General features: G+C 39.1%; 1 protein-coding gene across 6 annotated transcripts; it reads right to left on the bottom strand.

Annotated features, from left to right (window-relative positions):
- Window positions 1-9,949: 9,949 nt before the first annotated feature.
- On the bottom strand, window positions 9,950-57,394 carry spz (Spaetzle domain-containing protein). 6 transcript variants are annotated; one of them, XM_065231060.1, is made up of 5 exons: window positions 56,772-57,394; window positions 34,111-34,314; window positions 33,760-34,000; window positions 11,123-11,453; window positions 9,950-11,062 (listed from the first exon to the last, which is right to left on the bottom strand). In XM_065231060.1, exons 1-5 carry the CDS (start codon window positions 56,859-56,861, stop codon window positions 10,897-10,899), a joined length of 1,032 nt encoding a protein of 343 aa, XP_065087132.1. In that variant the 5' UTR covers window positions 56,862-57,394; the 3' UTR covers window positions 9,950-10,896. The 6 variants fall into 6 exon arrangements, with proteins under 6 accessions (XP_065087132.1, XP_065087133.1, XP_065087134.1 ...); XM_065231061.1 differs by having other exon boundaries at window positions 33,787-34,000; XM_065231058.1 differs by lacking the exons at window positions 9,950-11,062; window positions 11,123-11,453 and adding exons at window positions 17,657-19,120; window positions 19,187-19,544.
- Between the last annotated feature and the right edge of the window lie 9,275 nt (window positions 57,395-66,669).

Below are 66,669 nucleotides of genomic sequence, written 5' to 3'. Positions count from 1 at the left end.
CTCTTCAGGGTGATTCGGAGTAACTGTCACCGATTTCAGATGTATGGAGTTCTCTATAAGTAAAATAAATACATATTTATATAATCAAGTATTTTTTTGATAGAAGGATTAGAAATTACGTTCGTTTTCGATTTCAAGCAACCATATGGACGTGAAAATAGAGGATGTTATAAATCTGTATAAATTCGTGTGTTGTCTTTTAGATGCTGAAATCTCACCAAGTGAATGAAACATTTATGTTCAGCAACATTATAGAGGTACAAATGAATTATGCTAGAACAATCCGTTCAATATCAGGGCTTAAACTCATCGCCATGACTCCAGAAATGCTGTAACTAAAACGTGCGTGAGCAGTGAGACAAATGTGGGTGGCAATGAAGGTAAAGGGAAAGAGGTTTGAATTAAAGTATGCACAGTAAAAAATTAGTAGATTTACATTTGGCACATCCCTGTCACCCCAGCAGGCCTGGGTTCAATCCAAGTCGGCACCGCTTACACAAATCTCATGCGAAAGCTTATTCGCCTATGGGATTTGCCTTGAAAAATTCAACGGCACAAAAATCTCCGATGAGTTTTCAGGTTCAAAAATTAATATTGCTACTTATTTTGGCATTAATCATTGTTATTAATATGTATTGTTTTTTCATCATTGGATGGAAAATTAATATTACATGCATTTTCATTAACGTGAAAATTACAGAATTAATTCAATTGTTTTAAGTAACAGTTACTCAGCGGTGGTGTACACTGAAGTAAATTAACATAAGAATTTCATGAGGCTCGACTTATTAACGACATATATGAATTTCATAAGGGTAACTTATGAATGATTTTCGTCTAACATGATGTAGCCCTTATACGCCTTTAACCATTTTATTTTGCCAAGCGTTGAAAGACGGGTGGTCAACATACGGGTCCCATAATCTCAACGTCCATGGTTCGGTTCTAGTCTGCTCCGATTTATTATTTTTTGTCGACGTTCTTTTTCCTGCGTGTAGTGGTAAGCGTGATAACCTCTCACCTCAGCAGGCCTGGGTTCAATTCCAGTCGGCGCCGCCGGGATGTCCTTCGGAAGAGAAGTAAAGCCGTTGGTCCCCGGTCCATGAGTTGATGGGTCGATAGGTAGGGTCCAGGTGTGGGAGCTGCATCCCTGGCGTCAGTAGCATTGGTGCCCAGTACGGAAAACAAATCAAGGAAAAAAATGAAACAGTTACTCCGAATCACCCTGTAGACTTTTGTATCGCATGTTATGGACGAAAATTGATGACGTTTTTGCATTATGATGCCATAGTATTTACTGTTAAGCACTGGCGGCTCCAGGGGGGACATTCTTAAGCTTGCAATCAATTGAAGTTCGAGCGGTTTTTATGAGTTTTAAGCTGGAATGATTTTTTGGAATTAGTTAGAGTGAGTGCGTGAACATGCATGAGAATATCAAGTGTGAGAATTGTTTGCCAGATTCGCATGCGATTTTATTCTCTCAGGGTGGCTCAATGAATGAGATTTGAGAATGATTTTCCGAATACTGATAGCGAGAAGAGTTCAACCTGTACAAAAAGTGCTTCATTAGGCAGACGGGCTCGAAAAATTACTTCGCCATGATAACCACCGACAAACCGAAATGAATAATCATCATTCCGCGCATATTTTCCTCCAGCTGATTCTAACAGCCGCACAAAAATTTAGGTATGATTAACTTTTCTTCTACATCATATTCATTTTGTTTAGCTTTCAGTTTCATCACCAGAGAGTTAAAGATAGAACTGTTTGTTTACTTTGACAGCTTAATTGATTTATTATGCTAAAGTCATATAATTTCGTTACAAACATAGCTAATAAAAAAAAATGAACATCCCTAATAAAACAAGAGTCAAGCTCAAACACTGCATGATCGAACATGGTTGCGGTATCTATTAATCAATGAACATCACGTGCGATTGAAGTCATACCAGGAAATCCAAAATAGAACCAAGCCAGTACTACAAAATCTTGAACATACACGACGATATTGATGAAACAGCTTACGTCACTCGCTCAAACCAAAATATATCTCCAAACATTCAAATGTAAATTCAGTGCTCCAAAAAATTGACACCCCTGTATGATGGTTATTAAATAAAGCATATTCGACAGTGAGAATGCATAAGGGCGTATACGCGATGATCGATTCTCTTCGAAACAATTTTCTAGAATTTGTTCAATACAGAGTTGTAACAGGTGGTATTTGCTATCAAGAGCAACAGAAAACGCACCGAGAAACGTTAAATGTAGCGAGTTATTAACAAAAGAGAATATCGACGAAGAGAATCGATCATCGCGTTTACGCCCTTATGCATGCTCACTGTCGATATGTGGTTTTCGCTCTCTTCATATCTTTCTTTCTGGCAGACAGCACATCTTGATCGTGTTAACTCATTTAATTTCTCTTGTGCTCCACACAACTCATTTACGGAGAGTTAAGCAACATTCTTGATTATTCAAGCGTCAATTAATCATTTTGTTCGACCATTTTCCACAGAGATGGCGCTGTTTCGCTGGTAGGAAGTGATAAAAATCCCCATATAGAAATTGAGAGAAGTGGGAATAATTCGCTTACGGTGCATATTCAGGTGGAAAAAAGTGAACGACAACCTAAAGAAATTAATCAGGGACTTTGTCGTTCAGTTTTTTCCCGGAAATTATTGTTAAACAAGCTACAATTAAATAAAAATGATTTTTCCCCATACAATTTTACCTACTTTACTACCAGTCCCCAGAGAGCCAAAAAATTCAAATGTGAGAGAGAAATTCTCTCTCACGAGCTCAATCTCTCAAAATGCCATGTATTTTGATGATACTCGATTAGTGATTTCCCTTTCACAGATTACAAAATAGAGTACCTGACACTACGAAACATGTCTGATACCTCTATATATGCATTTGCTTTAACATTTGATGTCCCTCCTTCTTTACATATTCTGCGCAAAAGATACTTTATGCCCCGCCACATACATAAAATTCGGCGGGAAATTCTGTGAGGGGTGAGCTATTTTGTGTGCAGAATGTGTAAAAAAGGAGGGACTTCGAATAATAATGTAAATGCATATATAGAGGTACCAGACATGTTTTGCACTGCAGTGTCCTCTGTGAACAATTATAGGAAAACAGATTGTGTCTAGTTTCCGATAGATGTCACCGCAAACAACAGCTGTGACATCTGATGGAACATGAATGCAGAAGCTTGACAAAACGATCAATTGGTTTCGAGACTAAAGGCTCTGCTAGAAAGTCAGTCATTTTACGCGTTCGTGAGGGATTTTTGTGCTCCGGGAGCTTCGCTTTTTTTTTAATATACCCGAAAAAATTACTGAAGGAAGTTTCTCGATGGCTAAAGATGCCAAAAGACGCAGCAGTGGCACGGTCTATGAACGAGATTGCTGCAGAGTTTGTGGATCCAGATGAAGAAAAGGCGTTTTGCCGGATTGGTATCACTTGAAGCACTCCTTTCTTTATTCTTTAATAAATCGCCTTTCCATAATATACAACTGCGATATTATACAAACTACCGATTATTTGGATTTCGCTCCACGACAACGTCAATAGTCCAACATACACAAAATATATACATTCTGCATCAGGCAAACGGGCCACGAAACATTATCTACGTGCATGGCTCCCACTACTGCACGGTAACCACCGAAAAACCGAAATGAATGTCCATCATTCCGCGCATATTATCCTCCACACGGGAAAAATCCGATCTCCGAAATGAGAAAAATGACTCATGATTTCATGAACAGTGGTGGTACGAGTCCTGGAGTTTAACATTTTTTCATAAACATTTGATATTTTTTGCGATAACCATTGTGACGACACACAAAAACAAACTGGCAAGCGGCAAAAATGTCATGACATTTCTAAACTGTTTTCTGCCAGCGACAGAACATTTTCGCACAAAGAAGCAGACAAGACCGGCGGTGCGCGCGACATAAATTTATGTCGTGTAGAATTTTGCTGATTTCTGGCTAATTACTGCATTTATTTGATGTTTATTGCATGGAATTAAAAGATAAGAATGAAGACTGACCACTCATAAGCATTGATGTTAAAATTATGCGTAAATAAGGGAGTTGGTAATTTACTGTCACACGCAAGCCTGCAGCTAAAATTTCATTACAATAAACTGTTTGGAAGAATCAGGCTGCGAGATTTTATTTATTCTCTATCTCCGCTGTTCGCTTGGAATGTAGTTATAAACGGCCGCCCGTGTGCTGGCTGTTTTGTTTCGCTCTGGACGATGGTTTTTCAAAAAATGTACTGTTGCCACCTCTGTTCATGAACACAGCGTGTTTTCATGTTATGAAAATACACCATGAATAATAGGCATGATATCATGAGCAACTTTACCGTAACGCAGCAAACATTCTCAAAATCATGAATCATCCGAGTTGAAACAAACCATGAGCTAAATTTCATGGGTTTACCTTTAAACCAAAACATGTAAAATTTATAAAATAAAGCATCAGACTGGATTCGAACCAACAACCTTGTGATCATTAAACCCATACTTTGACCACTAGAATATCAGTACGTGTATAAGAAGGAAGACAAAAGGCATATAAGAGATAACAATGTAGTGTGGTTTATGAACACGGTTAGCCAAGTATACGTGTATCGCATGTAGCGGGCATGATTCCACTGCATTATGAAATCATGAATTTCCATTACGAAATCATGAATCATTGTTACGATTTCATGGGATGGCAAGTTTCTTCATTTCATGATTTTTTATTCATGAAAATGGAATCGGATTTGTTTCTGCGCAGCTGACTCTAACAGCCGCACGCAAATTTAGGTATGATTAACTATTAATCTTTGCTTTGAATGCAGTTTCCTCACCAGAAAGTTAAGGATGTAAATGCTTGTTCACTTTGACGGCTTCACGGACTTATAGTGCTTAATTGATATAATTTCGTTTCAAATATAGCTAATAACAAAAAAGTGCGCATGTTTTGCACTGATCACTTTGTCACTAAAAATCTACAATTGAATCTTTAAAGATAATTTTCAGTTTGAGTGAGTGACGAAATCTGTTTCATCAATATCGCCGTGATTGTTCTAGATTTTGCAGCACTGACTGGCTTGGTGTGATTTTGTATTTCTCTTTGTTACCTGATATGACTTCTATCGCACATGATGTATAGTTTGGTTGGTATGATGAGCCAGGCTTTTGTTCACGCAAATGTGGAGTGGTCGTTAATTAATAGATACCGCAATCACGTTCGATTAGCGGTGCTGGTGGTGTAGTGGTAAGTGTGATTACCTCTCGACCCAGCAGGCCTGGGTTCAATCCCAATCGGCGCCGCCGGAATGTTCTGAGGCATAACATCTCTGATCACGCCTTTCTTCGGAAGGGAAAGTAAGGTCTCCCCGGTTCATGAGTGGTTCATGGGTCGATAAGGTGGGGTAGGGTCCATGTGTGGGAGCTGCCTCCCTGGCGTCGGTAGCATTGGTACTCAGCACGGAAAACAAGATCGACGGATAACAACAAACCAAGGAAAAAAAAATCACGTTCAATCATGCGTTTTAAACATGGCTGCTGCAGAAGCTGTTTGCGGTGGCTTTTGCAATGCAACATTCCACTTTAACTGCACAAAAATAACGGAGGCTATGTTCAAGGAAATTAACGGAAATCGTGCTGTTTTCTGGATGTGTAAAGGATGTCGCGACATCATGGGGAAGGCATGCTTCAAAAATACGGTATCGTCTATGAATGCAGCAACTATAGAACTGAACAAAGTCTACGAAAAAATTGTAAATGAACTGAAGGTGGAGAAGCTTGATCGCCGAGTCACGACTGAAGATCGAAGGGGGTTTCAACAAGCTTTCTCCAGCGATCTTACCACTTTACCCTTTAATTTTTGCCCTCGGTTGACACCGAAGAGACATGTGACAACCCGATGTAAATGATAACATGGCGCGCGGGTCGTTACAATATTTGGTGACACCTGTTTGCCAGCTAATCGAGCAGTTCAGGTAGCGGTTGATGTATCGGAGAGCAGATTTTGGTTGTACCTTTCGCAGAGTGTACCTTTCGTACGACATAGTGACTAAATCCCTGATCCCCAAGGACTGATAGTTATCCACCTTGACCCTCGTATATTTCAAGGTAGGTGTGAGTCAGAACTTGAAGCTCAAGTCGATGGACTCTTCCACCTGGCCTCAGGGAATTGACTTCTGTGAATTCGAGGATAACGGCTCAAACGCGCGGCATTTGCATGCTGAACGCCGATCCGGGTCCATCAACGTTGAGATGGAGATCCCAACATGGCATTAGATTGGGCCGTGATAATGGACTGTAAGTTAAGTTTTAACGAACACATCGCAACGACCACTTCGAAAGCTTTCGCCGTACTTGGTTTCATCCGCCGAAATGTATCGGAGTTTCGTAATGTGTATGCATTGAAGAGTCTGTATTGATCACTTTTTTGAAGAGTTCTTGAGTATGCTGTCCAAATACGGACCCCCCTCACCACGAAACCCATATTCGAAGAATTCAAAGAGCGCAACGTTGCTTCGTTCGATTCGCCCTACGGAGATTACCTTGGAATGATCGGCTCAGGTTGCCTTCCTACAAACATCGATATCGATTGATAAGGCTGGAACCTCTGCGCCAACGGTGTTCATATCTTAAACGAATGTTTGCAACCGGATTGACTGCCCTGATCTTCTGTAACAGGCAAACTGTAACATGGTCAACTAATAAGCAGACGCCTTGCAAAAAGTTAATGAAGATCATGTGTCAAATTAAATGTATAAGCGGCCACACATACCTTTTATGCATTCTCATAAGACCTATATAGTTTGTCTTTTGGAATGTATAAGGCTGATGTGTTGGCAAAAATGTACAAGTGATACACATGAAGAAAATAATTGATTTTCGTTTCGTGTAGTAAGGTCTGTATCCACATTAATCAGGACACCTTCAGATCATTGTAACCAGGGCGTCACAATATCAGTTTCAATCGACCAAATCGATGCGACGAAGAGACTGCTGGCTTTCTTTTTCTGTTAAAGTCGAACTGCTTCGCAGCATTCTAGAACCTCAGTTAGCGTGCACAAACAAATCAGTGCCAACATTTCAAAGGGGCGTAATTGCTTTTGTAAACAATGGCTTTAGCCGTCGATTTCTCGCAAATAAAAGCTCACTCCTCCAAATTAACAATGCTACATTCTGCTATCTGCTGGTGTAATTAATTTTCATGAGTGAGCTTTTATTTGCGAGAAATCGACGGCTAAAGTCATTGTTTACAAATACAATTACGCCCCTTTGAAATGTTGGCACTGAAATGTTCTCTCTTTCTCCTGTCGCTCCATTGGTCTTTCTTTCAAGGTTCTGTGAAACGGATGAGCTCGACTTTGATAGTTTTCTCTTTCATGAAACACATCAATAGAGGTTTCATGAAATGTATGACGGAAAATGAAAATATATATTTAAAGCATTTCTCACGTGGATACACTTGAAGATTACACGTAATATTTTTAATTTATCTTCCATCCATATATTTATCTAAAAAAAATGATCGAAAGCGGGACATCACGCATTTAAAACAAATTGAAAGAGCGGTGATAGAGTGTTCGTGAAAAGGGATTGAAAGCCATAATGAGGTTTCGTTTAACTAGAAAATCGACGTTAGTTACATTGAAAGCGATGAGCAAAGCAACGACGTGAAGTTCCACAGCCAGCCTTTCATTCTAAGCGTCCTGCTTTCTTATTTTCGTTTCTTGCTGATAGTCTAGCTAGGCGTTATACAAATGAAGCGTCGAACACGTAGTATGAGAGAAACAAAACACGAGTTCATTTTAGAGCTTCGAAAATGTAGAGGCCTGATTGTAACTTTTGAAATATTGCACGTAGGAGTGAAAAATTTCACTGGAGTATAGCTGGGAGTCATTGATGGAAAAGACTATGATTCTTGTTTAAATTCCATGTTTGGTGTTCAAGATGGCGACCAACGAGAAACCTGGGGAGGAGGTGACTGTCAAATGCGAACAATCGTCGCCTACCTCGCATAACTGGTTCCAAGCGACAATATTTGGAAGCAAATTCACATATGGAAAATCAATGAGCGTAAACAGGTAAGGCCCAGTAAATTATCGTCTCTTTCGTTCTCTGGCTTATTAAATGGATGACGGAGCTCAACGTCACACTCCTTCGACCGTTTAAACAACGGGAGAATGAAATAGATGACAAACTCGATGAGCCTTACACATTTACGTCTCATTGATGGCCGATTTGACTGCTCGTCCCGCCCCTGTAAAAAAAAAACACGTGCGCGAGGGGATTTTGTATGGACGTACCGAAATCCTGACTTGTCAATACCTGGGGGGGGACGTGCTGTCAAATCAGCCTACACGGTAATATCCCATCATATCCCATGAATCTGAAATAAAAAACTGCAATTGAAATATATTGCAAAATTTGTGTTTTACTTAAGTCCGGACACATCAATCCAAATATTTGTGGATACAGACCTTAAAATAAATAAATAAATAAACAAAATTCAAGACAACTTTGCATATAACATAGAACGAAACTACTGAACATCAGGAGCATGCCATGTCTTCCCGAAAAGACTCAAAGTTATCATAAAAGCTAAAGGTGACCGAATTTAACTGTAAATGTATCGTGCCGATTCAAATTTCGGACACTTAAACTCGAATTTCGGACACTTTTAAAAGTTGATTATCTCGGTCGAATATGATCCACATGTCTTGTAAATTTTAAATTTTTTTGACTAGTGCCCTCCACGATCATCTAACATTATTACTTTGTTTCTAACTGGATGTAATATTTAATTAAAAATGAAAGTGTCCGAAATTTGAATCGTCCGAAATTTGAATCGGAACGGTATCCTGTCATTATTCGATATGTTAGTAATAGAGCCCAACAAGTACCATAATGAAACATCAATCCGATTAAAAAATATGCCTATTAATTGTTGCTGCACTTATTTGAGCCGATCCTGAGATTCGTCATAATATCTTTACAAACTTAAAAATGTTCAAAATTTTGGGGTTATAAATGAAGCGCTACAGGCTGGAGATGGAGGTGTTCGAGGCTATAGAAATTGAAAGTGTGAAGACCCCTGAAACCCGAAGAAATCAGTGAAGAGAATACAATCGAGGGCTTAGCCTAGGAACAGCCGATACTTGAGTACAAGTATCGGAATGGTGAATGTAATATAGGGTCATTATTTTGTCATATTTTCTAATGTTATACAAAACCTATGCGCTTTCTCTGTGGTTTAATTGCATCACAGTCTATCTTAAACAGATTTGGAGTTACGGTTATGTGAAATTATTGAAAGATAGGGCCATAATGTCGAATCGAGTGTTACTTCTACACGCTTATCTATTTTGGTATTACTTCTGTAATATAAAAATAGGCAAAAGACCAGAAGTGACGCTCAACTTGACTTACATTATAGGGCCATAGGAGTTTGGGATGATGAAATCGGGTCATCACTGTAATAACTATTTTCAATAAAAGATGCAGTTGCAATAATGAAACATTGAGGAATCCAAGCGGCATATATTTTCATATAAAACTCTTATATCTAGGCACTCTTTGACATCAATGTTTTGTTTATTTTTCAATTTTGTTTTCTTAAGGCTATATTTAAGGGGCCATTCATAAACTACGTAGAAGGGAAGGTTGGCGACGTATATTTTTTTAATCGTTTGTACGGTTGCCTGTCTAAATTAAAAAAAATCAGATGCACTCAGATAAGCTACAATATAATGAAATAAACTGTTCATAATTTAATTAAAATTACTACAAAACATATTATTGTATGCCTTCAAATTAAAAGTAAATGAAGATTAAACTTGTAAGTTAAATGTGTTTCGAAAAAAAATCAATTTTAATTTTAAATCGATTTTGTGACTAATACTTTTTAATTTATTGTTTAAATATGACAGAATCTTTAAATCTGTAGGATGTAATGTTAATAAATTGTAATAGTACTCGGTATGAGTCGCTTACAACATTAATTTTAACATAAGATTAATTATGAACCTCGTTTCGAACAATAGAACTTAACATATTATTGGTTAACGCATGCTTTTTTTTACTATTCGGATTGCTGTAGAGAGGAGTCGAAAATCCTTTAAAATCAATTTACGTAGTTTATGGAATGCTCCTATAATTAAAACATTTGACTTATCACATCCATAGCTTAATTTATGTATCATTTTGACTTTATGTATCCTTTGTGCACACATAATAATGTAGATAATTCGCACTGGTGGTACTGGCCCTGTGTTTTTATTGCATCTCATTTGTAATTCCGAGATTATATCTACAGAAATGCTAATATCAGTACTAAACTAGCAATGCTGTCCATCAAATTGACGAATTAAGATAGGAAAAGCAATAAAAAGTAATTAACGTTAAAATACATTTTTTTTATCTCAATTTATATTTTAATCAGATAGATTCTATACATTAGTCAGCGCTTTACCAACCATTTTGCCTATTCATTGTATTTCCACAGCATCCGATTTCAATCGTTTTAGTAAATTAGTTATCAATCAATCAATGAAAAACTAAACCAAACTATAATAAACAGATGCTAAGACCCCTCAAAAGTGTCACGGGAATGGTGGAAATTGTTGGTAGGCCAGCTAGCTATGCGATACGTTTGACAATTAGCAAAGTTACAAAAAATATCCAAATGGTCGGGCATGTGATTGAACCCTTGACCTTCTCTCAGACACTGGGTGCACTGATCCACCGCGCCCGCCATAAGTACATATGATTTGATAAGAAACATACCTACGAGCTTCTAATCAACAGTTTCTTTTATTTTCAAAATTCAGCTCTAGCCGTCACTTTTAATGCAGTAAAAGCCCTTATTTTAATATCACACATTTGCAACACGATGGCAATATAATCTTCTCCTTGTATGGTTCGCTGGTCTCTGGATGTATTGCCAACAGAGTACGGTAATGAAAAAACTGCTTGCATTCCGTTTTGTTGAACATTGGCTTCAATTTTTCACATGGCTTGTGTGTGTTCCTGCAAAATATGAAGGTGTCAACATATTGATTTAATTTCTATCACAATTGCTGCAATTACCGGCATGTTTCTACTCGTACACCTTGCATGTATTCCTTTGTGTTTACAATTCTGACTGATTTTTTATCCATATTGAATCCATTGCGTGGATAGTGCACCGTTTCTTCACTGTCACAAATGTATTTATAAGGGTTCCCTTCTTCGTCCACGTTGTAAAACCTTTGAGCAAGCTTGTCGCCATTTTTGACCACGACGTCGTTTCCAAAGACTTCGGCATAACGACCCTTCTGTCGATCCATGATTTGGTTTATAAGTTCGTTTGGATAGTCGGTGACGTCGTTGCAGATTGGATACTCTGGAGTACACTCGGTTTTGTTGGTTATTGGAACACCTATGAAGAAGAATGTAGCATAGTATTAATTTAGAAATAAGCAAAACTTGAGCGGACACTAAGCCCCAGGAAAAGGTTCAAAAGGAGGTTTGAAGCATTATAATGCAGTCATTTCATGACGTAATTTAGAACTAATGATACAATCAGAATGTCTGAAGCAGTGCTGAGAATTATCATTTCATTGAAATATTTCATGCGATATTGACGAAATGCAGAGACGTTGAATAGAGGCACGTATACTGAAGCTACACTCAAAAAATTCCACACGTCATCACCATGTGTCTCACACTTAATTTTGCGCTTATTGTGAAACACATCCATTTCATGTGTGAATCTTATGCTATGAATCATGCCTGAACACTATGGATTTGAATTGTGACACACTTGAATTCTGTGTGTCTCATTGGTGATATCAATAGCTTTGCACATCATAGTACAATATTCTGCAATATTCTACTTTATCGAATTCTACTTTGCCGACTCTAAAAATGAATCGACAAATCAGTGCCAACATTTCAAAGGGGCGTAATTGCATTTGTAAACAATGGCTTTAGCCGTCGATTTCTCGCGAATGAAAGCTCACTCATGAAAAATAATGACATCAACAGGTAGATAAATGTTTTCTCTACCAGCTAGCATTGTTATTTTGGAGGGGTGAGATTTCATTCGCGAGAAATTGACGGCTAAAGCCATTGTTTACAAAAGCAATTACGCCCCTTTGAAATGTTGGCACTGAAATATATACACAAAACTGCCAGAGGCCAGAGCTGTCACATATCTTTTTAATGGGTCTAATTTGGGATTCGATCATGGACTGTTGGGGTGTGCTGCTGCCGGAGTCTTCGTTCGATCCCACTATGCCACGGTTGTTCTCATATATGAGGCGTGTTGATATGATAAAGTCACAACTCTTGTTTTCGATGTTTACCTTTCTGAGCAAGCAATTCACATTGCATTGAAATGCAAAACACTTTAAATCGATCTTTTTTGAACAATAGTGTTATTCAATGTGCAATACACTTGAATAGATAGTGAAAGATTTTCAACATTTCAAAGTTTAAAACATTAGAAATTAACGTGTATGACACATTGGACCAAGGTGAAATACACTTAAAGTAAATGTGATTGTGTATTTAAAAAATCAAGTGTTTAAACACTTCGATCAAACGTGTGGAATTTTTTGAGTGAATGATGAAAAAAGTGTTTAATTATTTCCACGAAATATTTTATATCTGTTATTTCAGGCGTAACATTTGATAACGGCCAAAAAGAATTTGTAAACAAACTTTCTAAGGCCCTTCACACGCTAACCAGAGTACGCCCACGCAAACCAATACCACTTTCGGAAAGGTGAGAGTTTCTCCTATCCAATGATTTTGTTCGTTTGCGTGAACGTACTTCAGTTCACGTGTAAAGGGCCTTAAAAAGTTTGTTTACAAAAGCTTTTGTGTCGTTATCAAATGCTACGCCTGATTTATTTATTTATTGTTGATTCAATGAATTCCAACATTTATTAGTGATAAAAACTATTTCGAATCGAAACGTTTCATTTAGTTTTATGGTAATAAAAATGATTGCGCTGCAAGTAAAACAGTAAAATATTACAAAAGTTCAACTGTCATGTAGCGACTGTCATCGCTCGTCTCCGATTTATTTTTGTAAAATGTTGCCGCGCACTTAATTTTTATTCAGTTCCGGTCGAACGTTCAAACTTTCTCAACAGCATTGCGGCACTGTATGAAAGTCATTTGAAGCCACTCGAAGAAACATGGTTGCTAGTGGCATTACCAAAATATCCATCAAAAACCGTGCTGCTGTTTTGACATAAATTTTCCTTGCGCGTCTCTATCAACGTCTCTGACAAAATGATGTTTGACATTTTCACTGGAAGAATTGACCTTCACATAAACCATCGTCAAAATTTCGTTTATTTTTTGTCAATGACTTTTCGTCGTAATTCTCCTAACATAAAATATGAAAATTCGCTTATTTTAAACTTTGAATAAGAACAAAAATTACGGAGAAAAATTCATTTTCCTTCATCTTTTGGCTCCTTTGCATCTATATTTGCGGTAGTGTTCCTACAATAGTGAAATCCAATGTGTTCCTCTATTATAGGACACAAAGCTAGCAACTATTGCAACTATTTGAACAGTGTTACTATTAGGAGGACGAGTTTGCCAAAAATGCAAATAATTTAATCAATATGCTTTATTATTTAACAACATAGGTATATGCTTTATTATTTAACAACGTAGGTTGACGTATGCAAACTGTTTCAAGACGGTTTATTTATTTTTTAATAAATATAATGTCTTAGCTCTTCTATTGCTCCTACTTTTATTTTATTTTTCCTTGATTTGTTCTCCGTCGATCTTGTTTTCCGTGCTGAGCACCAAAGCTACCGACGCCAGGGAGGCAGCTCCCATACCTGGATCCTACCTATCGACCCATCAACTCATGAACCAGGGACCAACGGCTTTACTTCCCTTCCGAAGGAGGTATTATCAGAAATGTTGTAACGAGAATATATTCCTAGCCTAAAAATATCCCTTTTTAGTTATACCAATTGTAAGCTTTCTACAATATTGTAGTTTTATAGCCACCTATCGCGAATATGCATAATTTAAGGCGAATTAACTGGATTCAAAAATAAATTAAACCTTCGGTAAGTTGCGGAAATTTCCACAAATTACTTTCTATCTGTTCTTTTGTGTGGAAAGCCGAGTAAGTGGAAAGTATTGTTCCTAATTAGTCCGCCAGAGCCAACTCCCCGGCAAGGTGACAGATAATCTTAGTTTCACGTACCCACTTGCAAATAGTAGATGTCGCCACACAACGTAAACAAAGGGACTGCCCTTCACCGCCGCAATGGTATTTCTCTATGGGAAGGCAACTTTTTGTTTCACCATGTGTGGATGTCAAGCAACAAGCAAGAATGCCATGTTAAAAGAGCGATTTATGATTTTCGTGGTGAAATGAAATAAATCCAAACAAATTGGAACAGATTGATGGAAGTTTTTCTTATATAATCAAATAGAAATAAAAACACATTGGTTGATTCTATTATATTTTGCTCTTGAATATTATCAGTCTTGAGAATAATGTTTCTGAGCATACTTGTGCGGTGAAGACTTGCAATAAAAAGCCGTATTATTAAAATCAGTTTACTTCCCCATCTTTCTATTGAGGGGTGAAAAAAAAAATACAAAATTGATTCTTATTCGCGGTGAGTAGCAGGTTTGCTGTGTGAACACTAACATTTCGTATATTCATTCAAACATGAAGAAATAAATAAAATAAATTAAAATAAGCGTCTCTCAACAAAAGATATTCATAATGAGCTTCTAAAACGAATAAATTTCAGTGATTGTCTTTTGTTACACCCGTCGGTTTAATTAACATTGTTCCCCACCAACTTGAAGTTTCAAGAAACAGATGAGGCTATCTGTTTTTATGTTCAGTATTTTATTTACTTTATTTACATATCTGCATTCGCCCTATTCAGATAACACTTCTGAAATTTGTGAGATTGACAGAACCACCAGCACCAAATTTTCGGAGTACACTGGAAATGTACTGGACTTGTCAAGTTGCCCCCGGGTTGGCCAGAGCTACCAATAAAAAAAATCTGTTTAGAAAACGTACATTAAATAGAAGGTGGAAATTGCGTCGTAGCAAAAAGGTTCAACCAAGCTATTTGCGCGTCGCTCTTTAGTGGTGGAGTCAGTTATATAATAAAGATCAATTTTGTGAATTCAGTGCTAACATTTGAAAACGGCGCAAAAGCCATTTGTAAACAAATGGTTTGTGGGCCCTTTACTCGCTACCCGAAGAACGCCCACGTAAACCAACAGCATCGTCAGGAAGGGGAAAATTTCCCCTACCCGATGTTGCTGTTGTGTCGCGTGGGTGTACTTCAAGTAGTGAGTAAAGGGCCCACAAACCATTTGTTTACAAATGGCTTTTGTGCCGTTTTCAAATGTTAGCACTGAATTGATCGTAAATTTTTTTGAAAGTGATTTATAGTTAAAGCCTTAAATCTAAAATCGAAGTAGGTTCGCGTTGTCTTTTGTTTTCTTTCTTATAGATTTTAATTGTGAAATTGTGAAATTATTTGATTTCTAGAGTTCGAATAGTTTATACAAAAATTGAATTCAACCTAAAGTGAATTGAGTGTACTGTGAAAATTCAGGTAAGCCTTTTAGTAAATATATTGTAATCAATAGTGAGATTATCACGTTGAAAAGGCGTCGTCAAGTCCATCCAACGTGGGCTGCTAGTCTGGACTGGATTGCTTCATTCGAATTGGATTTTTGTTGTCTGGCCTGGATTCGGCTTTTCTGGACTGCATTAGCCGAAGGTTGTTCCGGCTACGAAGTCTAGTAACCCGTCCCGTAATTGTGGGGTTGGAAAACTCCCTGAGTTAAGTAGCGAAGACTCGAACTTGTGCCCGTGTGCGCGTACGTCCTTCGATCGATTCTGTCGATCAGTTTTCGGGTGGTAGTCAAGACGCCATTCGCGACGGCTCGTAACGCCAAGGCGTGAGGCAGAGAGCAAAGCCAACTCACTCTCACTCCACCAATCGTCCGGGGACGCACACAACGAACGATTTCATCGGAGAACATTCGAGACGCCGAGGGAACGCTTGATGTAGTAGATCGTCGTTGGAGCACCTCACCGATCGCCAAGGTTAGATCTCCCCTAGATACTGTGAACATTTAATTAAAAGAAGAACCCTTTTTGAGTTAAACTAAATGCGTGACGTCACCAGATCAAGCTAGGGTGTACCAAAAGGTGAACTGAATGTTTACAATAAAGTTTTTATGCTTGCAATTTTCATTAATATAGGCCCTATGTGCAACTCTTTAAATTCGATTTAGATATTAATCAATTTATGCGTATGATTGAAATATTCTATTTTTAATTCGTGTTTAGTTACCAACGATTTCACCTATTCGCGATCGTTGATTGATTGATTTAATTTAGTTTGTTTGTTCCTTCTAGCTTAAACCTTTTCTGCCGCTCAGTTCTGGTTGACTTTAGTTTTTTTTTGTTTTCTTCAATATATGTTCCGCAATAATCCAGTTAATTTGTTCATTTCATTGGGTCAATTTGTTATTTTCGATTCTGGAATTACTATTCGACCTGCCCTGAGAAGGGTAGTCTCATACCGGGTATAGAAAAGATAACGGTCCTTCAAATCAGAAGGTGGCTCTTAAGCCGTTGTCTTAAGTAACAGAGACGAACGTTACAATGTTATGCCTCAGAACATCCCGGTCACACCGACCCAGGCCTTCTGGGGTTAGAGGTAATCACGCTTACCACCGGTGCCGCTCTCTTGTATTCTTATATTCGGTAATGATCTCCAACATTCACAATTTTCCGATATATGAGCAACAACACTAACTAAGTAGTTTAAATGACTAGTCACGTTATGCGTGACTCCACATGCTCCGAAGAAAGTAAGGAATTAACCATTTCACATTATAAATCATCATCTCTATGGAATGCCGTTGAGAGTACCTCAGATTTGATTCAAATTCGACTCAAAATTGAAAAATCTTTCGTAAATTCGAAAAAAAAACAGAGTGAACAATATTTTACTAAGTCTAAGAGTATACAGTAATCCCCCCATATATGCGGGGAGGGGGGGGGGGGGGTGTAGTACCATTCATTGATTTATAGCGACTGTAACATAGTCACGACGCATGGTAGTTTAGATGCATAGGAGTATTTAGCGAAGACCCAAAACTTGATAACTAACTAAAAAATATAACTGAAAAACGAAAAACAAAAAAACTACATCGCTGATTTTGTTTGTTTGTTGTGTAAAAAGGCTAAATTTTCAAGGAAAAATAAAAAAAAACATACTGCGCCCTCTCTCTGACTACCAACCATGAAAACTATAAAAATAAAAAAAAATAAATCATTATTTTCAAAAAAAAAACAATCCGAACTTTTAAATATCATTATACTTTTCCTAAGAAATGTTTTTAATTACCTTTTATTTTATATATTAAACTTCAAAATTAGCCCAGTGATTCAAAAGTTATGTTTGAAAGTTAAAGTAATTTTTGAAAAAAATAATATTTTTTTAACCATTCTATATGGAATGCAGTTCTTTCAGTCGATGCGTCGTCGACTTTGGAAAGCAACCGTTTCGTGATGAATGTGTGAGTGCTGAGCACGTTTTGAGTCCATTGCTGCAATGGAAGCGCCCTGACCCCCGTTGGCGAATCTGCCATACAATGAAACCACTGGAAGCGGCTTTCGTTCTGGTGGAGGAGGCTTATTGGATAGCGGAAGATAAAATGTTTATTGACTTTGACTATAGTTACACCTGATTTCACCCATGATCCCCTTATTTTTCTTAGGGCGTAGCGCACCGAGGTTTTTCTCACTATTCTCAATAGAGGCATTTCTGATGGCTGTCGATTGTTCTTCAACGCTGCCACCTTCTGGAACATCCGTTACTGAGGTCTCAAGCTCTTTAACGAACCACCTTTCCACTGCTGGATCATATAACTGGCCCGAGTCTCTCCTCTCACGTCTAGATCCACGGTAGGCGTAGGCCAATCTAATTTATTCCGGACTTGATACTCCGGATTTGATTCTCAGTGTGTGCATCACGGGAAACCCAAGTGACTTTTTTTTTTTAGGAAGAGTGATCTTGGTGCCATTCTTTAAAATGACGGCTTTCATTTGTCTGTAAACATTCTCCTTGTCCACTGGCTCGACAGCATAGGTTTGTGCATAACATTAGGCCGTGATAAGGTTTCGAACTGGTGTTCTTCAATTGACGACGATGGGCGCATGTCCCCGGGGAGCGTTTCTTCATCCAATCCAGGATATAACAGTACCTGCCCAAACGACAGTTCTCCAAAGTTTGGCCAATGGATTTCGAATTTCAAGCGTCATGCTTCGAAAGTTGTGCGAACTTACTCTGTTGGGCTTATTTTAGTACATTCCATCTTGTGCGTTGTTTTGCGCCAAAAGTCGAAGCCATTAAATGATTTTGTTGGCTTCCATTGATGGTTTCTGTAATGGTTTTAAAACACGCAGATGGTAATAAACCGGAGTAGCTAAGCACCCGTATACAGAGATCAACTAACGTTGATAGGTTACGGGATCTTTTCCGAAAAAAAAAAGATGCAGCCCTTTGCCTTAAAGGATTTTCAAAGTGACTTGAACATTTTACGCCACTAACTTAGTAAGCCAAGATAATAGTAAAAAATTAATTGTATTTCAACGAAAGTTAACATCGACATTACATGACTTGACGGTTTAGAAGATTTATGATACATAGCATAAAAGTAACATTCACATGAAGTTATTAGTGCGCAGATGGCTAATCACATCCTGAGTAAAATTGCTGCCTTATGTTCTTAAGCTAATGTGTTGCACAGGTTGAAACAAATAGATATCAACAGAGTAGTTTTTCCCTGTCATCGCGTCACAATCCATCCGTTTCCCTTTTCTTCCTGTATGCAGAACCATCCAGCGGCACTATCACACATTTGCAGCACGATGGCAATTTAAACTTTTCCTTGTACGGTTGATTGGTCTTCGGATCGATTGCCAACAGAGTACGGTAATGATAAACTTGCTTGCATTCCGTTCTCGCGAAAAGGGGGCTTAGTTTCTCACATGGCTCTCCTCGTCTTCTGTTAAATGCAAAAAGATACAATTTACTAAACTAATTACCGAATCTACTATATCAATCAACCTACCGGCAAGTTTCTATTCGCACACCTTGCATATAGTCCTTGGTGTTTATAATCATGACTGATGTGTTATCCGTGGTGAATCCACTTTTTGGGTGAATCAGTCTTTCTTCGCTATCACAAATGTACTCAAAAGCATTTCCGTCTTCGTCCACGTTGTCAAACCGTTGAACAAGTTTGTCACCACTTTCCACCACAACGTCGTTTCCAAAGACTTCGGCATAACGATCCTTCTGTCGCCCTACGATGTCGTTTATGAGTTCGTGCGGATAGTCGAATACGTTGCTACAGACTGGGAACTCCGGGGTACATTCTGTTTTGTCAATTCTCGGTTCCAGATCGTTGGGGAATACGAAACGGGAACCTATAGTAGGAAAAGAGAAAAATTTTGCTACACAATTTTTGTACATAAACTTAGCAGAAAGCCAATTGCATTACTTGATTGTTAAACCAAATGATCCCCAAAAGTAAGAAGAAAGAGAGTGATTTGTGTTACGAGAAAAGTCAAGTCTATGTGCAACTGGTGGGTGTAGAAATATGTCGGATGGTTGTGTGATATGCACACTAATCGAATCAGTACGGTTTTACTGAGTTTTTGAATTGCGGAACTGTTCGGTAAAAGTTTAAAAATCTGTGGAAAATTTATTAATGAGAAAATTTGTTCTGAACTTGTACATACTTAGTTCTGTTAACCCCATTTAATGATAGAAAATAAAGTTGGTCATTTTCATTGATTCCATTTGAATTTTTACCGACTTTTTCAGCAATTCAAAACCCAGTAAAAAATACTGACTCCTGTAAATAAATCTTAGTGTGTGTATTTGATTTTGACTGATAGCTGTTGTTTAACGCTCAAAAATATATAAAAAATATTAAATTTTCTTTTATGCTTTCAATTATAGAATAGAATTATAGACTACCGGAGTAGTCTAAATATCGATGTAAAAAAGATTGAACGATTTAGTTTTGTAATTTTCGTTCTTATATCGACCATATTATTGCTAATTTATTAACAATGCAATTTGAACTTTAATGCATGATAAAATGGAGATTTGAAAAATTACATCTATTTAACACTATGTATTTTCATTGAGATGATTCAATCTTACACTAACAAATACTAACTTTCGATTATAACGTCAATAATTAGATTTTTATTTATATTCAGCAATTTTTAGATAAAAAATAAAATTATGTATTGAAGGGGATAACAAAGACATATTTTTACATTACATTACACCGGTAATCGCAAGTCAGTCCCATCTGCATTTTTATCAATTTTGAGTTAGCATCAATATTCAGTTTATCTTTCTATGTTTTTTGAGATGTGCTATTAAAAAATGAAAAACAATACCAAGAGAAATTGTCCCACAGCGAATATTAACAGCAAGTCAGTCCCATTAGGAAAAAATATGTTAGAAATGTTAGACAACACATCGCATCATGAGATTTGTCTCAAGACAGATTTTGTCCAGTTCCCCTAGGGTATGTGCAACATGTCCGGTGTGGCCAATATAGTTCTTACGATACTCAGTTTGACCGCCAATGGATATGGCCTTGAATTCTCATGTGATTTGATGTATCGCTAGATGGCCTTTGATGATTTGATTTAAAAAAAAATTACCACTTCCCCGGGGATACCCGGAATATGTCCAGGTATGGCCAACATGGTGCTGATCACTCATCATGACTCTTACTGATCATATTTTTGAATTCTCGCATGGTGGGTTCGGCACGTTTATGAAAAGCTCTGGTCTGATGAAGACCCATACTCACCGGAATATGTTCTGGCTATTGCTATGGAACCAGCGGAACAAATCCAGAATCATTCAATAACGTTCTATTAGACCATGGTATCTTTCTACTGTTCAATACTGTGCTGAACTAATGCAGCATCGTCATTGAATTGTGACTGACTTGCGGTTATTTTTCTCATTGACGTTAAATGTAATCGCAAATCAGTCCCACTCAGGATTTGTCCATAAAATAAAAATTGCACGATATTTTTCCAATATTTTTGGTAAACATAGCTGCATTTTATCACATTGTACGTTTATTTTTAAATTTATCCCTCCAAAATAAGTGTCAAATCAGAAAACATGTAAAAATTTTGAACGCCGTTTTCTCATTTCCAGTTTTTTACAGATGGGACTGACTTGCGATTATGGGCAGTACTCTACACACTAAAAAAATCTGAATTTTACTGGTGATGTAAACATCCATGCATGCAAACATTCATGCATGTAAACATTCTTTTCACGTAAACTAGCAGCTTGCAAGAAATGTTGCAAACAAAGGTGGAAAGTTGCATACAATATATGGAATATTGCATGACATGTCTCATAAATTTACACGATTTATAATGTAAATTTGTATGATTTATGACGCTCCATTTATGTGCATCATAGTAACGGAAATTTACACTACTTTTTTTTAGCTGTGTAGATCAATAAAGATTAAACATGTATCATGAATTCGCCATATTTAAATGAAGGCCAATCGATAACATTTATGTATACAATTCAGAAGGATAAAACTATTAGGGTAGATGGAGTAAGATGGCCACTACAGTGGGTCAAGTTGTTTTGTCGGATCATAACCCTTGCTCATTCGATATGTATTGAGGACCCCATAAACTGTGTCAAATTTGAACGAATTTGGATTGCGGGAGAACTTTTAAGTTGGTATGGGAAAATGTAAGCAAATGCTATTTAAAATAACTTTGTCGAAGATTGCAAATAAGCGGCGCCGATGGTCTAGTGGTAAGCATGATTACCTCTAACCCTAGCAGGTCTGAGTTCAATCCCAGTCGGCGCCGCCGGGATTTTCTGTGGCATAAAATCTCTTATATCGCCTCCCTTCGGAAGGGAAGTAAAGCCGTTGGTCCCCGGTTCATGAGTTGATGGCTCCATAGGAAGGGTCTAGGTTAGGTGTAGGAGACAAAATCTGCTGAAATCTGCTTGCAATATTTCTTGAATTGACAATTAAAAGCAACTTCACCCGAGTAACCATAGGCACGTTATTTCGCCTTTTTGGCGAATCATCAGAACTTACAAACACTGGAATAGCCGTTGTTCAGCTGTATATAACCAAAAAGGCGAAATAACGTGCCTATGGTTACTTGGGTAGTCCGGGATTTCAAATGTGATAGCTGTATTGCAAATTCAGCAACCCATTGCGGAATACTTGGTAGTTCACGTCCATTTTTAAGGTCACTTTCACATACAATAAGCTTTGAATATAAACACTACCGTTATCATATGGATGACATTTCAAACACACTTCCACATTTCGAAACGTGAAATTTTTAGTACTTGGAAATAGGCATTTACAATTGATTTATAAACAGATAGATCTCACCTGGGAGGGAGACACAGATATCACACGCGGCATTCATTTTGTAGCTTTTCTTTATGTCATGAATATTTGAGCTATTGAAATGAAATCCAAATAGGCGTAGCAATATTGGCTGTTTTACTTTGAGCGTGTAGTGCTTGTTTGACGTTGTGCAGTGTGCAGTGAGAAAATATCCTTTTCTGTTTTCCGTTTTATCATGCCACTCAAGATTTTGTCAAAAACCTTGGTGAATGTTATCTTCCAATATGGATTTTAGTATACATATGGAATATTCAATGAATGAATCTAAAATACTAAAATGAATAAGATAGCTAGAAACGACAGTTTTTCAGAAATTACTTCACGCAAGATTTCAATACCGCCTTCTGTATTCTTGTTCAATTGTAAGAAAAGCATCGTCAAACTGCTTGGCTCCCAATGACAGTTCCTGACAGCTTGTGGCTGGCTCCTTATGACGTTTATATGTTTCGAGTCTGGGTCTCCCTCCCAGGCTCTCACCAAATTGCGTCCCTGAAATTGCGCCGGTTTATTCATTTCACTATTTCGATCCTAATTTTTAAAATAACTAATCACTTTAAATAACTAAAATAAGTAGCTTTAACTTTTTGTACAGAGGTCGAATCAATTTTTAGGATCAAGCTATCTTGTTAATTTTTTTTTCAATTTAAGTCACAGGTTTGGTTAAAATTAAATAAATGGAAAATAATAATTCCGATCCATTTCTCATACAAATTTGACAGTTGAGGGATTCCATCCAGAATGAGCTGAAAAAACCTGAAATCGTGCTCGACCATCTTCGATTTGGATGATACTTTGCCATTATAATAACATACATTATAATGCACCTTAAATAATAAGATGGATAGGTACATCAATATTAACAACTTAAATAGGATGAAACTACGCCTGATAATGAAAATAAGTGCAACTTAACTTGTGTTGGTTTCTATATTTAAAATAGTAGTGTTCTTATTTCCCCTGTAAATTCTAAACGGGTTGTCGGATCGTTCAATCGTCAAAAGACAAATTGAAGGTAAATATATGTGTATCTTGATAAACTTATCAATGCTGATGGACAATCACGTATAACTTACGAAAAGGGCATATTTTCTACAAAAAAAAATGATTACGATGAAAGTAAATTTGAAATATCTCGAAAACGGTTACATTTAGGAAGTTTATTGATATGAGCACTATCGTTTGAAATCAGTTTTATAATCATATACTGACATCAAACTGAACATTTTACCGTAAATAATGAAATTTTCAAAAATGCCCTTAAAGTTACTCTTGGAAAAACTTTTTTATTAAAAGTTTGTCTATCCTGGAGTTTTTTTTTCAAAATTTCTGCTTTCTATTGAAGTTTTTATTAAAAAAATATAAAAAAAAATCAAAAATACGTTTTTTTTGTTATTTGAATTTTATGGTTTATTTTTAGTTTTTTTTTTGTAAAAAAACGAAAAAAAAATCCGTGTATATTTTTTTTATAAAGCCTTATTAGTTTCCTACAACTCCTTCTCAGTAAATTTTTTTCTACAACCAACTGTTTTCGAACAACATTTTTTTTAAAGTATGTGTGCAAAAACACATAGGCCCTTTTCAAAAATTACCCTTGAGTCAAAAGGGTCTCCTCTCCTGCGGAAAATACTTGGTCTATCATACTGAAAATATGTGCCAAGTATCATCCAGATCGAAGATAGTCAAGTTTGGTGACTGACCGATTTGGCGTGGAATTGGTCAGTTCTTTGCCTGTCTTTTTCAAAATGGCGTATACTCATGCGATCATCAATAAATCATAGCAGCATCATAGCAAAAACGGCTTATCTAATCGAAATGGCGTCTGAGACAAAGCTGTAGTGAACTGAATTACCTTTTCATAGAAAAAAAAAAAACACTGAAGAAAAACAAATTTGCGAAGTTTCATGGAATTCGGAGAGGGGAAAATAAAATCGATTCGTCAGTGGCGTGGATCTGTTCAATTATTTCTGGAGAAAAAAAAACTGTAGGGGATCAAGTGGGCTGTTTTCAGTGCAGTGGTTTAAACATACAATTTTCATGCTCTCAATTAAAAGCTTCATAAAATACAGGATTTAGAGGGATCTGTACTGAGATGTGGTTAATCCCATTAAAGTCCGGTCAAAAGTATATTTGGATACAGCTTTAAATTTGAAACTGTGCCCCTAGTAGTCGGTTAATGACTTGAATGTTGACAGCATTTTGTGTGCCGTGAGGTGTTCGTTTACCGCTTGACCTCCATTCATTGCTCATTTTGTCAAAATTTGTAGAAAATGTTCCCAATATGTGTCCTTAACATGCGTTTAACCGACTTATTAACTCGATTAAGATACCTGCAGATCATATTTAACCATCGACACTTTTATTTCACTGTTTATTGTCGAAAAAAACATTGCTTTTGTTTACTGTCGTATGAGCGGTGAATGGAGACCCAACAACGATCAAGGGTACGCTTACCCGCTCACTCCAATAATAAACTGAAAACAGACATTACTACCAATATTTCATAACAAAGGCAGGTGTTTCATCAATATAAAGGGTGATACGGTCAAAATTTGGTCAATATCAACTTGACGTATTTCTTTCAATTTTGCATTTAAAAAACCTGAACACCCCTCATTTTGAAGGTGTGTGTGTGTAGAATGTTGCTCCTATTTTGATTTTGGAATTCACTCTTCAGTTGTCAAAATGCCGTCCAAGCAAGAAGAGCAGCGTATCAAAATTTTGCTCGCGCATCGCGAAAATCCGAGCTACTCGCACGCAAAGTTGGCAAAATCGCTAAAAGTTGCCAAATCAACCGTTACAAATGTAATTAAAGTGTTTGGGGAACGTTTGTCGACAGCCAGGAAGTCTGGATCGGGGGGAAATCGAAAACCGGAAGCCGCTGAGACGACAAAGCTGGGTGTATCGTCTACAACCGTGCATCGAGCCAAAAAACGAGCCGGACTATGGACTTACAAGAAGGTAGTGACTCCAAATCGCGATGATAAACAAAATACGACGGCCAAAGCGCGATCCCGGAGGCTGTACACGACGATGCTGACGAAGTTTGACTGCGTGGTAATGGACGACGAAACCTACGTCAAAGCCGACTACAAGCAGCTTCCGGGACAGGAGTTTTATACGGCAAAAGGAAGGGGAAAGGTAGCAGATGTTTTCAAGCACATGAAACTGTCAAAGTTCGCAAAGAAATATCTGGTTTGGCAAGCCATCTGTACCTGTGGCTTGAAAAGCAGCATTTTCATAGCTTCCGGGACTGTCAACCAAGAAATTTACGTGAAAGAGTGTTTGAATAAACGTCTGCTGCCTTTCCTGAAGAAACACGGTTGTTCCGTACTGTTTTGGCCGGATTTGGCATCTTGCCATTACGGTAAAAAGGCCATGGAGTGGTACGCCGCCAACAACGTGCAGGTGGTTCCCAAGGACAAGAACCCTCCCAACACGCCAGAGCTCCGCCCAATTGAGAAATACTGGGCTATTGTCAAGCGGAACCTAAAGAAGACCAAAAAAAACTGCTAAGGGCGAGCAGCAGTTCAAGGCAAACTGGCTTTCTGCGGCGAAGAAGGTGGACAAGGTGGCTGTACAAAATCTGATGGCAGGGGTCAAGCGTAAGGCCCGGCAATTTGGATTTGGAAAAGCGGAAGCCTAACTGAATATTTTTCCTGAATTTTATACTAATTGAACTTGAAAAAGAAATTTAATTTGATTTAAAAAAAAAAACGATTTCACCGATTTACACGCGTTTTCCCTTGACCAAATTTTGACCGTATCACCCTTTATAATACCTTAATAACTTACAAATCATATAATGACTTTAATGACCAGAAAAGATAAACAATTCAAAAAGTAAATATTTCCACATGAGCAGTAAATGGGGTTTTTACATTTTATCCATAATCTTATGATAATGTTGGACAGGACAGGCTAGTGCAAAAATATGATCAATATATTTATGGAACGCAATATTACTAACTTTGTGAACTTGATTTTGCTCTAAAGTGAGCGGTGAACGGTGAAGACAATAGGTCGAAAGGACAAAAGTTCGAAAGTACCTGGTCCCAAGTGCCGTGTATCGGATGACAAGAAGAGACGAGAATGTGAAGGCGTATCCGGATTGCCTTTTCTTGGTACACTTCCAGAAGAGAACGGTGGCGCTCAACGCGCTGAAAGCCATCCGCTCCATCAATTCCATCATCGTCCGCTGGGAGCCATACCGTGGTGACCATCGCGATGTGATTCAGTGCCAACGGTGTCTGAACTTCGGACACGGCACCCGCAACCGAAACATAAAGCCACGCTGCGGCAATTGCGCTCAAGACCACGCCACTTCCAACTGCCCTGCGGATGGAGCCGTGGCGTTAAAATGCGCCAACTGTGGTGGTGCTCACCAAGGATCCGACAAGCAGTGCCCTAAACGCGAGGATTTCAAGCGCATCGGAAAACAGGCGTCCAACAACAATCAACCAGAACGAAGGAAGGATAAGGCCCCAGCTTGCACGGCAGCGAACTTTCCGCCTCTTCATGGACTAGCGAATCCAATGGTGCGATCCGCCCCCCTCAAGGAACATCTGGATTTTCAGCTGGACAAAGCTCTCCATCCCCCTGGATTCTGGAGACAACCAACAGCTCAAACAAATAATCCCGATTTGCTCACAGCAGGTGAACTGTTGGAAATTTTCGTCAACATGTCAGAAACGGTTCGGTAGGGCCCAAATTAGGACGCTTTCAGTTTTTCTCTGAATGTTCCTATCAAACTTCATGATTTTTTTTATACCGAACCGTTTCCGCCTTATTCCAAGGTCCGATGGATATACCAGACCTGGATACCTCGTAACTGGTTCCGGAAAGGCCCCTATAAGTTAGGTTTTGTGATTGTTTAATTGATTACATTTCACAATATGTGGCATCGAAAATGAACTATGCTGAAGCTTCGTTTCGTTGACATCACAAAACATTTCAGCAGGAAGAGTTGTTTTGAAACATACTGTGGTAGATAGAGTTGGTGTGGCATAATAATGATTAAAAAAAATGAAAATTAAATCATGTAATGAAACGCTTAATTTGAGTAAACCAAAATTAGCGTGAATGTGAATAAAATCTAACTGTCATTGCTTTGTCACGGCAAATCCCGAGACAGTTAGCAGCGCTGTGTAAAAGAGGGAACATTCTTTGGGTATAAATATGGGCTACCTAAGCTCACAGAAGGCAAAACAAACCAATCCCACCAAGGTGGTCGACCGTGTACTAAGTCTAGGACTAATTCTGTAAAACAAATTTTGAATTTTGCCCATACCTAAAGATGAAGAAAGCAATTAAATCACTTAGTAAAAATTTATATGGTAATCGTCCAAGTTAAACTAAAATAAAGATCATTTAAACTAACTCACAGAAGGCATTCTTGTGACGAACGTTGAAAGCGACGGATGAGCAGCAGCAGGAACAGCGGCAGCAGCAGTGGAAGCATAGCAGCCGAGATTCGTGTAGCCGTGAACGAGGCTGGAAACCTCGGTCCGGTCACGACAATGGCGCAGTCGGTAGGTAGCAGTCAATATGAGGCTGTGTTCAATAACGGTGATGTAGGAGCAGAAGAAATACGACAAGCTATTGCGTCATATGTTTGTAAGTACAGCTTTTCCTCGAAGAACCCGCCGAGAAAAAGCGGTGGGTAACGCACTGTTGTGCATTGAAATATAAAAAAAAATTCTTGAATTCCGCTGTGTCATTGACGAACTTTTCTAGCAACTCTGTTCTTTTCTGCTCCAACTGCAATATCTTCTCATCTGTTACGTTGATACGCTCTTCTTGCTGTTTTTACTCATAGTCTATGAGGTCAAATCGCTTCAAAATCTCAATTGGAAAATTGTTCGTCTTTGATCTCTTTCCAGCTCCCGGCGTTCCACAACCAGACGTCGACGGTTGTGGTGACAGCGACGACAGTTGCGAATCACTATGAACATTATTGATTGCAAAGCTACCCAGAATTGCATGAATCTTATAGTAAAGAGGCCATTCTGAGGGAGATCCTCCCGATGGTCCAATTTTGGCCTTTTCACTTCTGAAAAATATTTAATAATAAAATATATTGTCGTGACCAGAACGAGGTTTCCAGCCTCGGTCACGGCTACACGAATCTCGGCTGCTATGCTTCCACTGCTGCTGCCGCTGTTCCTGCTGCTGCTGTTCCTGCTGCTGTTCCTGCTGCTGCTGCTCCTGCTGCTGCTGCTCGCCCGTCGCTTTCAACGTTCGTCACAAGAATGCCTTCTGCGAGTTTTAGTTTAAATGATCTTTATTTTAGTTTAACTTGGGCGATTACCATATAAATTTTTACTAAGTGATTTAATTGCTTTCTTCATCTTTAGGTATGGGCAAAATTCAAAATTTGTTTTACAGAATTAGTCCTAGACTTAGTACACGGTCGACCACCTTGGTGGGATTGGTTTGTTTTGTTTTTAGAATTTGAAGAGAAACTACTTAATACTACTATTTACAGCTTAAAACTAACCTACTCTACTATATACACTTAACCTACTATGTACAAATTGCTTATTAAAGCATGTTCAGAAAGATTGCATTTTTGAATAAATTTAGTTGTCATATCATCAATTTTGGAATCTACTTTGGGAATTTCTGCCTCTTGATGGAGGTCTGCTATTCTTGTGTCGAATGGACGATCTAGGATCATCCTCAACACTCTATTCTGTGCAACCTGGATTTTGTTCCTGTGGGTCTGAGCGCACGATTCCCACACCGGGGCGGCATAGAAGATCGCGGGGGCTATGATCTGTTTGTAAACAGCCAGTTTGTTTTGCCTTGAGAGGCGGGATCTGCGGCAAATGAGCGGATACAAACACCTAACCAAGGCGGAGCACTTAACTAGGGTTTTCTCTATGTGCGAGCGGAACAGGAGCTTCTCATCGAACAACATCCCGAGATAAGTAACATCAGTGGACCACTCGACCCTTGTACCATCCATTATTACGGTACAGGAGGGAGACGGTTTAAGTTTTAATGATTGTCTGTGAAGGAACATGATCGCTTGGGTTTTCGAGGCGTTGATTTTGATTTTCCACGTGGTGGCATAATCAGTAAAGGTGTCAAGGCATCGTTGGAGCTTGTTCGTAATTTCACGAGGCATCCTACCCTTGACGGCTATCGCGGTGTCATCTGCAAACAGAAAGAACACGCAACCGTCTCCTAGAGGAGGGATGTCCGACGTGTAGATGCTGTAAAGCAGTGGTCCCAGCAGACTCCCTTGCGGAACACCTGCTGGGATCGGAAATTGTCCCGAAAGGGAACTATTCAACGACACCCTGAACGACCTTTGCTGGAGATAGTTACGGGTGATTTTCACAAGGTATGGTGGAAAGTTGGAGTTACAAAGCTTGTATATAAGTCCGTCGTGCCAGACATTGTCAAACGCCTTTTCGACGTCTAACAAGGCCATGGCTGTGGACTTGGATACAGCTCTGTTACTCCGGATGTTATTCATCACCCGCACTAGCTGATGATTGGTGGAATGCCCCTTACGGAACCCGAACTTTTCCGGAAGAAGAATGTCATGTTCCTCCACAAACTTGTTTAGTCGGCTGAGGATCAATTTTTCGAACAGCTTGCTCAGCGCTGAGAGCAGGCTAATCGGTCTGTAGCTTGACGGTAGTGAAGGGTCTTTCCCAGGTTTGCGGATCGGGATGATTTTTGCCACCTTCCAGATGCTTGGAAAGTAGTGCAGCTCCAAGCATCTGTTGAGGATGGCAGCCAGCAGCGAGTGCACCCTCGCGCTGAGATTTTTCAACTCTAGGTTGAATATTCCGTCAAACCCGGGAGCCTTCATGTTCGTACTGTGTTTCAGCGCTGAGCAAATTTGTTCCTCTGTAATCCGTTCTTCTGGAGGGACGGCACAAGGGGAGGCATCTAACGTCTGGACGCACTGCACAACCTGGTTCTCGAGTGGACTTGGGATTGTAGAGCCAAGCAAATGCGACTGGGCAATGTGCTCCCCAATTGCATTGGCCTTCTCTTCGTTGGTGATAAGCCGTTCGTCATTGACTCTAAGTGGTGGAATGGGCTTGGGGTGAGACTTCAGCACCTTGGCAACCTTCCAGAATGGTCTGGAACGGTCGTCCAGGTTCTGAACGAGCCGCCCGAAACTCTCGTTCCGGATTGAGACCATTCTGGAAGCGATCTGCCGATTCAGATCGACCATTTCGTATTTACGCTGCAGATCCCCAGTCCGCTGAAACTGGCGTCTACGAACATTTCTGAGCCGAATCAAGAGTTTGGTGTGGGAATCAATTGCTTGAAACTTACCCCTCACAGGAACTCGTCGAACGCACTCTTCGTCAGCCACGGATATGGCTTGATGGAGACCCTCCAGGGCCCGGTCGATGTCATCCACTGTGTCGAGCGGTGGGTTGTCGTCGATGTGGCGGTCGACCACGCGTCGAAACTGGACCCAGTTGACTCGATGATAGTCCTTCCGCTGGCACGGTGCAGGGGCCACGTTGTAGCCCAGCTCGGTCAGCACCGGTTGGTGGTCCGAACTCAGGTCGTTGACGGCAACCGGCTTGGCTAATCTGGTGTTTGCCAAGAACAGGTCCAGCGTCGATGGGTTGCCCGTCGGTGATGTGAAGGTTGGTTCGTCCGGAAACCAGACGGAATAGAGACCATGCTGGGAATGGTCGAATAGCAGGCGGCCGTTCTGGTTCTGCTGGTAGTTCCGCCAGGCCTCGTGCCGGGCGTTCAGGTCCCCTCCGATTACAAAGCGGGCATTGGTGTGGGTTATGATGGCAAGGTCGTTCTTGAACTGCTGTGCTGTACCATTGCTAACGGTACATTGCCGGGGGCAGTAGGCGGCGATGAACCGGACGTTTCCGGTCGATGTTTCCACCTCTACGCCAACGGCCTCGATGATGGAAGTGCGGTAGTGGGGTAGGGTGCAGTACTTGATGCCTTTCTTGATGATGACCGCGACACCGCCCCCCCTGGAGCTGGTGCGATCAAGCCGGACAATGCTGTGGTCGGGCAGCCAGAAGCTGTCACCGGTCTTGAGGTGAGTCTCGGTGAGAAGGCCCACGTCGATGTCGTGCTTGCGGAGGAAGTCTGCAAGCTCAATGTTTTTCGCCCCTACGGAGCGAGCGTTCCAGTTGGCGATCTTTATGGGTTCACGGTCCATAATTAGCGACGAAGGAGATGATAGCTTGGAGCTGTTGTGTTCTTGTTGCGCAGGTGCGCTTGATGATGATGGCCTGGGCCAACAGTGTGACGATCTCATCCGTTGACAGCGGAGAATCGTCTGTAGCTTCACCGGTTGTACCGGCCAATCCCGGAGCAGGGGGATCCGTCGATGGCCCGGAGGCTTGACCGGGTACTGCAGCGGCAGCCAACTGTTGGTTGAGCGGGAGCGGCGGCAACACTGGAATTGGCCGTGATTGGACCGGTGATAACGGAGGAAAGTTCTGCGCGTTGTTTTCTGCAACCTTCTTGCGACCGGGCTGGCTGTTGGACGAGGCCTTCTTCCGGATCTCGGCGTATTCGGCCCGCTTCGGACAGGCCTTACTCGTGGCCTTGTGGGCGGCACCGCAGTTGGCGCATGTGGGAGTGGCTTCCTCGATGCTGTCGCAGTTGTCGATCTTGTGGTTTTTGCCGCATTTGATGCAGCGGCTGGCCATGCGGCAATTCCTGGTGCCGTGCCCGAACAATAGGCAGTTCGAGCACTGAGTGACGCCACGGTGGGTGGGTTTATACCGCTCCCACTTCACTACGATGTGGAACAGTGTGCGTGTCGACTGGAGATCCTTCACGGTTGTGGTGTTCTTCTCCAGATGGACCAGGTAGAGCTGGTCACGATACTTGATGGCCTTGCTGCGGGTCATCTTGTGGACTTCGACCGGCTTGAGGCCGTTCGCCTTAATCTCGTCCAATAAGGTGGTGGTGTCCATGTCGTGGAGCCCGCGCAGCACCACTTTCAGCGGCTTGGTGGCTTCGATGTCGTGGGAGAAGTACTCCAGCTTCATTCTGTCCAAGAGGGCCTGAACTGCGTTGAAGTGTTTTTCGGCCGGGACCATCAGTTTGTAGCCTTCCGTGCACCGTTGAATGGTGCAGCGAAGGCCCTGCTTAATGTAGAAATCCAGCTGCTCCCATAGCCCGGGAGGGAAGCCCTTCACATAGAAGGGTGGCAACTTAACTTTTTTCGGCACCGTCTCAGGGTCCGACTGCGGCTGCGCTCCGTTCTGCAGGGCGGAGAACGGATTGTTGCTCAGCAGCTTTTTTGCTGCTGATACGGTGGCGCTGCTGTCTTCAGGTCTGGGTCGTTTAGTTCCGGGAGGCCCCGGCTGCGGGTCCGCAACGCCTGTCGGGATGGGCAATGGGGTTTTCTTCTGCTTCTTCTGGGCTGGCTCGGTGGTCGCGCCGTCTCCTGGGAGAGTCTGTTTTCCCGGTAAACCGGCACTCGCGTTACCGCGCGATTTCTTACCCATGGCTGGGTCAGCGAGAGCGTCACTACACAACGCGGAGCTAATTCGACTTGCGAACGAACGAACGAAACTAGAGAGAATTCAAATCGACTGAACTGCTCAACAGTCTGGCAGCGAATGCGCTCGAGCTGTCTTCGATGCCTTCTGTGAGCTTAGGTAGCCCATATTTATACCCACATAATGTTCCCTCTTTTACACAGCGCTGGTAACTGTCTCGGGATTTGCCCTGACAAAGCAATGATAGTTAGATTTTATTCACATTCACGCTAATTTTGGTTTACTCAAATTAAGCATTTCATTACATGATTTAATTTTCATTTTTTTTTAATGATTATTATTCCACACCAACTCTATCTACCACACATACCACTTCGCGATCAGATTCAACACATTGCAGCATAGTCAGACTCAACTGTATAGTATTCATAGAATTGAAAAAATTACGTTTTGTAAATTAAAGAGAATATTCCATAAACTCATGTAACAGCAAATAGGATAGAATCTAAGTTATAGAAGCAATGATCAGATCTGTTCAATGGTGAGCTTGTTAAATTAGTGCTGAAGATGGTCAGAATCACAATTTTGGTGAAGCATTTAAATTCAATTAAGTTGATGACAATATTTACTTTTACTCATTGATTCAAATTGAGTATGTGCTATTCTACTCTCGTAGATTCAGCTTTCCATTGAACAGACCTAGCCAAGTGTATGCAGTTTTTGTTTAAGCACGCCTACTTCGAGAATTTACACTATCGCTCGTACTTGCTTCACTCATCTTATCGATGAGCACGTTGGTTACGGTGCTGCTCGGCGTAGTCGTAGTCCCAGTGGCAACTGTGCCGCTTATATCTAAGTCCTTCGGTGGTACGTAGGTGATTGTTCCGTTTGGATGTTTGATAACGTACGATTTTCTTGGATCGAAATTTTCATCGATTTTCCATAATGGACGCTTGCGCCGTCTCGTCGGTTGACTAGCCTAGGGAAAACACGCTCTTTAACATCAACAAACCTTCGAACAGTGACGCGTTGTCAGCGTCAGGCGGAATTAACTGAAAATGGATGGGAATTGGAGATTTGTCTACCTACAATTCTCACTGCTACTACTTCAGGCTGTGCTTCTTGGGAATCATTTGGACTAGGATCTGGGTTTGAATATCCCTTACGGTTAAAAACTTCCTGAATGCGCTTTTGTACATCTGCATCAGAAATAGATGATTCATTACCGTTGGAAGAATGATTTTCCGGTCGGGGTCTCACTAGTGGTGTGAAGTCGGAGGAAGATTCCGTTGGCTGAAAAAAAGAGCAGAGAGACACATCTTAAATTTTCATGCGTTTTAATTTTGGAAAGTAATCTACTACCCGTCACGTGGATAGATCACATTTTCGAGTACGTTACGGGATGTAAGATCTACCACCTATTCCTAGTTCTGTGTACTTCAAACTAGCTAGAGAAGCTGTTCATTAACTACGTAGACAGTTTTATGGAATTCTTGACCCCCCACCCCTTGCGTGGCAATTGTCCATACAATTTGAATTCTTCACGCTCCAGAACCTTTAGCATACCATCTGGTGTCCCACAGGGTAGTGTGATATTTGTCCTATTCATCAACGACTTATGCCTTCGAATCGTTTCTCGTAAAATGCTATATGCAGTCATCAGCAAAAAAAAAACAGAATTATCGCATCTAGACTAGACTGTATTGCGCTGCAGACCGATATCGACGACTTGCTGCAATGGTGTAATGAGAACGGTATGTGCATTAACATTGGTAAATGCAAAGATATTACGTTTATGTGGTGTTTACAACTGTGCGGATTTACTCGCGCTAGTGTACTCGCTAACTAGCACGAATTTCAGTTGCTCCTGAAATTTCATGCTTGTAGATACTGATGCCCTGTTTACATTATGCTAGTGAGCGTTTTTGCTAGCAGCGAGCTCATTAGTGCTAGTGAACTAGCTTAAGTGTAAACACCCCATTAGCCGAAGCTGGTCGATGACTATTCACCAGTACCATATCGCCACTACTACGCTGGAATGGGTACAGGCCATTCGGGACTTGGGTGTGATAATGGTCTCTAAACTTCGATTTAACGAGCACATCTCCGCAGTAACAGCCAAAGCCTTCTCCGTACTAGGGTTCATTCGCTGTAATGCCACCCATCTAACTGATGTGTACACGTTAAAATCGTTAATTTTTCAGCACAGATTCGCACGACTTCTAATAAAAGCGATTTTAAATGTTCTATTCTGACTGGTTTTTAACCAACGATATTTATTTTTCTTGATTTTTTTTTTCGCCGATCTTGTTTTCCGTACTGAGTACCAATGCTACCGACGCAAGAGCGGCAGGCCCTACACCTGGACCCAACCTAGCGACCCATCAACTCATGAACCGGGGACCAACGGCTTTACTTCCCTTCCGAAGGTAGACGTGATCAGAGATTTTATGGTAGACGTGATCAGAGATTATATTTTATTGCGCAGTAAGTAAAAACGGTCCCTGGTTGGCCTCTTATCTCCATAAATCACAAACCCTGCAACATGAAGCTATGCAAATTGAATCGATTTTCGGTTTTAGATTAATGAATAGAATAATTCCCATACCAAAGATATGAGGCAAGTTTGATCGAAACCAGAGAGGATCAAGCTGGGTAGTTGAATTATTAACAGCAGAATTGCTCAAATAGACGACTTACATACAGTTACTAAAATACAAGTACAAGATACTCTAATATTGCTAAAAGAACGGTGAAGGGTCTTGTTGGTTACTTGTTTATTACCATTTTCGAATAAATGTTAAGGTTGAAATCTAATTAATTCAAGTAAGCGGTGCATGGAGTAAGAACTGCCATAAAGCTATAGAGATAAGTAACGTTTAACAACACACGTATACTGACAAGCGCATCACCTTGTTAAGTTATTTATCATTTTCCTCGGGTCATAGGGGCCATGCACTTTTTTTTTAATTTGTTTTCCGTCGATCTTGTTTTCCGTGCTGAGCACCAATGCTACTATGCCCAATATACAAAAAGGGCGACAAGTTTGATTGCAGCAACTACCACGCGATTAGAATGCTGAGCGCCGCTTACAATGTACTCTCCCAAATTCTATGCCACCGCCTGTCATTATTTGCAAGAGAGTTCATGGGGCAATACCAGGCGGGATTCATGGGTGCCCGCGCTACCACGGACCAAATTTTCGCGATTCCACAGTTTCTGCAGAAATGCCGCGAATACAACGTGCCCACACATCATTTGTTCATCGATTTCAAATCCGCATACGACACAAATCATCGAGATCAGCTATGGCAGATTATGCACGAATACGGATTTCCGGGTAAACTGACGCGATTGGTCAAGCCGACGATGGATCGAGTGATGTGCGTTGTTCGAGTATCGGGAACACTCTCGAGTCCCTTTATATCTCGAAGGGGGGAATTTCGTGTCTGCTATTCAACATCGCGTTAGAAGGTGTGATCAGAAAAGCAGGGATAGACACGAGAGGCACGATCTTCAGGAAGTCCATCCAGCTTCTTGGCTTCGCCGATGTCACCAAAATCATGGCACGGAAGTTTGAGACGGTGGCGGAAACGGACATCAGACTGAAGGCTGAAGCTAGGCGAATTGGACTTGCCATCAACGCATCGATGACAAAATGCATGAAACGAAGAGGTTCGAGGTGGTCGATGAGTTCGTGTATTTGGGCGCACCGGTGACTGGCGAAAATGATACCACTAGAAAAATTCAAAGACGCATTATGGCAGGGAATCGTGCCTACTTTGGACTCCGGAGGAGACCACAGCGAATAAAATTTGTCACGAAGTTGACAATCTAAAAAACGCTGATTAGACCGGTGGTCCTCTACAGCCACGAGACTGTGCCTATGCTCGTGGAGGACAAACGCGCCCTTGGTGTTTTTGAACGGAAGGTGTTGCGTACCATCTACGGTGGAGTGCAGATAGATGACGGAACGTGGAGGAGGTGAAAGAACCACGAATTGGACCAGCTTTTGGGAACCATCCATTGTCCACATTGCAAATTGGGCGACTACGGTGGGCTGGGCATGTTGTAAGAATGTTGCACGACGACCCAGTGAAAATGGTTCTTGAATGCGACCCAACAGGAACAAGAAGAAAAGGCGCGCAGCGGGCAAGGTGGATCGACCAAGTAAAAGGCGACCTGCGGACCCTTCGCAGATTACGAGGCTGGCGAAGTGTGGCCATGGATTGAGTAGAGAGGAGACGACTTCTTCAGACAGCAGAGGACAATAAGGTCCAATTGCAAACAATCAAGCCATAAAATTGATCCAAGAACGAAAAAACCGTGGAACTGTGAAATAAGAATGAATTTGGGGTCTTAACATAATACTGTTTCTAGAGCTCCGTAGTTTTTTCGAAAACACTTCGAAATGTGATATATGAAAAAATGTAGGGTCGAGACATCAACATGAACCTGGATGGCCATTGGACCGTCCTCCAGAAGATCCGAATCATCATTAAAGTGGATCATCCATGGTATCCATGAAAATCTTGTGGACGTAGGTCCCATGGCCTTCCAGGTACATGTTTATGTCACGACCGCAAATTAATTTATATATGACAGTTCCAAGTGTTTTCGAAAAAAACCGTGGAGCTCTAGGATCAGTTTCATGAATTTCCCACTTTCACGGATATTCCGGATCTTCCGGAGGACGGTCTCATGGCCATCGATCCATGTTTATGTTACGACCCCAAATTCTTTCTCATCATCTCATCAGTTCTTAGTGTTTTTCAAAAACTGCGGAGCTCTAGGATCAGTTTCATGGATTGACCACTTTTACGGATGTTCCGGATCTTCTGAAGGACGGTCCCATGGACATCCAGGTTCATGTTTATGTCACAACTCCAAATTCTTTCTATCATCACAGTTCCTAATGTTTATAAAAAAACGTGGAGCTCTAGGATCAGGATCGTGGATTTACCACTTTTACGGATGTTCCGGATCTTCCGCTGGATGGCCATCTGAGTCCATGACCCAAATTCATTCTTATATCACAGATCCTAAAGTTAAAAAACGCGTAGTTGTAGGATCAGTTTCAGGGATTGATCACTTTTACGGATGTTCCGGATCTTTCGAAGGTCGGTCCTATGGACATCCATATTCATGATTATGTCACAACCCCAAATTATTTCGATCATTACAATTCCTAGTTCATTCTTATATCACAGATCCTAATGCTAAAAAAACGTGGAGCTCTGGGATTAGTTTCATGGATTGTCCACTCTTACGGATGTTCCGGATCTTCCGGAGGACGGTCCCATGGCCATCCAGGTACATGTTTATGTCACGACCCCGAATATTTTTTATATCACACTTCCTAATGTTTTCAAAAAACCGCACAGCTTTAGGATCAGGTTCATGGAATGACCACTTTTACGGATGTTCCGGATTTTTCGAAGACCATTCCGTTGTCTCCAGGATCCATATATAGGAACCATGACTGTATTCTAGCTAATTGTAAACATTTGTGCCCATTAATCTAAATTACAGATCGTGCGTCACTTGCAAAACCCTACAAACACACCATTCAAAAAACGTATAACAACTCTTTTCGCTTTTTAAAAAAGTAGACGACTCTATTTTCAATCTTTTTACAATCAAATCATCTACAAGCCTTAGGAATTCTAAACGTACCACAATTTTTGAAATTTATTAAGAAATGGCTAAGTTGTGCCATTGCAAACTTGCCGTTACACGTTTTTGTGAGGTTCGTAGTCGGCGTAAAGTTTTTTACCCACCGTATTCAGAGTGTTAAGAGATTTTTATATCCCAGCTCCCCTTTAATAAGATCTTACATTGAACATTACACGTTCTGTATTCTTCACGTTATTCTTCATGATTTCTTAAGGTATTTATGAGATTCCCTGCCTCCCTTTTAATAAAACGTAAGACAAGGAATTAGATCTTCAAAAACGAGTTTGATAGTGGATTGCTATGAATTTGTCTTGGATTTTCTCTAGCATACTCATAGCCAAATACAAACTTAATTGTGCTAGCCTCTGTAAGAACTAATTTATACGATTGTTAATGAGCAATCATAGCTACATCTACATAGCAGCAGTTTCTGGCAGTAGTAGATCACGAACATTTACATAGCTGGAGGTGACCTAACATTTACATAATGTCATTTTGGTTTTTTTTATAGCGTTCCGTTCCACATGTGACGTTTATTTTAATTTGGCGGGGAATATTTTGGCTAATGGTGGCGAAGCTTTCTCATATATAGAAATCTTCTTGGTTTTGCTCTGGACTGCATGCACTATCCAACTATATCAGTGAGAGAAGGAGTGGGAAAATTTTAAAAACATCCACCACTGCAAGCTCATACAAGAAACCAACTCGATAAGATTGTGCTATTTCTCGTCCTATCCAAGTAGGGTTCCAGCTCAGCTGTTACGTCAGCTGATAATTTAATATTACTGCAGATGGAAAGTTGTGCACCAACACATTCTGTGCCTTCTTTCAGACCCAAGCAGGAGTGAGCTCAGTCTAACAAGCCTTCCGTTTCCAATGACGATACTTTTAGAATCCATATTAATGACCATTAAAAACATGCATACCTCGTGCATGGCAAAAGAACCGGAGAACTTGGTGAACATGAGATTTATGGCCTTTCTCATTGCATTTCTTTTGCATACCCGGGAAACGTGAATGTACCTAGATATCGCGACTATGCTACTCTGAAACATTGGTTCTGGCAAGTATCAGCGGCGGCACTACGACACGCCACGGCCAGCAGCGGCAGAAGCGACAACATTGGCGAATAATGGCAACCGGTGATATAAATTTCTGGGTCCCATATGTGAATCTGTCGTATGGCTGTGGATATGTACAGGTAGCCTAGCTGTAGTGCATAAGGATGCAAAGTGACGCCACACAGCACTATGCAACGGAGCTCAATTAGGTGCGAAGCAAGGAATACCGCATGATTGCTGCGTACACGAGTGAAATCAAAGATTTACTTTGGACTCCGGGATCTTGGCTGTCCTTAGGGCGGTTGTATTCGTTCTGGTTATAACCCTGGGTGTGAATCATAAAAAGGATTTATAGAACATCTGGTGGAATTATCAAAAAAAATAATTAGAATTTGAATTTATCCATCAATGGTAAGATCAGACCCTTGTTATTCATTTATATTCCAACGATGAAGTCCACATTAAAGTACGAGAAGTGCAATATTTAATTTCTGAATAATATATTGCAAAATCTCGAATCTGAATTCGACACAAATCCTAGAACATCCACTATTAGTACACATTATGAAAAATTTTATTGCACTTTGACTATATGTTTAGTATTACTTTTGCGTGAAGTCAACGATTTACATAGTTGAAGATGCTAATTTCACATAACAGACTAAAGTGGTAATTTTTATACGATAGATGAGGAGGAGATGAATTATAGAATTGATAGTTCCGTTTAGAGTACGGCAGTGTGAAAATTGCATATAGAGAGTAGACAGCGTAGTAGACTTTTAGGAAGGTACAAATCGGTTTTATCATCTCTCTTTACCAAACTCCCCCTTTGGAGAGGGATGGTGAGGGGTGCCCCCCCCCCACCACTGGCAAAAAGAGATGATTACCGACCGCTCAAATACCAACTATGTGTTTGAAACAGTTCTACCGAATTTTACCGCACTCCAGTTGTTATTTGAAGGAATGCATCCAGCGTAGGTTTGGAAAACTTTTATTGTTTTTTGAGCATTATTTGAAAACAAATAAAATAAAGATAAATTACGTCTCTAGCTAATAAATCATCACACTAAAGCTTCATGTTAGCATTTCCAACCAACTCTGAAAATCGTTAACTTCGCGTATGGAGTAACATAAAAACACTTTGAATGTAACAACTCAAGGCGGGAGTAGCCGTCAACAATGCTGATGATGGTACAGCACGCAACAACCACCCTACTGCTTCCTCTCTGAGATGATCACGTTGGTCATGACGAGAGGAGCAACACAATAGTTGGGTAAAAAAGAACTGCATTATAACACACCATCGACTGGAAATGCTCTCGCAACGTGGGACTTTAGGTAGTGATGAAAATGTCGCTAGAACTATTCCACAGCCGCAGTCAGTTTATGAGCAACAAGAGGGACGCACATTTTTGCCTGTGGACTTGGAGACATACTTCAAGTCCCCGCGTACATCGTACGGGTTAGGCAAAAATGTGCGTCTATCTTGAAAAACTGTCGCATTAATGGCCCTTCGCTCATTTTCAACTTCTATTCAATTTTCATACTGCCGTACTCTAACGGATCTATCCACCTACCCTCTTCTAAAGATCATTCTCTAGCTAATAAAACATCACACTAAAGCTTCATGTTAGCATTTCCAACCAACTCTGATGTGATGATTATTTTTTTAAGAACACACAAAACCAGGTTTATATTGCCAAAACTACGAATTTTTGTTAAAATTTGGTTTTTATGTTCAGCCAAGATGGAATTTGGCTCCTTCCTTTGAATATTACGCTTGGATTTTGTTGAATAGATCTTCCTGAATCCATTCGTCTAATTAGTTTTTTTTTAAGCACGCACCATATTTAATGAAACTGAGTTATATTTGGATAGGGAGGAACTATCGAAAACAGAACTTTTTTTTTATAAGAACTGTTACGTTTGTGGTATTCCGCTTGATAGTTTATCCAGAATTTATCAATACCCAAAAATCAATTGCTTTTATCCTATTCATCTACATTATTACCAATGTTCTTCCTTGAAAGGATTCAAAAACCTATGCGCGAAATAACCCGAATTTTACACATAAAAAAGTCAACATTTGTGGCATTAGCATAGCATAGCATAAACCAGGTTTCACTATGTCGTACGTGGTACGAGCTCTAAACTGTTGTTAAGGAGGAGACCCACCTTCATCCGTTGCTGTTAGATAGTAATTTGTGGTTAACCACTACCTCTTAGATACAAGATTAATCCCTTCAACAGACTAGAGCTGTCCTGGCCACGTCCTTGCATCTGGTGGGGATGGGAGAAGCATGTTAGTCCGACACTTACTTAAGAGAGATGCAGAGATCTCTACGACCCCTCATAAGTGTCACAGGAAGGGTGGAATTCCGTTAGTAGGGAAGGAAAGCCATAGGATACGCCCAGCCGGCAGTCAACATTTGTGTCATTAGTGTCAAAAATCAAAAAAGTATAAGACTAAAGCGAAGGCTAAGAAAAAATGTTAGCGTTTGAAATATACGGTTTAGGTGTAATGTAAAACGAATTTTAAATGTTTTATTTATTTGTTATCGCTCCTAACCCCTGGCTCGAGAATCGAGTGACAAAAGAAAAACTTGGGATTTCTTCCGGCCCAAATATTATATGAACACCCATCTTTTACTGATTCACCTGTGTGAGATCGAGTAATTGACCCACATCGGCACGATATGGCATGTTAGGTGGTTTGTACCATGGCACGGTAGCTGTCTCAAAGCGATTTGAAAAAAACGTCTCTGAAGCCTTCTGGTTCATAAGCTTTTATCCGAAAAAGAAAAGTACATTTATCCGAAAACAAAAAATTAAATTGACTCACCATGGTTACACCATTTCAGTTCTGCAGAAATATATGATGTTTTCATGAATCACTTTGAAAAACATGATTTTACTATGTTTTCGGTATAATATACGTGGAAAGCTATAATCATATTGGTTTGATTCATACACGATTGGTAAATGCACGATTATATCGTTGCGACTGAATTCATCCTATTTTTCATTACAGCCGAAACGTGCCGTTGGATCGTTAAATGAGTGAGCAATAGTGAGTAAATTTGGGTACTTAAGTTATTAACGGAAGTGCCTTTATGTTCCAGTAATCCGAACAAGCTTATATTTTGAGAATTAGATTGATCGAATCAGGTACTAACTTTTCATTTCAAGAGCAACCCTATACCCATTTAGATTCTGTTTTAATAATAAAGGCAACTTTGCTCTGCTGGCGTGTCGCTGATTTACGATATAAATATTCAGAGTGAATTTTCCGCACATCTGATGTTAAACAGAAACTTTCATGTCAAATACTAACATTCGATTGTATGCTTCGTTTCGGTTTGTTAATGTATAGTGGCAGCGATGGAGCGTGCCTAGTCATTTCACACATTTTCGATCCAAAAATATGCGCTGATAATTATTTGTGACGTTATTGTTTCTCGACAGATTTTGAACTGTAACTGAAAAAATAAATAATAAAAAATGGGTGGGATTGTGTACAAGACGCGACCGCATGGTTAACGTAGACTACGTTAAGCTGTGTAGTGAAAATCTCGTGCATTTTTTCTAGATATTGTACATATTTTGGGTTTCCTACTTAGTAAAACTTGGTTAAATTCAGTACCTCATAAAAATGCGAATACATATTCTATTACATTTGGTTCCTTAATTACAATCAGATATGAGTAAGGCTTTCTTCAGGTGATTCATTGAAGCGTCCAACAATGACCGTCATGATGGCTGATATTCCCTATCATTTCAAGATTTCTAGGACACAAATCTTGGATGGTTGTGACATCACTCAAGAAATTGAAACTCCTTGTGTACTGGACTGCAACAAACGTGAAGTTCCAGTTTCTTATAAGTTTTGTGAGAGCTGATTTCTGTACTCTTGAAATTTTTCTATGGTAATGAGATTGATCCTGAGCGATTCAACTTCAAAACGCTAAAAATAAACGCAAACACAAAAACGGAGTGCATAGTTTTGCATCAATGTTATGCAACATTTCATAGTTGATCGAGATGATATCAATTAGCCATGAATCCCTCCAATAAGTTCCATTTGGAAAATTTTCACTTAGATTTGACACTTCGAAAATACATTAAGATGTTCGAAAATCTCTCTGTTGTAGATCGGCCGATTTTCGAGAAAACGTCTGTCAAATTGATTCCTTGTCTGTCAGAAATGAGTCTGCTGGAATAACAGGTTTATTTGAAAATTTTCCATCGGTCAAATTTAAGTAAAAATTCACCAAATGGAACACAGCCTCAATAACTTGAGCACAGAATCGTTTCTTGTTGTGGTTGTCGTATTAGATGCTAGATAAAAACTTCTTTTTTCGATATGTGTGCTGAAAATACCTGGGCCGAGTGGATTAGTGTTACTTAGGACATAATGCAATATTCAGCTTGAATTGTTTCGCTTAGCTGTTCCAATGTAAACAGAAAATCGATGAAATGAATCGAACATTACAAGTCTTAGGCCTTTTTGAACGCTCACTGTCGAATTTCAGAACCTAGCACTGAAAAAAAAACTCAACGGTACCTCTATTTATGCTAAGAGATAAGCATTGCAAGTCCCTCCTACTTGAAGAGTTATGTAATCGAACGGCTTGCTATGCCTCGCCCCCATCAGCAAAAAAACTGGGGTTGTATAAACCGTTCTATAGCATAATTTTCCAAGTAGGAGGAACTTTCATAACTAATTTAAAAGCATAAATAGAGGTACCGTCTGATAATTTTAGTGTTTGGTACAGAAAACAGTAATATGTGTAGGAAAATCCTTTTTATGCAAAATAATGAATGTGCGTTCACAAAACGCACGAAATCTTAAAAAAACATTTTTTTTTAATTCAATCAATAGATTAAAAATGTACCGAGAATTCAATGGAGGGATTTCAAGCTAAAATGTTCTGATCGCAAAATATTGACGATCAATACCGAAATTTCGTCCAACCCGTTTTGTGTGGTGTGTGCTCCTGATTTTCAGTATTGCCCAATGATTAGGGAACTTTCATAAATAACGTAGTAGTTGAGGGAGCAGAGGGGTTTCAGAAGTTGGGACCGGCCATGTATTAGGTGTATTGCAAAACACGCTCCGAGGGGGAAGGGGGTTAATTGGTCAAAAATATACGTAATTTATGGATGGCCGTTGACATTTCGTTGTATACTGGAGAACACCACCGCTCACCACGCGTTGATTGAATAAACACCGTTTGGTGAGACCAGATGAAATTCAACTTTGAAATCTGTGTTAGGGAAATCGCTTTTCGCAGACAATCGGTGATAATTTTAATTATCAAAGCAACAGTTGCACATTCGTGCAATTTTCAATAGTGACATTTTGAAAAAAAAAAAATGATATAGTCTTAATTCTTTAGCTACGTAGAAATATATCTGATCGATTGTTGATAAAATTATTGAAATTGGTTCAGGGGCAGCTGAGTTATTAACGTGCAAAATCTTTCATAATTTTGTTACATGTTTCATTTTCCATGTTTCCACAAAGTGTACCCCCATATATAAATCACAGACGTAGTCCTACGTCAAAACCTTAAAAATGATTCTAGACTGGAAACTTTTTTGTGAGTATTTGTTGACCAGTGTATCCAAGAAGTTGTCCAAGCAGTGTATCCAACGTTGTAACGTCACACAACATAGTCACTCACCACATAGTTTAGGCTACTCAAATAATAAACTCTTGTTCAATTCTTATAGGAAATTTATCACAATTTACAAATCTACAATATCATTTGAGGGTTCTTTTCATTTTACTTAGCTTCAGTACAAGAGTTGTAAAAAAAATAAACTAACAAAAAATAACTAATTTTACACGTGACGGAATCCGTCTTTGACATAAAAGATGAGACGTAAACAAACATATCATGAAATGTTAAGAGCTCCGAGACTGAAAGTTCGTTGCTCGACGAAAAGTACGTTTGATTGAGTATTCCGCGTCTGTTCTGACACAAATTTAAGTCAAAATTGACGCTCGTATGTCACTCTCAGAGTATCTAAATTTATTTATTTTTTTTTTATTTTTTCTGTGTACCTTGAAGCTTGTAATCGAAGACGAATGGTCGATAAATTCGATGCTACCGACGCCTGGACCCTACCTATCGATCCATCAACTCATGAACCGGGAAGGCGTGATCAGAGATGTTATGCCTCAGAACATCCCCGCGGCGCCGACTGAGATTGAAGAGAGTAGCTCTTGATTTGTAGAGCTGTGTACATTTTTGTTGAAAAAGCCAAAATATTTGATTTAATTCTACTAATTTTGTATCACATTCACTTTTTGCTTTCTCTTATACGTTCACAAAGTGAATTAGTGAAAGTGAAATGTGAAAGTGATACAAAAGTAGTAGAACTAAATGGAAAAATCTACGAAAAAGGTGTTCAATTGTTCTACTAAAACGCTCATCAATCAATTTAGACAAATCTTTTGTTTTCTTGATTTTTTAGTTAGCGGAGCAAAAATACAACCATTAAAAAAGAAGAGTTTTGAGCATAAAAGCTTAGGATTAAGAAAAAATAAACAAAAATCGCATCGGCATAGAATTATTTTATGTTGGGATCATTTCCACTTGACAGGCAATTACGCACAGATTAATAAAATAACAAAAAATGACTTTTTAATGCTTCACACCGCGTTCTGTCTATGAATAATTCATCGAGATCATAAAAGTGAACAATGGCGTGAGGGATTAGCAGGGTAGTGGCAGCATAGCCGTGATGGTTTTACCTGATCGACGATGAGCTGCGTCCAGACAAACACGCCTGCATTGCAAACAAAAGCACGATGATAATGACCTGATTGTTCTGCTTTGCACGGGATAGGTTTATTTCCGGTTCACTCTAGTTGGTTGTTATTTGTACAGGTGTAAATTTTGCTTCTAGTTGGGTTAGTCTGACGTCAACTTGTAATTTAACTGAAATATGATTAGTGGATTTGGTGTGCCCTATATACACGATGCGATTAGTAGTTACTACTCAGAACACAAGCTACACATTTCCGACGCATTTTCAACGAGATGACATTGTTCGGTGGTTTGTATGGCTCGATTTACTTGACTTAAGTCTCCTGCATGCCACAACTCGTATATCGATTGATTTTCGAAACGTTTTTATCTTCTTTCGTTCACTTCTGCGGTCTGAGCGGTGAATTTGCAATATTGATGCATACAATTATAAGCGCAAGCATTAAATTAAAGATTGTATCTAGGTGAACATATATAGGAACTATTGAAATGTTCATTTAGGAATGTTTCGTGTCCTTGCTTCATGGTGTGTACTGTGCAGGAGAATGAATGTGTACTTATATATCTTATCATTCGAGAATGACTCGTAAAAAATCATGCTTTGAAGCAATTTACAATGATATATGATTTTGGCTTTCTCTGTCTTGGGTAATCCAAACGGTCAGTTTTGCATTGTATTTGCAGATTGAGGAAGCAAAAATCGCATAACCTAATACAACACTTTTCTCTGTTAAACCCATTGTTTGATGCGCATTTTTTTTTGTATTTTTGAGGGCATCATTCAATAATTTTGTAACTCATCGTATTCCACACAATCACCCGTTACTGATACAGACTTGATTGGATTCCACTACTACTCTAGGGTGCATACACATACGAGAGTTAATTACTTTTGGTGGGGAAATTTTCCTCAACCGCTGGTTTTCCAGCAATTGATTTAATTCCCGACCGAAAACGTTTGCAGGCTCGTCCGCATCTAGCTATTTCAAAGCATCCGTGAACTGTCAGTGAAGCCATACAAACTGAATAATTTATTAGCTTGCATACTCGCTCACGGGCAGCCGCTTCATTACACCATCGCATCACATCTCAGGTAGGTAAATCAAACCAAACTAATCCTCCGCACACCATAGCATTGCATAGTATAGCAACGCACCACAGTTTATCTCTATCTGTCTCTACGCCTTTGTGGCTGGAAGTAGACTACGGATAGGCGCTACATTGAATCACATCATTTTGAATGTGCGACGTCTTAACTTAGAGATTACATTTTGGTGGCAATAGCTTGGTGTACTTAAAATGTTGAATTATCAATAGTATCAAATGGTATACCAATCAATAGTATCGATTTATAAAATAAAGTATAAATATATTTTAACAATCCCCATGACAAATGTTTGTTTTGGTTTGGCCTATGAGAAATATAGTGAAAGAGGGAATAACATCAGCAACCGTCTGTATTGGTCATAAAATGAAACAGGTTATAGGCGGCAAGCAGTAATGTGTTCACAATGAAAGCGGCGCTCGCTTCAGTCCGGTAATTGGGGAATCCCCTAAGAGAATCAATGTTGAAATCATTTGAAGTACTAACTTGAAGTGAATGTTACTTATATTAAGTAGCACAGATAAATTTGCAATATTTATTGATCTTTGAAGTTATTCTCAGTCTGCTTATAAACGGTCTAATACGAAGCCGCAATTACATGTTATGCCATATCTTATTTAATAATTGAGCTGTAAACAACTTTACAGGTATGTCTTTGAATGACCTAAGGTTTTTGCCAGATTTTAGTGAACGGAACTCAAATATGAGTCAGATTCAACGGTCGTGTGCCTTATGAAGTTAAGTAATATTCCTAAAACACAGTTATTAACTCTATATAATATAAAATGTTGGTGAAAATATCTTTCCTTTCGATTAATATTCATTTTTGGCTATACATCACTATTACTGTTAGCCATGAATGGCAGTGATAAGAGGGAATTGGATTCGAATATTTTGACAGAAGGTTAATCACTCTGACCTTCAGAACCAACCGAGTCAGCACCCTCTTTTGAACACTGCGGCACTCTCCAACACCCAGTGATGATTACTAGAGACGCACAGGGAATCATAATCATTTATAGTCAGTTTGCCTGACATAACTGATAATCTTGTTGGTAATTCTCTCAAAGGTTATGTAACTTGCCTCCTGAAAAAGTTCATTCATGGATTGAAAAATCAGAAACGTCTCGTGATCTATTTTCCCTAGAACATGTCAACTGAAACATGTTTCAGTAAATTTACAAAAGACACACTGCACAGTGCATTCCCGCATAAACAATAACCATAAGAAGCACTTATCCACCAATTTGGGATATCATGCGGTATGGTCGAAACATCTTTGATATCGTTTGTGTATGATACCGGTTTATAAGGGCTTAGCAAATCGTCGCTTGAAGCAAATACCAAAATTTAAGTCAATTCTGGAACCACCACAAATAATGCTTGCATTAGGTCATGTGTCACGGAAGCTTTGATCAGCTGCATGCATGTATACAGGCCTAGAGTAAACAATCGTGTTAGCAAAACTGGAAGACTGAATGTATTGTATTTAGCATGTTGTTCAAATAAAAACATTGGAGGCATTCCCTAATAATATTTTAGCAACTACCGTGGACCCCCGTTAATATAAATGACACTTCGTGCATACTAACGCAATTCATTATTAATTTAAACTTTTGGTGTTGTTGTTGTCATAGTCACTTTAACGATCTTGGGTCATTCGTTACTTGTCTGGGGGTGAGATTTGATCTCGTGATTTTGGCGTTAAAGGTATGGATTCTTACCAATACGCCGGGGTCGCCCCCATTTGAACTTCTAGAACCCTATGACGATCAGAAAAAGTAAGTTTCTGGTAACCTTATTTGCTGTTTCGTTTTGATTCTATATTCTATTTCGGATCTTTGCGAGTGCAGTTTCGAACCCCTTCGGATACGGTGGTGTTTAAAGTTTGCTCTCTGTTTTTTGCGTGCGTTTATTTTCATAGTTTTCGGCTGCATTTGCCTGATCAGAGATGACACTCCGGTTATACTTGTGATTTGTGGTTTTCTCGATTTCCGAGAAGTTTTAGAATCGAGAAAGAAAACATGATTCATCGTGTTTGCAAGCATCAAAAGATTTGGCGCTATCTCCGTTGTTTGATTTTTTTCTCTCAGACCAGAAATTTGTGGCATCGCCAGTGATAATTTTAATTGGGTGGGGTAAAATTCGTGTATTCCCGGTTCAGTTTTCAGTGGAAATTCCGTATCACAAAATTGCCCACCGATTCCTTCTTTTGTTTGCCGTTCGATGACGACGGGTGTGTTTTAGAAAGAGTGACGTTTATTGGATCCGTTTCTTTGAACGGCTGTGTTTTTTTTTGTAATCAGCGGTTGTAAGTGTGCCTGCGAATTGCATTGCCTCCTGGGAGGCCTGTTCACCGTGGTCGGATGTCACGTTTTCATCGTGTAATTCTATCGAGAGTCTTTCAGAGACGATAGTTTTTGTTTAACTGTAGAAGGATATAAATCGTCCTCTTACGTATGACAGAATCAGGTAAATAAAGTATCGACCTGAGTGATAAGGTAAGAAGATTTGCAAAAATTATTTTTATGAACGCTAATTAATTTATTTCATAAATCACAACAATACACAGGTGTGAATGAACACGGAGTGAATTATAAGAAGATGCTGCGGCATCCAGATAGGTTGTTCCTCCGCTGAACTATTTTGGGTGTTACTGGAGCTTTCAGTGTTTGGTGATGGCGAACTTTTGCGTGTTGCAGTGTTCAGTGCGGGTGTTGTGGTCCTTTGTTTTGGCAGTTCGATGCTGGAGGGTAGTGAACATATGTATTATATGGCGTGGTACATCTTTACTACGATGGAAGTGATTCGTATATTTTTTTTTTCTTTCGTTTCCGGTTTTGGTTCAAATAGCTAAATCTATTGATCAAGACTGAATACTGATCCAACGAACCCAACTAACTAACAAAATCTCCTTTCCTGTGTCTTTTGTTGAGCCCCCAAACAACAAAGGTCACTCTAATATTCCTTCCCTACTCCCACCTGATAGCAAGGACGTGGGTGGCGCCGTTATTGATCTACAAAATATGAAGTCACTGAAACTTGTACAATGAGAATGGACGGTCACTCCCGACCAGTTGATTCACTGACTCTGATCAATCACGGAGTAGCAACCATTGATATGTGCAGTCAGTCTAAGCTAAGCTAAGCTAAGCTAAGCTGTATTCCATTTCGGATCTTTGCCTTTCACTTCACTCCATTTCATGTGCTAAATAACATTTGGGCAACTTTTTGTTTGCTCGGCGTGCAGATTAGCGGGGTTCAAACAAAAAAGTGTTCATATTAAAAACTCTCAGATTACCGGGGTGTCGTAAACGAAATCTGCCAAAAGTCCCACCATTGAGCGGATGGTACAGCGCAAATCAAAACACGATGTGGTGTCATCACTCAGTTTCCGATAGGCCTTTTTAAAGCACCACCAGTGTAGAGTGCGCCAGGTGAGTCCAAGAGGAAACGTCAACCAAACCGTTTGTTAACATTAGAATAATGATTTTTCGCAATGCAAATTATAGCATTTGAAATTGGCAAGATGTTCAATGAAAAGAACATCTTGCCAATTTCTATCAGTAACTGTCTTATTTTACGATTTCGCACAGATCTGAAATGATTTACACTTAAACCACAGACAAACAGACATAACATATTGAATATTTCTCACTGTAAAACATCGTCGCTAAGACATTACCGCCATCTGTTGAGTACACTGTGGATAGCGGTAGTGTTTGGACGTCAAACGCAAGGGAATTGACTATACACGCCACAGGTGGTGGTACTACCAACTACGATACTTTTAAATTGTCCGTTAAATGCTTGTTCGATGAACAACTTGCGAGTGTTATGTCTGTTTGTCTGTGCCTAAACTATTACCTCACAAGAAATCCGGAAGGTCGTAACCACTAAGGCACTATTCTAGTTTTCTATTTTTCCAAATTATCCAAACCATTTGTGGAATAATCATATCATGTGGGTTATTGTTCGTTTATTGTATTTTTATATTAGCGTTTCTAAATACTAATATAAAAGAACTCAAGTACGGGTATACACTAGGGTGGTTCAAAATATCGATTTTGCTCCACCAAGCTCAATCGTATATTTGGCAAGCCTACCCATAATTGATTCTGGTGAAAGGCTAGGTTGAGGAGAACAATAAGTATACTTTTCGCATACTAGTTTCTATATAAAATTCAAGGTGCTAAATTTTGGGAGAATGATCAGGATCTGATTTAGAATCGCTTGAGCTTGGTGGAGCAAAATCTTAATTTTAAGCCTCCCTGGTATACACTCTTTTAAAAAGTGATTTGTTCAGTACCTTTGACGAGAGCATTGACTATACCGTTTCAACCCGTCCTTTATCGCTAAGATTAACATTTTGAATATAAGATTTTTCAGTGGAGTGAAAGGATAGGAAACGATTCGCTATGTTTCACAAAACTGATATAAAGTCTCTGATCACGCCTTTCTTCGGAAGGGAAGTAAAGCAGTAAACATTGATATTGAGTTTTAAGGCTAGCATGTTACAACATGGAAAATGCTTTGAATTCAAGAAATTATCAGGTTTTTTGATGACCGTTTTGATTTTCGTTTGTGCAATAATGCGGCAAGATCATGGCGCCAAGAAACCTTAAAATATGAAAATTTCACTTTTCAATTTCACTCACAATTTCACAGCAGATGAAGTAATAAAGGGTGTATTCGATAAAAATGGCACACCCATATTTACTCACCAAAATCAAACCGATTATCGGATTTTCTTGAAATTTTCCGGGAATGAAAAACTACTAATAAGCTATGATTTACAAAATTGGTTTTATTCAATTTTGTCTCCCATCCCGAATGCCCGCACCTTCGTTTTCACTCCACCCATAAAAATTTGTACAGCCGACTTCCCCAGTGTTTTTGTTGATTTCACCCAAATTTTCTTCAAATCCAGCTCTGTTTTAATAGTTTTGGGATGTTTGCGAAGTTCCGTCTTCATAATTGCCCAGAATTTTCAATTTGGCGAAGTTCCGGTGAATTTGCTGGGCTCATATATTTTGGCACAAAGTTGACTCCGTTGGATCGGTACCACTCCAACACGTTTCGAGCGTAGTGGCAGGATGCTAGATCAGGCCAAAACATGAATGGCAAGAGACGCTTCTTAACGCACTTTTCCGTGTAAATCGCACCGTTGATTGTTCCGGAAGTGATGAAGGGAGCGCTTATTTCAGCACTTCCGCAAATCACCTGCCAGATCAGGAACTTCTTTGTAAATTTCAATAATTTCTTCTTTTGAACATCCTCTGGAACATCGAACTTAGACTTGGCAAATATTCTTGTCCAGGAAGTTGACGGAAATCGGCCTTGACGTAAGTTTCGTCATCCTACACGATTTGGTGAGCAACTTCGAGTAAAGTTTCCAGGCGCGGGTTTTCACAGTGATGTTTTGCTTTTCATTCCGGTTTGGGGTTTTTGCACCTTGTAAACATGTAACCCAGCACGCTTCATGGTTTTCTGCATAAAAACCGACTGAAACCTTCCCAAGTAACATTTTGGGTTTTATGGGTGTTCTGTAGACCACGATTTAGACTTGTAGAATGCTATAAAACCTCAATAAAACATACAATGTTACTTGGGCTTGGACTTTTTAGCGACACCTCGAATTGACATGTTTGGACGGTTCTTGAACTGTTGCACCACTTTTCTGGCCATTTTACTGTCCATTTGACCACTTTTACGACCACTTCCTTCCTACCTTGGGGCACTCAGACGCTCCTTGAAGGCTCTTATCACACAAGACACAGTTGTATTAGCAATTCCAAACTTTTTTGCGATCCATCGATGGCACGCCTCTGGATTTTGATTGTAAGTGTACACATTATTTTCACGGACAATTTCTTGTTTCGCTGACATGACTGGAACTACCGTATGAATAACTATAAAACTTGACAGATGCAAACAATACACTTTGAATAAGATTTCGGTTTTTTTTACTCATACGGTTCAATACTTACGGAAGTGAAAATTGAACAGAAGTTGAAATTGAGCGAAAGGCAATTAATGAGACAATACTATTCAAATGTGCACTCATTTGTCAAGCTCATCTCATGGGTTATGGGATTTTAGGAATTTCCTCAACTTCTCCCACCTCTGTAATCATAAACTTCACGTGTGGAGTAACAACAACTTTGATAGAATGTAATAGCTCAGGGCGGGAGTAACCGTAAACAAGCCTGATGATGGTACAGCACGCAAAACCACCCTATTGCGTCTCTCTGAGATGACTACGTTGGTCATGACGAGAGAAGCAAAACAATAGTTCGGTTAAGAAGAGTTACAAACACAGTTATACACACTATCACCTGGAAATGTTTTCGGCAACATGGGGCTTTACTCAGTGATAAAAGTCGCTAGAACTATTCCACAACCGCAGACAGTATACAAGCACGTCAAACGCGCACTCTGTTGCCTATGAATTTAAGGAAATATCAAAGGAGTACACATTTGATTAGTATTGTAGCATTATAGGCCCTTCGCTCAATGTTAGCTTCTGTTTAATTTTCGCCCTACCGTACACTAACGGAATTATCAATCTATCCTCTTCGGAAATTTCTCTAGCTGATAAATTATCGTACTAAAGCTTCATGTTGACATTAGTATAACTGAATTTCCTCCCAACACTATTTTGAACTTAAAGTTGCATCTTGAAGTTCTTTTAATGTTACAGTGTAAAGTTCATATTTACTAAAAATATTTTTTAGTAATTCAAAACTTTATCATTGTTCAACGGTCATATTATAGCGCTTTTCGCACATTATAAGGGCGACAAAAAGGGCGAAAACGCTAATAAAAGTTTGCATTTAGGTTAAATCGCTTCTGTGTCTTCGTCGTGTTTTTTTTTCCGTGGGGGTCATAACAAAAAGGTCCGCAGATGGCGATAACAAATAAAAACACACTTTTATTAGCGATTTCCTCACTCTTGAGAATTTGAGAAATGCAAAAAACATTTTTTTTTGTTTTTATAAAATAGCTTCGGTTAGCAACTGAGTACCGCACAGTGCAACAATTCTTAAAAAAGAAAGTCAAAACCCTTTTCTCGCTTTTTTCGATGCTTAAGTGTTTAGGTATCTTGGAAGCAGTGACGAAAATACGGTGAAAGAATTTTCGCTAAATTCTCATCGACTGTTTTGGCATGACAAAACGTGAAATTTTTGTTCAAAATGTATTAACAAGCTCATTTATTATTAAATATGTTACTTGTGCTGTAGACATTGATAAAATATTTTCACTCTCCTGATTACATACTATTGCTTGCGGAAATTCATTTTAATTTACTAGTAATTTGGGTTCCAAAAAATATGAAAACTAATCTCTTCTTCATTCCTTTATTTAACGTCGGTCTCTGTTCCGCAATCTAGTGCCAATCACCGACGGACATCGATTGCCATCCATTGACGGCAATCGAATGTGCAGGAAGGCAGCTTCCATACCTGCGTAGGATATCGCACCCATTCAAATGCACATGGGCCAGGACCAACGGCTTTACTTCCCTTCCGAAGGAAGGCGTGACCAGAGATTTTTATGCCTCAGAAAAACCCCCACCGACCTCGGCTGGGATTGCACCCAGACTTATTGGGGTGAGAAAGTAGTCACGCTTACGACTACACCACCGGCGCCGGCAAGAGAGAACTAATGAGAGCTTCCTCATTGAAAAATGACAGGAATGCTTTGTAATTTTCTCATGACGAACATGATATTTACCAGCACTGCTTGGAAGAATTCTTAAGTTTCTTGAAATGTAATTCAGCATCTTCTGAAATGTTTATATATCATAATGTATTAAGGTGGTATTACGCTTAGAAAAACTTATTTTTTTATATATGTTTATGCCTTGGGCACAGTTGTAGAATTATGAATTTCATGAAATTTTACTAAAGACACCAAGTTTCTGCGCGAAATATAAACGGATTTTTGTCAGGAGTACCTTAACATCATAAATCTTAACTAATAGATTTAACATGTTCTTCAAAGTTTTCAATATCATCAAAATACACATCTTTTACGAAAGACAGCAATATTGAAAATAGTTTAATTTGCTCTGTAAAGCGATTTTAAAGCAAAATTTTACAATTTTGCAGATAAAATTACTCTGAAAATGTCAGTTTTTGGCAGCCAAAATTAACGTTGTTGGGAAATGCTCAATCATTTCGGATACACATCATATAGATAAAGATTGCTGATTATAAGTAGAATTTTCCATTTACGATACAAAATTGTCCATTACCAGTTTACATAGGTTTTATCGGTATTGAATTTTCCATTGCCGAAAAACCGGTTGTCGAAAAAATGACAACCATTTTACACAATTCAACCGAATAAGATGATCATGTTAAATTAACTATCGCAAATCATCTTCTTCTTCTTCTTGTTCGCATTTCAAGCTTATTGCTTAGCGCATATTAGCTCATTGCGTGCTCTCAACTTCCACAGTTTACTAATTGAGAGCTTTCGATGCCAATATCAATGCATGAATTTGTATATTGTGTGGCAAGCACAATGATACTCTATGCCCAGGGAAGTCGAGAAAATTTCCAACCCGAAAGATTCCCTCGACCGGACTGGGAATTGAACCCGCTGCCTCCAGCTTGGTAATACCGTGCCTTTACTGACTAGGCTATGAGGCCCCGCAAATCATAGTTATCACATTAATCAAAGCAATGTTCTATTTTTATACGGCATGCCACTATGTTCAACAGCAACCGTTGAACGTAGTGGCATGCCGGGTAAAAATATATCAACATCAATATTTAAATAATTTTGCACGCCCGCCTTGTAGCAACGTTCACTGCATATTGGCATATTGATAGTAGTTTTAGGAAATTCCAGGGAATCCCTCTCCCATAACGAAACAAGCTTAAGGTTAAGTGGTTCATAATTTAATTACAAAAATAATGACCTTCATCAAAACCTACGCGACCGTCTACTAACTGTGGCACATGAAATAATTGATTGAAATGCTGTTTATATAATTCATAGGTTCGTGACTTTTGTTCAACATTGTAGTGGTGAAACACGTCTTCAAAGACGCGGGGAAACCCGTTTGATAGTTCTCTTGATGAGAAGACGGACATATATCTGTCAAATTGGCCTTACCGTTACCATCACACTGATGGTACACAAAATCAGCAGAATCAACATCAGCGTAGATGACAGCCAAATACTGCAAACCGTTCCTTGAACCATTGCTTTTCTATGTTTTATTTTTATTCGTTGTTCACCTGTCACTAAACGCACTTTTCCACGATCTTTTTTGGTACGCAAGTTACGGCTGGCTCTTCTAGGCTATATTTTTCTACGATAACTGTTCACCTGCGAGATGATATCATTTCACATTTTGATTCTGATTCTCCAAATATATATGTTGCACATTTCGAAGCTTAATTTGCGCACTTTGCTATGTACCAATACAGAAGCGCATGTCACAGTGATGTGTAGTATTCACAATTTGCTCTGCTATTTAGTGTATGCCACTGACTGAATGATCCCACTCATTGAATACACGGTTGCTAATAACACTAGGTACTCGTTTTTCCTGTTCGGAAACCCGGTAAATTGTAAGTAGTCGTGTTGATCACGAAAGCACTCATATACGAAAACAAAGCGTATGGACGGAGCAAATTACAACAACTTATCCATTTGCTGGAGACACTTGTTGACGATCCGTGCCTCACTCGATACAGCACCACTCGTCACTTAACACGTCCGATCGAAGCTATGTAAAGAGATCGACTGATCGAACTGTGGTTTGCGCGAGAGAATCAGTAGCCACCGCGCCGGAGTGCGTTCGAGAAGTCCGATAAAGAGAAACTTGCTAATCATATTTGGATTCCCGTGAGAGAAACGAAACCTCTCGTTGTCTCGGAAACCAGTCTATGATAAGGGAGGCTATGCTTATTTTTAAATTGATTAGAGTCAGCTGACTCCGAAAGATATTTATGTTCGTTTTTCTTTGGCATGTTGGAGCTTCTGCTAGAAGGGCCATTTACTTCTTTCTTTGTAGGAAACCAGACTGGTTGAACCTGCGTTGCCCAGCGTACGATGCCACTTCTTCTCCCCCGGAGCTGGTTCGATCCAGCCTAATAAGCTAGAAATCGGGAAGGAAGACGTTAATTTCGGGCTTCAGGTGCATTTCAACGATCTCGATGCTCTTCCTCCTGAGCAAACGTTCCAATTGAAAATTATGATGGCTCATACGGTCCCATACTGAATGATGCGGGATACGGTATCATGAAGCTGTTCAGTTCAGGTCCTGCAGGTGCGCTGGATCATGATGACTTCTGTCACGAGTGTAACAAGTTCCGCCGTTGTAAGCAGAGTGTCTACGTTCTCAATCGTTGGTGAAAGAAGAGCACCTTTATGCTACCACGATAGCCCTGCAGGTGGAGAGGTGCTTCAAGATGCATCGGTTGCCGCATATGACTGTCGAATTGAGTTTGCCGTAGTGTTAAGTACCCTAGATGTTGGAGGGACCGATGTAGCAGCAGCAGCAAATTTAGCGCCGTTGAGAGATGGCAGGAAAGTTCTGCCCGTTGTTTTCCGGCACCCTTCTGCGGCCGGGTTTATTCTGCATAGAGGCTTTTTGCGGATACTAATGAATTCCGCTCGCTTCGGGCAAGTATTGCTAGTTGCCCGATGTGCTGCAACTTTTCTGGAATTTTCTAACAAATGGAATGACTAACCATGTATATTTGAAGACATTTCCAAAGGGAATCCAAAGAGCCTTCAAGGAGTCTTCCGGGGGAAGTCAGGTGAATCTTCTAGGGGAAATCAGATGAATGTTTTCAGAGAAGCGGTTAAAAACTTCCAGGGGAAACTAGTAGAAAAATTTGAGGCAAGCTGATAGGTGGAAGATACTTCCTTAAATAAACAAGGAATGGCGGAGCTCTGAAAAAACTTTTGAAGAAAAGGTCATTTCGAAAGGAAATCAGAAAGATGTCTGGGAAAGTAATATGAAACTTGTAGCAGAAACCGTAGAGTCTTCCGGGGGAAGTCATAAGGAACTTTCGGGTGAAAGAAGATACAATGTCCTCTTCGAGAGCAGGCCAGTAAGACTTCTGAGGGAAGTCGAAATATACTTTTGTAAATGTTTTATCAACTTTGGATATTGGAGGATAGGGTCATGGGATGCCAATCGTTTCATCCAGGAGAAAACAAAATAATTATTTAAATTATTGGGCGAAACATACGTTATGCCTCATGAAACCGACAGAAGATAATCATCCCTATTCTGTATTTCGTTCGAAACGAAATTCCTATACAAAAAAAAAATTTTTTGTATGAGAATTTCGTTTCGAACGAATTGTAGAATAGGGGTGAACATCTCAACATTTTTTTTTCTTTTATTTGATTTCCGTCGATATTGTTTTCCGTACTGAGTAGCAATGCTACCGACGCCAGAGGGGAGGCAGCTCCCACACTTGAACCCTACCTATCGATCCATCAACTCATGGACTTGGAACCAACGGCGTTACTTCCCTTCCGAAGGGAGATTTTATTCCACAGAAAATCCTGGCGGTGCCGACGGGGATCGAATCTAGGCCCATGTGGCCCCGCCCTTTGCAATAACGCTTACACTCAAAAAATTCCACACGTCATCATCATGTGTCTCACACTTAATTTTGCGCTTATTGTGAAACACATCCATTTCATGTGCGAATCTTATGATATGAACCATGCCTGAACACTATGGATTTGAAATGTGACACACTTGGATTCTATGTGCCTCGTATGGTGATATCAATAGCTATTCACATCATAGTTCAATATTCTACTTTATTAACTTCTACTTTACCGACTCTAAAAATTAATCGACAAATATATAAACAAAACTTCCACAGGCCAGAGCATTCACATATCTTTTTAATAAGTCTGATTTGGGATTCGATCATGGACTGTTGGGGTGTGCTACTGCCGTAGTCTTCGTTCGATCGCACTGTGCCACGCTTGTTCTCATTTATGAGGCGGGTTGATAGGATAAAGTCACAACTCTTGTTTTCGATGATTACCTTTATGAGCAAGCAATTCACATCGTATTGAAATGCAAAAAACTTTAAATCCATCTGTTTTGAACAGTAGTGTGATTCAATGTGCAATACACTTGAATAGATAGTGAAATATTTTCAACATTTCAAAATTTGAAACACCAGAAATTAACGTGTATAACACATTGAACCAAGGTGAAATACACTTAAAGTAAATGTGATTGTGCATTTAAAAAATCAAGTGTTTAAACACTTCGATCAAACGTGTGGAATTTTTTGAGTGTGGATCGCCAAATATAGGGGAATGGAAACATTACTCAGAAGTTGGCAGTTGATCAAACGTTTAACATTCTATGAAAAAAATTGATTTTGTCTACATACATAACCAAAAATAACGGGTTTTTTTTTAATTTACCTTCCTCATGTTTTTCGAAAATTTTTAAATAATTTCTAATTTCTGCTTTAAAATTTCTTCTGAGACTTAGTCGTCTCTGGTATTAAACTTTCTCCTCTAACATTAAACATTGGTTTTAGAATATACCTAAGAGAAGAGGTGACAATACGGGCGAAAATGAACCACTTTTCTGTCAAACGTGAACCAGCTCCTGATGGGCCGATTTCATGTGCGTAAGATAGAGATAGAGATAGAAATAAAAGAGGAAGAAGCTAATTGTCACCTCTTCCTCTTAGGAATATACCTACAATACGTGGTGTTTAGCTTAGCTATTTAATGTTTGTGCTTATTTTGTTGTGTAAAGCTTCAAGTACGTACACCCAAAGCGCAGAGAAAAAGTATAATGATGATGTAGGCATGTCAACTGTGAACGAATAGCGCCAATGGTGAGCAATGGTGAAGCTTTTCATGCTATTATGTTGCATACTTGTTGGAGTTTGTTGTTTTAGCGTTAAAACATAGCCACAGACATATGTAGATGTTCGATGTTTGTATTGCTTCGTTAGAGTCGTTTTGAGCACTGCACTGACACGTCACTCTCACATGGGTCCTTTTACCGAGAAAACACTTGGTAATTACATGATCAAGTAAAGCATTGAAAAAAGTTAGGGGTTGTTTCCAAAGCTTCAATTCAAATACATAATTTTGAAATTAGACGACACTAAATGTCCTGAAATGAAACAGATTCAACGGTCGGTAAAGAAATAATGTTTGTTTTACCCCTAGTGAACAGCAATCGAAGAGCATTTGGGACCATCCATCGTTTAGATGATGCAGAATATTTACAAACAAGTGTTTTTTTTAGCAGAAGCTTAAAACGTTGACTGTAATAAAATAAAATTGAAAACACAATTTTATAGCTTCACATTAACATACATCAAATTCATAATATAACCACACAGCAGACAAGCACAAGTCACAAGGTGCTGTTTGATTTTTCAAACAATATCCTACATTTTCATATCTTTCGTGACAATGTATCAACAATTTGTATACAGTCAACTCTCCATGTCTTGATGTTCTAAATCTCGATATGTGACCACTTTTTCTGTATGTAGATGGTTATCTCGGTCCCTTAAAACGGTCTAGTAGGCTATTATTGTTATATGTATATCTCGATCTCTCCATATCAAAATGGTCCCTTCATTATAGAGGTATGTAGAGTTGACTGTATATAGGCATTTTTATCATATTATCACGAAGGTGGGCTCAGAACACTAAGAATCAAAGAATTAGACCACCCTTTTCGTGGTACGTTACGGGAGGTAAGATCTACCACCGATTCCTAGTCCTGACTACTTCAAACTAGGTGAACAAGATTTTTCAGTAATCAAAGGAACACATCTTAGCCCTTGTTACTTTTTATGCCTTGTTGATAGTGACAAGACTCGGCATTGTCCACCGTGGATGATCTTGAAACAAGGAAAAATGAGTTAGATAATCTCCACCTATGTGATTGCTAATCTTATATTCGTTGTTCTCTTGTTTGAAGTGGTTAAGACTAGGTTTCTGATGCATGGTCATTATCGGTGTCATTGCTTAATTTTGTTGCTAATGAATCCAGTTTTGACTGGCAAAGGGACGCGCCAGGTTTCTCTCACTCTCCGAAGGGTATACATAGCGGGACCTTTCAATTAGAATCGATTCCTTGCGATGTGCATCAAATCCGAATAGCTGATCATTTCTCTATAGTGATGGAGTAATAAGACATGCACTAAACGGGATATGCTACAATAGATCAAATTACTGGTCGCAGTGGTTTTATGTCCCGAACAGAGGAATAAAAAAAAATGAACGGAGGGAGGTTTGAAAATCAAAAAAAGTGCTTACGCATGATCCCCAACTAGAAGCGAAATTTACGATTAGCGCCGCCTGCCGAATGAATTCTGAATTGAACTCATCCAACATTTTTTTATCAATTTTAGCAACTTTGCCAAAGACAACATTCTTCTATCTAATCTAGCTGAGAAGTTGAAGCTAGAAATTAGAAAAGTTACCCTAGTGCCACCTAGTGAGCAAATTCAAACAAATTTGTCAAAGACAAAGACCGCATTTATCCTGTCAATCTCTCATGTTTTAGCAATCAATTTCTCACTACGAGCAGTTGCCACATCGACGCTCTGAGAAAGGATGAAAAGATTTATTTTTTATAAATTTCATTTTATTTCTTATGATTATTATGCTACATTTGCTATTACATTGTTATAGAATGGTAGCATTTGTGATTTTTAATAAGGTGTGGGATGATAGGGAAATTTACAGGGCACATTTACTCAAAATAACTAGAATAGGTAAATTTTTGGTCATCTTTGGAGTATTGTACCAAAAACATTCGGCTGGAGCCACGAAAATAATCATGGTCACCGGATACCGGAGGTATTCCACGTCTCCGGAGGCCTTGTCTAACTTGCTAAATTTGTGATAAGATTTTTATATCATGCCGGTTAAAAATCTATATTTTCAGTAAATACACAGAATGAAGATCGATTTCCATAGCGATTGATGCACCAAGAGCTATAATCAATCGAAATATGACCATTTCCCTGGAATTGGTTCTGATGAAGGGTTCTGAATGCGGTCAGATCTTTTGATCGCGCAAACATGCCATACGACAGTTTTTTCTTCATGGTTTTTCATGAATAGGCTTTCGATAGACTTTAAATTGATCTGTGACCATATTGGTCCCTCTTGGTCTTTCAGGATGCCCCCGAAAAAATTTCTATCAGTTGCATTTTTACAGCGAATCATGCCCTTTGTGATTTTTTATCATAAAGCTTTCGATAGTTTTTAAGTGGATTTTGACCACATTGGCCACTCTCTCTGAACTGGAGGAACCTGTAGCAGTGAAGCAGTTTCATCCTATTTGGCCTAGATTTGTTCTGTATTAAACTACAAGAATAACATTTATTTTATTTAAAACTGCATTAAAAACAATATTGAATAGTACATCAAAGTATATGCGTCTTCAGAATGTGAAATTAAGATTTTGAGCACTATTTTTATGAAAATGCTTAATCGCATTAATTTCGACGCTTATACGCTTCCGATCATAAGTTTGGGATCACCCTTTAAAAAAATGTAAATACCCATCGAGATACGTTTGTATAAATTTGATTAAAAATTATATAATATGCTTGAAATCAACACAATAGTTATTCAAGTCATGGATCAAAAGATTGGGGTCACTCCACAGTATGGCTGGTCGCTGTTGTAAGTTTTATTGAAGTTTTAGTAAAAATGGAAAAATGTGTAGAGCCACATACCAACGTAGTACATTCATTGCCTTTTAACTACTGCAAAGAGAACTAAAACTGGACAAAAATGTTATAGTTATGAGCAAAAATACCAATCATGGTCAACCACAGTATGGTGCAATCGCTCTAAAGTTTGGGGTCACCCACAAAACAAAACCTGGGATTGTTTTTGTCCAATTTTAGTTCTCTTTTCAATATTTGAAAGGCAATGAATGGATCTTAATTCGTTGCTATGTGGCTCATCATATTTTTCCAAAAAAAGTTCAATTAAACTTACAACACCGACAAATTATACTGTTGGGGACACCAAACTTTTGATCGATGACTTGAATACCTAAGTAACCAAGTAAAAGGCTTTTAAAGACTTGATCAGCTTGGTTGAAGTTGGCCTATAGCATTCTAAGCAGCCTTTTTTTTTGAGTCGTTTAAAGAACTAGAGTTCTAAGCAGCTTCTGGCGGAACCTAAACGGCACTTAAACTCTACACCAATTTTATATTTAGTTCGTACTTTATGAAAGTTGTTTCTAAAGCTAGTGTATTTATGATCGTGTAAAAGATTTATTAGCATTAGTGTTAGAGCTGTTTTAAGAAAAGAACCCGACTACTGCTGGAGTTTTCAGTGCCGGCTGACTGCATCGTGCTCTCTTGCCGTGCGGATCTATTTGTTTTTTGCTGAAGGAAGTGTTACTACTACTACCTAAAGCTACAACAAATTTAAACAGTACTTTTCAGTGCTCAAGCTGTAAAATTTCTACATGAATTCTGATATGCTTAAATCTAACTCCATGTTTGATGCTATTCAAACTGGGGTAAAATTTGCAAAAAATATTGTCATGACTTTAAAATTCAGTAATGGATTTTAAAGCATTAAATATTTTAAATTGGAGTGCTCGATCTCTTAAAGATAATGAAGACGAGCTATTTAACTTTTTGAGAGTTCATAACGTGCATATTGCCGTTATAACTGAAACGTTCCTTAAACCTGACCATAAGGTTAAGAAGGACGCAAATTATTTGATTTATAGAAATGATCGTCTTGATGGACCATGTGGTGGCGTTGCCATCATTGTTCATAGACGAATCAAACATAAAATTCTTTCTTCATTTGAAACCAAAGTTTTTGAAACTTTGGGTGTTTCTGTTGAAACAAAATTTGGACAACTTACGTTTATAGCTGCCTATTTGCCATTCCAATGCGTAGGCCAGCAAAAAAAATTTCTCAAGGGTGACCTTCAGAAACTTACCCTTAATAGGTCTAAATTCTTTATTATTTAATATTTTATTATTATTATTACACTATTCAATATCCAAACAGCCCAACATGCTTTTCTTCTGCAAGAAATCCCTCCACTATTGATTTGGTCTTAACTGATTCATCCCAAGCAACATTGCAAGTTTTATCTAGGTTTTAAAGCATTCTACAAGTCTAAATGATGGTCTACAGAACCTTCATAAAACCACAATTGTTACTTGGGATGTCAACTTTGTAGCCAATTGGTTACCCATGCTGACTTCGGTTCTGATCACCTTCCAGTAACTTTTGAAATATCCCAAGAAATAATTTCTAATCCCAACAGCTCTACTTTCAATTACCATAGAGCTGATTGGGAGCAATATCGAACATTTATGGAATATAAGTTCGATCCAAACATTCCTTTGCAAACCAAAGATGAAATTAATTATGCTCTTGAATCTCTGACTACTTCTATAGATGAAGCAAGAGCTGCCTCAGTACCAAAATTCGAGGTTAAATTCGATTAAATTATAATAGACGACGATCTTCAGCTCTTGATCCGTCTTAAAAATGTCCGTAGGAGACAATATAAAAGAACACGCGATCCTGCCATGAAAGTTATCTGGTGGGATTTGCAAAAAACAAATTAAAAAGCGATTCACTGCCCTGAGGAACAACACTTTTGAAAATAATGTTTCTAAATAAGACCCGAGTTCCAAACCCTTTTGGAAACTCACAAAAATTTTGAAAAAACCTCAAAAGCCAATTCCAGCGCTTAAAGAAGGTGGTAAAATTTTGATCACAAATTTGGAAAAAGCTCAGAAACTTGCTAAGCAATTCGAGAGTTCCCATAATTTCAGTTTGGGTCTTACTAGTCCTATTGAGAATCAGGTTGCTCGGGATTTTCTGAATATTTTCTCTCGGGAAAATATTTTTGATGATTCCTGGGGGACTGATTTGGACGAAGTAAGGTCTATAACTAAAAAGTTTCAAAATATAAAAGCTCCAGATGATAATGGAATTTTCTATATCCTCATCAAAAAACTCCCAGAGAGTACCTTGTCTTTCTTGGTAAAATTATTTAACAGATGTTTCCATTTGGCATACTTTCCTGATAAATGGAAAAATGCAAAAGTTGTTCCAATTTTGAAGCCGGATAAAAATCTAGCTGAAGCTTCTAGCTACCGCCCAATAAGTTTGCTTTCTTCAATAAGTAAACTTTTTGAAAAGATAATTTTGAATAGAATGATGCTTCACATCAATACGAACTCAATTTTTGCAGATGAGCAGTTTGGATTTCGCCATGGGCATTCAACTACTCATCAACTCTTAATAGTTACCAATTTAATTCGTTCAAACAAATCTGAAGGCTACTCAACTGGAGTTGCTCTTCTAGACATAGAAAAAAGCATTCAACAGTGTTTGGCATGAAGGTTTGATTGCTAAATTGAAAAAGTTTAATTTTCCACTTTATATTATGAAATTAGTTCAAAATTATTTAACTGACAGAACTCTACAGGTTAATTATCAAAATTCCAAATCTAATCGACTACCTGTTAGAGCAGGAGTTCCGCAGGGTAGCATTCTTGGGCCTATATTGTATAACATTTTCACTTCGGACCTCCCTGATTTGCCTCAGGGTTACCACAAATCTTTGTTCGCTGATGACACAGGCATTTCCGCTAAAGGAAGAAGTCTTCGTGTTATTTGCAGCAGACTGCAGAAAAGTTTAGATATTTACTCTTCTTATTTACAAAAATGGAAGATTTCTCATAACGCTTCCAAAACTCAACTTATAATATTTCCACATAAGCCTAGAGCTTCGTTTTTGAAACCTAGTAGTAGTCACATAGTCACTATGAACGGAGTTCCAATTTCCTGGTCAAACCAAGTGAAATATCTTGGATTAATACTTGACCAAAAATTAACTTTTAAAGATCACATTGAGGGCATTCAAGCCAAATGTAACAAATATATAAAATGTTTGTATCCTCTTATTAACAGGAAATCCAAACTTTGCCTGACGAATAAACTTCTAATATTTAAACAAGTTTTTAGACCGGCCATG

The sequence above is a fragment of the Ochlerotatus camptorhynchus genome, unplaced genomic scaffold, assembly GCF_037179485.1.
Source record: "Ochlerotatus camptorhynchus isolate MF236.1 unplaced genomic scaffold, CSIRO-AGI_Acam_v1.1 ptg000338l, whole genome shotgun sequence".
Taxonomy (NCBI): domain Eukaryota; kingdom Metazoa; phylum Arthropoda; class Insecta; order Diptera; family Culicidae; genus Ochlerotatus; species Ochlerotatus camptorhynchus.
The sequence above is the reverse complement of the archived record's forward strand: the minus strand, read 5'-3'. Positions and strand labels throughout refer to the sequence as shown.

What these genes read in the sequence shown, in the direction of transcription:
- spz (XM_065231058.1), bottom strand. Translation starts at nt 56,861, where the DNA reads ATGGTTCAAGGAACGGTTTGCAGTATTTGGCTGTCATCTACGCTGATG. An exon ending in CGATAGTGTAAATTCTCGAA is followed by an intron (nt 19,545 to 33,759) that starts GTAGGCGTGCTT and finishes TTCCTACTATAG; the next exon opens with GTTCCCGTTTCGTATTCCCC. An exon ending in GTGCGAATAGAAACTTGCCG is followed by an intron (nt 19,121 to 19,186) that starts GTAGGTTGATTG and finishes TGCATTTAACAG; the next exon opens with AAGACGAGGAGAGCCATGTG.